The sequence below is a fragment of the Cervus elaphus genome, chromosome 1 (genome assembly GCF_910594005.1).
Source record: "Cervus elaphus chromosome 1, mCerEla1.1, whole genome shotgun sequence".
NCBI lineage: Eukaryota > Metazoa > Chordata > Mammalia > Artiodactyla > Cervidae > Cervus > Cervus elaphus.
The window spans coordinates 59125790-59197878 of NC_057815.1; the positions used below are offsets into that span (position 1 = coordinate 59125790).

Genomic DNA, 72089 nt, shown 5'->3' on the forward strand with positions numbered 1-72089 from the left:
TTCTATTTTTCATATTTGTTTAATATTGCTTCCTGAATTGATGCAAGCTCTATCCTGGTCAAGTTTCTGATTTTTTTTTTTATTCCTATAATAGAATAGCTCTAAATGGCATTATATTTGAGAATTAGAAATCTTGAATTTCCTATGAATGTTTTTGCATTCAAACATTAATAACTCTTCCTCACAATTTCAGAGAGTGAAAAAAAATACACTTAGAAATGAAAAGAATTTGTAACTTCCAGTCAATAACTGTATATTGATAAAAATATTCATATAGTTATTCTATAGATTTTGTAGCAGTCTGCAATGATTTTAATTTCCCTCTATGAAAATGACTTTCTTGAAGCTTTATATAACATTACATATTTAAAAATAAAAACATTCAGAATAATAATGTAAAATATCCAGTTGGTATATTAAATGGACTTTATTCGATTTTATCATGTACTCATATATATCAGTTATCTGTTTTTAAAGGAGGAATTGAGGCAAAGAAAAATAAGGTTCTTACTCAAGAAATCTTCAACTCTTGCTATGATTGATTTAGTTTTAGAGGTTTCATTTGAAAAAAAAGTTGATACAAGGAAGGTTTTCATTCTGAGTGGGTGGTATTTTAGGCTTGTTCTGGTAATGTGCCTTCTTTGTTTAGATACTGGAACTCTTATCTGGCCATTGAGTATTAATTTTTTTTCAAGTCATCAAGCACATCCTGCTTTGTGATTTTCTTCCAGGCATCAGGAATTTCACCTTTATTGATAAACTTTTTGTGATATTTTTCTTCTAGCTTTGATCTGAAGTGACAGACAAACCATTTCCAGTATGGCTGGGTGGATGTGTCTGGGGTGATGCTCCATGTGGCATATTCCCCTCCTGCTTCTCGATAGGTCTTATATGGGATTTTCCTGCCATCATTCAAAATAAAATTACAATCACTTGCTACTGAAGTAGTACAGAAATCAATGGTAAAATGGTCTGTTTGATACCACACCCATCCACCAAGAGCCTGTGGACGGTGGAAGGGAACACTGTGGTCTCCTTCATGGGTAGGGATTGTGTTTGTACAAATTGCTTTACAGAAGGGACACTGTTTCCAGCAGCCACAGAGATGTTCAGAGAGCATTTTCTGGATTTCAGGAATCATTTCTTCAACAAGTCTAGACATACAGTTCTGTTCTACCATCTTCATTTCAGGATCCAAAGCTTCACTCATGGCCTCTTTGATAAACTCAATATCTTTTATCTCCTGGTGTTCAATGCTTATCAAGTCTTTTCGTGGAAAGATCAAGGTACTCCCCAGGTGATCACAGAACAAATCTAGCCACCGAGACACTGTGCTGCTTGTATCTTTATCTGTTGCTGTAGATGCATGTATAGCTGAGAGGATGACATTCTTGATGTCATCTAAACTCATTTGTAGAAAAGTCTTTGTTTTTTCACTTCCTGTGTCAGAAAAATATCTTTTAACATGGTTTTCAATGTAATTCTTAAAAAATGATTCTGGCTGATGAAGGTACTGCCAGTAGTTATCAAAATTTTCCTCTTCTGCCAGAGAGATGAGAATGTGTTTCTCCAGGTTAGCTCTGTTTTCATTGAATGCCCGGCAGGTGGTTCGAATGTCCCCAGCAATTTTGAGGGCCATGTTTTTCCTTATGGTGCTGGAGACAGCAGGTGTGAGTTTCTTCCAGAGAAAATCAACAAATGTTTTAACTGAAGTTGCTCCTTGACAAGAGATCTTAAAGCTCATGAAGAAATCATCTTTCTTGCTTTGCAGATAGTTTACAGGATCATTTGCCCTCTTGAATGCCTTGTGCATCTCCTTAAACTTCACTGATGCTCTTTGGAATAAACACAATGATAAGTCTATTTCATACCTTCTTGTAAATGTGTATCTTTTCTGAGTGGGTACAGACTTCACCCCCTCTTTTATTATTCTCAGGATTTCATGGAAATAAGTTGGATTGTAATCATGCTTTTGCTGACATATTTTGTTAACAGTTTCATTAACTTTTGAAATAATGTCATCAGTAGTCAGAGTTATGAAGTGTATATCCTGGGCATCTATTGTCATTGAAGAGAGCCCGCAATATTTCCTGTGCTTCTTAACATGTTTGTCATAGTTGATTTCAAACTTTTCTCTAGAATAGTTCTTCAGTATGCTTGTGATATCTTTTTCCTTTTTGAAATAATCCAAAAGGATGTCTTCAGATTCCACTTCAATTGTAGGCTCTGTGGCTTGAGGGAGACTTGAGGACACATCATCGACCCATTTTTCCCAAAGTGGGTTGAATTTCTCATGGAGCTCTTCCTCACTCAATTCTGTGTCATTTAGTGATAAAGCCAAAGTCCGGCTTTTTTCTAATAATTCCTTTTCATAACCTGACTTTTTGTTATCCAGTTCCTCTTGATTTTTTTTTAAACTAATAAGTTCTTTGGCTTGTCTTTGGCCGTCTAAAATTAGTGCCTCTTTAAGGGTTATTAGTTTATTTCCAAAATTTCCTTTCCACTGAACCAGCACTTCCCTATCTGGGTCTTCATTAAAATATTTTTCAAGTTCTTGCTTGATGGCTTCATAGGTCTCTGCAACTGGAGCCTCCAGGGTATATGTTTCAAGTGTCTGGATTTTTCCATTCTGAATCTGGTTGATCAGCTGCTCCTGTAAGCTCCGCACATGACTCCTCAGCTTCCATGTCCAGGAGTTATACATGGTTTCCAGTTTGCTCATGGCCATGACTTCTTGAGTGTTCCTGAAGCTGAAAATAAAGTTCTCATTCAGTAGGGCTCTCCACAAATCTTGAACTCGGAATTTTACATCTGATATTTTCATGATGCTTCCCCTAGATTCCTGTTGGGCAGTCATAAGAATTCTGCTTTTTAGTTCCTGAACATTGTGGCTGTAGCGAGGATTGGGAGGGGCCATTGGGGGATTGCCATCCCAGAGGTGAGCAAAGTAGTAGACGTGGTTATTGGCATCAAACTTAATGACATCACTAAAGCAGGTTACATCGGAGCACTGCTCTTCTTCAGCTGCTATTGCTGCCATTTGGTCCAATCTCTGCTCTAGCCGCCTTCTTCCGTCCATAATTTTGTCTTTAGCTGTAACTTCCCCCACATTCTGATGGACAAAGAGGCAACTGGGAGAGATTTTTACTTGTTTCATCCTCAGAAAAGCTTGGACAACTATTTGCAGAATATCTTGCATTTCTGATGGATTTTCCCCCATAATATTGATCAGAGTCAAGTTTCCAAGTCCGATGACAAAGGTTGCCAACTCATTGTCATGATTCTGGGACTTGTTGCTGAGTTCTGGGGCTCGAAGTCCCTCTGTGTCCACAACAAGCACAAAGTCAAAGCCAAGTTCAGCTGTGAATGTCTCCTCCACTTTCAGAAGCTGCATGTAAGCCCCCCGAGTACACCTCCCAGCACTGACAGTGAACTGCAGCCCAAAAAGGGCATTCAGCAGGGTGGACTTCCCTGAACTCTGCAGGCCAAGGACAGAGACAACAAAGAGCCGCTTGTTCCCAAGTTTCTCAGAGAGCTTGTCAAAAACAGCTGCCACCCACCTCAGGGGCACATATGAAACATCCCCATCCATCAGCTCAATGGGAACACCAGATATCATCAGATCTGCAGCAATGTGGGGAAGGGAGAGAAATAGGGTATTTTTCATGGATGAATCTTCTTCCAGAGTTTCATAGATCTGGCCAGCTTCTGTGAGAATGTGCTCAATTCCTAAGGTACAGTCATTAATCTCTCTGGAAATAGCTTCTATCTCATTCTGACAGTCTTTCAGAGCACTACTCTTTGTGGCCTCTTGCTTTTCCTTTTGAACCAATGCCTTTTTCTTCTCATTTAGATTTTCCAAGTGTCCTGCAGTCAGCTTGTCCAAAGCTACTTTCAGCCATTGGAGGAAGTAGAGTTTGGTGTGAGTTTCTGAATGATTTTGGAGAATTTCAAGGACCGAACCCATTAAAACATTGAGAGGAATGGTTTTTTTCAACTGTTCCTGTCTTATCATTTTTTTTTCTGTCTCAGTCTCACTTTTGTGTTGTTCAATGCTGCGATTTCCCTTTTCTCGCAGATGATAGAGTTCTCTGTCCTTTTCACACCAACGTTGCCACAGTTTTCCCTGAAGAGGTAGTAAGTTTTCCTTGACCTGAGGTATTCCCATTTCTCTCAGTAGGGTCATTAGAGCCTCTGCCTTTTCTTTGGCTTCCTTGCAATCTCTCTGGTCTTCATCAATAAGCATTCCTTGCTTGCGCGCAACTTGGGCACAGTTCTCCAAGCTGAGTGCAGTGTTAGAGAGCTTCAGCAAATGTCCGATTGCAGTTGTGAGCTCCTCTATTAATTCTGCCTCATTTCGGTTCCTGATCCCAATTCTCACTTTTGGGCTAGAATAATTGACTGTGCCTTTTCCTCTATCATCTAGCAACAAGATTAAAGGTCGTGATGACTGCCACATGTCACTGACTATTTTTCGGTTTCCTTTATTGTCATCAGAAGTTGACATGAGGACCACAATTATGGAAGAGACTTCCTGCAAAAAGGCGAGCTGCTTCTCATGTTCCTTTGCATCTCCATGAAGATTGGTAAAGGTCAAGCACTTGTCAAATCTGTCCTGCTCTTCCCCCCGAGGACAGAACCAGGCGACCTCCACCACTCCTCCCATCAAGAGACAGTCTCTGCTGCTGCCTTTGCAGTGTCGGTGAAAAAAGACATCATGTTTGCGTTCACTGAGAAGACAGTTCATGATCTGAGATTTGGAGGCAGAGAAACCAGTTCCAACTCTAATAAAGGACACAATGGGGACAGAAACATGACACATCCGGTGATTCATGTAATTGTCCTTCTGCTCATTTATTGATTTCCCTTCTTGCTGCCAGCTCCTTCGAATTTGACGGAGAGACCAGAGACAGAATTCAATTTGAGCATTGTAAGGATTAGGTATGAGAAGGGGGAGGGCAAACTGACAAATGGAAAGTTTGTCCAAAATATATTGTCTGGCAAAATGATCTGCACAGTGAAGAATTGCCATCTGTATATCCATTGGGTGAATATATTGCGTGATACTTGTGTCTGAAGGATTAGTGGAGTTATCACTGTCTTCAAGAAATTCTTCATATGGATCAAAGGCCTCCTTTTCTTGATTTGAAGTGCTTGAATAGACTTGGTTCTCTGTGTATTTTTCATGTTTGATGATCAGGTATCTCAGCCCATAATCCAGCATCAATAGCTTTTGTAGGAAATAGAAGGGAAGTTCTCTTTCAGAGCAGGGCTGGGTGTTGTACGTAGAAGTCTTGTGGATCAGTTGGATGTTAGCTGTGCTCATTTTTCTTGGGTAGTAACGTTTGAGACCTAAACGTTCAAGTAAGTCTTGGAAGGCTACATTTTCTATCATATCCTGTTCGTTATTTTCATTATCATGTAGTTCATGGAGGTGTTTCTTTTCATTAAAGAGACTTTGTAGTTCTTTTCTATCTTTATCCATTTGTGGTAAACTGATGATGGCTTCATAATCCCCATCAGTGAGTAATTTCAAGGCTTTTTCTAGGTTTTCCCAGTCATGATCTGCTCCAAGTTTGGTGAGGACATGTACAACTTCTTTAGTTAAAGACTGTCCCAGGTGATGTCTTATCAATGCCAAGCGTTCTGTTTTTTCCTCTGAAGAAACAACTTTGCTGCCAGCTGTAGCTGTCAGACCTGTGAGCACCAGGAATGCCTGAGCCCTGCAGTTGCAAATATTTTTGAGCTCTTGGTATTTATTTTGCGCAGTTTGCATTTGATCCAATAGGAAGCCTAACTCATCATACCCCAGGAGATAATGAAATATATTGTCAACCACATGATATCCTGCACCAGATGCTATCAAAAGTAACAAGATGTGTGTGTCTGGCTGCCCTGTTTCTTGGAGGTAATTCAAGAAGCAGTCAAGAGACAAGCTGACCTTATAAGTCAGCTTCCTTTGAGCTTCCTCCACTGTTTCTGTGGACTCACATTTACCTTTCTGTTCCATAAGGTCATTCTTAGTTTCTTTATAGGTTTTAATTAATTCAGAAAGTTGGGTGATGTTGACAGGCTCTGACTGGAAGATCCACTGCATGATGGAATGAAACTGAGGAAAGTTTGTCATTCTGTGGATGTGAGGATAAAAAAGGTGTTGCAGCTGAGATTTAATAACTGTACTTTTATAAATGGAAGACTTTTTGCAAAAGTTCACTGTGTTTACCAAAAAATTCTGTAGACCCATATCTGTGAGGCATACATTAATCCAGGTGTCACAGCTTTTTATTTTTTGGCTCAACATTTGCATGAAATTTATTAGCTGTTGCAGCTGCTCTTCAGGATCAGATACTTCCCAGGATTTCACATTTTCTAGAAAAGCCCTAACCTCTTTCTCAACAGTCTGTAATTCTTTCTCCTTCTCAGGAGTCAGTAATTCTTCGCCTTCCTGGATCTGGGCAGTAAGACTAGTCAGAGCAGTGTAGCTGTCTTTCAGGCAGTTGGCTACCTGAAGAGGATCCTTAAAATCATTTCTGTGATTGGAGAGGATAATATCCCAAACAGGCACCAACTGAAGTACCCTGTCAGTGACATACCAGGTTTGGTTACTAGCCATTAGGCCAAATTTCCATTGTAAAAAGCCATTTGCTTCTGGTGGACCACCTGTCTGGGCCACAGACAATTGGACTTTGGTTTGGAGATTTTGGAAGTTCGTGTTCTGAGAAGTTCTTTCTGAATGAGAGTCTGACACATCCACACCTGTAGCAATGTTCACATCAAAGCCACCGTAACTGCCCCTTATGTAAATATCCAGGGCCTCTGCTACTTGCTGTTTCACTTCTGCCAGCTGCTCTTTTTGGAAACCCTCTGAAATTGCTTTCCACCAGTAGATTCCTCCCAAGTGCAGAGGGCCCTGGTTAGCATGAGACCCAAACCTCTGGAAGAAGGCTTCAGCCCTATGCCTTCGCAAGAGAAGTTGGTCTGGGTCTTCCTGATCCAAAACCCCTTCAATGCATTTCAATTCCTGTAGAGCTGCCTTGGAGAGCTGGAGTTGCTCAATGGGAAAGTGGCAGGAGGCCAGTGGGATGTAGGTGAATTTGACTGAACAGAAGTAAGACTGCTCAGAATGTGCCTGTCTAGTTTCCTTGGATTCTGACTGATATCCCCAACCTCCACCCTTTGCTGAGGCAGTTACACTGAAGCCCAGTTTCTCTACCATCTGGGTGAACATGGATTCTTCTTGAGAAGATGTAAATTCGTTTGTTTCTGTCTGTGTACCCTGCTCAGCACCACAGAGTGAGAAATCCTTGGGGACACGGAGTAGCTCTTCTCTCTTCTCTATCAGACCCCTTTGGTTGCTGGTTTTGTAAATTCCCTGCAGGGCCAGTCCTCCAGATGCCCATCTCACCAGCTCTCTATCTGAGAGGTTTTTCCTGTGAAACAGTGTTCCCTCCATAAGGTTTAGTTGTCTCTGTATGTTTTCCATGAGTTCTTTTAGGGACTTATTGTGGCACAGCCTGTTCTCTTTAAGGATCTCCATTACCTGCCTCAGTTCTGCCTCCACTTTACTCACTGTCTCTTCCTGTTGCTGCCTCCCTTCTAACAGCAACTCTTTCAGCTCCTGCAGTGTCTGTTCTGTCTGCTGCTGCTTTTTCTTTATTGTTTCCACCTGAGACTCCTGTAGCTCTGAAAGAGTATTTGAGCATGACAGGTTAAGCATCTTCTCCAGGGCTTTTCTCTCCCAGGCATGTCGTGCTTGGGATTTCAGCTCCTGGAAGTCTTTCTCTTCTAGGTATTGTAAGGCCTGGGCACAGGTCACACCCAGGTGTTCCTCCAGCTTTGGCAACCAGTACTTAACTGGCAGTCCTACTTCTCTCAGCATCTGTTGGAGATCTTTCCTCCTATTGCCTCTGAGCAGGGTCTCAGCAGCAGTTGAATCTGCTGTGTCCATGGCTGTAGGAAGAAAAGACCCTCAGTTAGCCTGTGTCATGACTTGAAGAAGTGTCTGCCACATAGCCCCAAGGGTGAGTATACTAAAGATGGGCTTCCCAAGTGGCACTGGGGGTAAAGAACCAGCCTGCCAATGCAGAGGACATAAGAGACATAGGTTTGATCCCTGTTAGGAAAGATCCCCTGGAGGAGGGCATAGCAACCCACTCCAGTATTCTTGCCTGGAGAATCCTGTGCACAGAGGAACCTGTATTAAAGATACAAGTCTGTGAGGCCTCGTCATCCCCTGTTTTCATTGTTCCAACAACTGTATTTTGTGAACACTTTGAATAATTTTTGTGTGTGTCCAAGATATTATGTGTATGGTCTCAACATGGATTACCTTTTTGGTTGCTTGAATGAGCTGGAACTTAATAGCTTGACCTTTGACATTTCTTATTACACATGAAGAGCATTAAGCTGAAGGTAGGAGTTTGAAAATATGCATGATTTTGATAGCTAGATGTTAATTTGTTTTTAAAAAAAGACTAGAACTACTAATTATTTTTCCTCCATAAGTTTCTGTCAAACCTGTGTCAAATGGTTCCCATTCTCTCTTTGTCACTTCTTAGTCCATTTCATTAACTACTCTCCTGTTGCTTAAAATACACTTGGCAGATGTCAGTGTCATGAGGACATAAGATGTTTGTCTTTTTTCCCCCTTTTAAAACAACAAATTTGACACCCATTTGTGAACAAAAGTGTATCTTTGGAGTTGTGTGATCTACCAACACTTACCAGCGGATGCAGGAGTAGTCTTGATGACCTGCACACCTGGTAATAGGCAGAAGACCTCCTTATGGCCTGAGCAGAGAGCGGAGACAGTGAACCTTCCCCAGCTTCTATCACCACCCTTGGGGGGGGAAAAAAAAACCGGAGAGTGCTTACCAAGATAGGTACTCACAGATAAGAGAGAATTTGGGGAAGTCCAGTCTTCCTAAGAGGAGATTCCAGCACAGCTTGGTAACATTACATGTGGCTAAACTATCTCATGTCTGTGACAGCTCCAGTGGGGAAAACGAGAGTGAATATTGAATGCTCAGTTAACCCAGTTGTGGGGGACATGGCTGGAGAAACCCATTTATCTGCAACAGTACCCAGGGTACTGAGGCAGGACCTCTATGAATGGGAGGAGGGAATAGATCAGGAAAGAGGCAGTTAGGAATCTCAAAGGGCATTTAAAGGATGCAGTCCCTATTGATTCCCCCCCCCCCCCAGGACTTCATCAGGAAGTCTTCCCATGAACCTTTGGGAGAACTTTACCTGAGGATTGGCCTCCCAAGTCTGTGGGCACCTCTTATCGCCTAAATGGTAAGCCTACAACTACTCCAACTCTGTGGCTAATTCCTGTGTGCACTCCTGAGTTTAGTTAGCATCAAGAACTATTAGTAGGTTGGTAAATTATGTGCTTTCAGAAAACAGACTGTTGGGAAGAGAGAAGCCACACACTCAAGGTATATTGCCACCTTCCAGAAGATAGGAAAGTTTCCAGTTGTCAGCTTGGTGAGTTATAAGAACCAGAGAAAATATGAAAACTTGAGAATTCTGCCATGAAAGACATTAAGAAAAGTAGGACAGGTGTACCCATACAAACGTAGAGAAAATCTCAGATATTAACAGCACCAGGAAACAGAATGTCCCACATGAAATCATACAGTAAGATTTAAGGAGGTGTCTGCTATTTCAAGGGCTTCCAAGTTGGCTCAGTGGGTAGAGAATCTGCCTGCAATGCATGAAACTCGGGAGATGTGGGTTTGATAACTGGGTTGAGAAGATCCCGGAGGAGGGCATGGCAACTCAGTCTAGTATTCTTGCTTGGAGAATCCCATGGACAGAGGAGCCTGGCAGGCTACAGTCCATGGGGCTGCAAAGAGTCGTACATGACTGAAGTGACTGAGTATGCATGCTCGCACGCACACTGCTATTTCAAATGCTAGAACAGCAGTGCAAAGCTACAAGGACATGAAAAATAAGGAAGCATGTCATCATGATAAAATAATAATTCTCTAATAACCTAGATCCCTTGAAGAAGGAAATGGCAATGCACTCCAGTATTCTTGCCTGGAGAACCCCATGAACAGAAGATCCTCGCAGGCTATAGTCCATGGGGTCACAAGAGTCAGACATGAGTTAACAACTAAACCACCACCACCACCAATGACCTAACTCAAAGTTAGGTTAACCTAACAAAGTTTAGTGACTTGGTTAATAAATAATTCAAAGTAATTATTTTAAGGGAACTCAGTGAGCTACAGAAATCCCAGACAATGATAATTAAATTGTTGTTTAGTCACTAAGTTGTGTCAGACTCTTTGTGAGCCCAGGGACTGCAACACACCAGGCTTCCCTGTCCTTCACTATCTCCCTGAGTTTGCTCAAACTCATGTTCATAGGGTTGGTGATGCCATCCAACCATCTCATCCTCTGTCACACATTTTTCCTATTGCCTTCAGTCCTTCCCAGCATCAGAGTCAAGGGAATGGCAGGACACACTTAAAGTAATGAAAGAGAATAACCTACAACCCAGATTACTGTACCCAGCAAGGATCTCATTCAGATATGAAGGAGAATTCAAAAGCTTTACAGACAAGCAAAAGCTGAAATAATTCAGCACCACCAAGCCAGCTCTTCAACAAATGCTAAAGGATCATCTCTAGACAGGAAACACAGAAAGGTTGTATGAACGCAAACCAAAAACAACAAAGCAAATGGCAAAGGGACCATACCTATCAATAATTACCTTAAGTGTAAATGGGTTGAATGCCCCAACCAAAAGACAAAGACTGGCTGAATGGATACAAAAACAAGACCCCTATATATGCTGTCTACAAGAGACCCACCTCAAAACAAGGGACACATACAGACTGAAAGTGAAGGGCTGGAAAAAAATATTTCACGCAGAGACCAAAAGAAAGCAGGAATCGCAATACTCATATCAGATAAAATAGACTTTAAAAGGCTGTGAAAAGAGACAAAGAAGGACACTACATAATGATCAAAGGATCAATCCAAGAAGAAGACATAACAATTATAAATATATATGCACCCAACATAGGAGCACCGCAATATGTAAGGCAAATGCTGACGAGTATGAAAGGGGAAATTAACAATGACACAATAATAGTGGGAGACTTTAATACCCCACTCACACCTATGGATAGATCAACTAAACAGAAAATTAACAAGGAAACACAAACTTTAAATGACACAATGGACCAGCTAGACCTAATCGACATCTATAGGACATTTCACCCCAAAAAAATCAATTTCACCTTTTTCTCAAGTGCACATGGAACCTTCTCCAGAACAGATCACATCCTGGGCCATAAATCTAGCCTTGGGAAATTCAAAAAAATTGAAATCATTCCAGTCATCTTTTCTGACCACAATGCAGTAAGACTAGATTTCAATTACAGGAAAAAAACTATTAAAAACTCAAACATATGGAGGCTAAATAACACCCTCTGAATAACCAACAAATCATAGAAGAAATCAAAAAAGAAATCAAAATATGCATAGAAATGAATGAAAATGAAAACACAACCCAAAACCTATGGGACACTGTAAAAGCAGTGCTAAGGGGAAGGTTCATAGCATTACAGGCTTACCTCAAGAAACAAGAAAAAAGTCAAATAAATAACCTAACTCTACACCTAAAGCAATTAGAAAAGGAAGAAATTAAGAACCCCAGGGTTAGTAGAAGGAAAGAAATCTTAAAAATTAGGGCAGAAATAAATGCAAATGAAACAAAAGAGACCATAGCAAAAATCAACAAAGCTAAAAGCTGGTTTTTTGAAAAGGTAAACAAAATTGACAAACCGTTAGCCAGAACAAACCGTTAGCCAGAAACAAAGAGAGAAGAACCAAATCAACAAAATTAGCCAGAACAAACCGTTAGCCAGAAACAAAGAGAGAAGAACCAAATCAACAAAATTAGAAATGAAAATGGAGAGATCACAACAGACAACACTGAAATACAAAGGATCATAAGAGACTACTACCAGCAGCTCTATGCCAATAAAATGGACAACTTGGAAGAAATGGACAAATTCTTAGAAAAGTATAACTTTCCAAAACTGAACCAGGAAGAAATAGAGAATCTTAACAGACCCATCACAAGCACAGAAATCGAAACTGTAATCAGAAATCTTCCAGCAAACAAAAGCCCTAGACCAGATGGCTTCACAGCTGAATTCTACCAAAAATTTAGAGAAGAGCTAACACCTATTTTACTCAAACTCTTCCAGAAAATTGTAATGAAGGTAAACTTCCAAACTCATTCTATGAGGCCACCATCACCCTAATTCCAAAACCAGACAAAGATGCCACAAAAAAAGAAAACTACAGGCCAATATCACTGATGAACATAGATGTAAAAATCCTTAACAAAATTCTAGCAAACAGAACTCAGCAACAGAGTCTTTTCCAAAGAGTCTGCTCTTAGCATCATGTGGCCAGAGTATTGGAGCTTCAGCTTCAGCGTCAGTCCTTCCGATAAATATTCAAGGTTGATTTCATTTATGATTGACTGATTTGATCTCCTTTCTGTCCAAGCACCATGGTTTAAAAGCATCAGTTCTTTGGCACTCAGCTTTCTTTATGGTCCAACTCTCAGATCCATACGTGACTACTGGAAAAACCATAGCTTTGACTATACAGACCTTTGTTGGCAAAGGTCCAACTTTTTAATATGCTGTCTAGGTTTGTCACAGCTTTTCTTCCAAGGAGCAAGCATCTTTTAATTTCATGGCTGCAGTCACCGTCTACAGTGATTTTGGAGCCCATGAAAATAAAATCTGCCAAAAATCTGCCACTGCTTCCACTTTCTCCCCATCTATTTGCCATGAAGTGATGGAACCAGATGCCATGATCTCAGTTTTTTGAATCGAGTTTTAAGCCAGCTTTTTCACTCTCCTCTTTCACTTTCATCAAGAGGCTCTTTAGTTCCTCTTCACTTTTTGCCATAAGGGTGGTGTCATCTGCATATCTGAAGTTATTGATATTTCTCCCAGCAGTCTTGATTCTAGCTTGTGCTTCATCCAGCCCAGCGTTTCACATGATACACTCTGTATATCTTGACCTGTATACAGGTTTCTCAGAAGGCAGGTAAGGTGGCCTGGTATTCCTGTCTCTTTAAGAATTTTCCATAGTTTGTTGTGATCTACACAATCAAAGGCTATAGTGTAGTCAATGAACCAGATGTTTTTCTGGAATTCCCTTGCTTTTTCTGTGATCCAGCAGATGTTGGCAATTTGATCTCTGGCTCCTCTGCCTTTTCTAAATCCAACTTGTACACCTGGAAGTTCTCAGTTCATGTACTGTTGATGTCTAGCTTGAATGATTTTGAGCATTACCTAGCTACCATTGAAATGAGCATAATAGATTGAAGAAGACACAAATAAGTGGAAAGATATCTCTATGCTCATGGAGAATTGACATTGTTAAAATATGCATACCTCACAAAGACATCTATAGATATATCATAATCCTTATTATAATTCTAAGGCATTTTTTCACTGAAATCATCAAAAGCAACCCTAAAATATGTATGAAATCACAAATGATCCCTAATAGCCAAAGCAATCCTGTAAAGAAGAAGAAAGCCAGAGACAGTACAATTGTTGATTTCCAACTATATTAGAAATCTGTATTAATTTTAAAACCAGCACAAAATAGATACATAGACTAATGAAACAGAATAAAGAGCCCAGAAAGAAACCTCTGTATGTGTGGTCAACTTAAATTTGACAGGGGAACCACAAACACTCAAGGGGTAGTGGATTGTCTCTCCAACAAATGATGCTGGAAAAACTGGATCTCCACATGCAGAAAAAAGAAATTAGTCCCTCATCTTACATCACTCATAAAAATCAACTCAAAGTGGATTAAAGACTTAAGCAGAAGACTGGATTAGGTAAAACTCAAAAAAATGAACATAGGAGAGCAGCTCCTTTGAAGGAGGAAACAGACAGAACAGGCTCCATCTTGAAAGCAGGACTCCATCTTGGGCCAAACTGTGGACTTTGAGCTATATGCCCAGTATCTTTGGAAACGACATACCAACTGGAAAACCTGACCCTCTGGATGGAAGAGCCCCAGGGCTCGTACCTAGACTCTCCATAACCTAAAAGAATACCCTAATTATCTGTGTAAACAAATAGAATCATAAATTCTATTATGCTTATTGAGGTATGACCACAGGCCTATTGATAATTCTCCACTTTTAACTACCTAGGCTTAAGGCATATGAATCATGCGTCAACTTTGATTGTATCTTTCTTTTCCTTGGTTCAGACTAGTTTCAGGGAATTTGGGGAGGTGGGTTTGGGCACACACACTTATAAGGTTTTCACAAAAACTGGTCAGGGTCCTTGGATAAGAGGAGACTCTGCCTTGGGCCCGCTGGTGTAATAAACTGCACTCCACTATCTGCATTTTCCTTCTGAGTGAGTTTGTTTCCTGGAACATGTGGCTACAACACCTTGACATTGTTCTTCACAATGATATTTTTTGGATATGACCCCCAAACTTAAGCAGCAAAAGCCAAAATCAGCATGTAGGATTACATCAAGCTAAAGTTTTTGCACAGTGAGAGAAATAATTAAAAAAATGGAAGGTAACCTTCAGAACAGGAGAAAATATTTGCCATCCAAATATTGAATAAGGACTTACTCATAAAAACACATAAAAATTCATACAACCAAATAACAGAACCCAAAAAATTTCAATTGAAAAATGAGCAGAGAAGATAAATAGGCATTTTTTCCAAAGAAGATATTCAGATGTCCAACAGATATGTAAAATGATGCTCAACACTAATGGTCATCAGAGAAATGCAAAGCAAGACTGCAATGAGATGTTATCTCACTTTGATTAGAATACTCTCAGCAAGAAGACAAGAGATAACAAGTATTGGTGAGGATGTGGAGAGAAGGAAATCCCACTGTTGGTGTGAATGTAAATTGTTTCAGTTACTATGGGAAACAGTGTAGAAGTTCCTCAAAAATTTAAAAAAGAACTACCATATTATCTAGCTACTTTGGTTATGGTTATACATCTAACAGAAATGAAAACAAGATGTTGAAGAGATATATGCACTCCCATGTTTATGATAGCATTATTTATAATAGCCAACATGTTGAAATAGCCTAAGTGTCAGTCAGCTGCTGAATGGATAATAAAGATATCTTATCTTATCTATCTTCATGAGGAAGAATGAAATTTGTGACAGTTTCCATTTGTGACAGCATGGATGGGCCTTGAGGGCATTATGCTACATGAGGTAAGTCAGAAAGAGAAAGACAAATACTGTATGATATCATTTATAGATAGAATCTAAGAAAGCCAGACTTCCCTGGTGGCTCAGAGGGTAAAGCATCTGCCCACAGTGCAGGAGACCTAGGTTCGAACCCTGGGTCGGGAAGACCCCCTGGAGAAGGAAATGGCAACCCACTCTGGTATTCTTGCCTGGGAAATACCATGGACAGAGAAGCCTGGTAGGCTACAGTCCATGGGGTTGCAAAGAGTCAGACATGACTGAGCGACTTCACTTTACTTTTCAGGAAAGCCAAATGTGTAAAAATTAAAGCAGAATGGTGGTGACCAGGGACTGGTGAGTGTAGGTATTGGGGAGATGTTGTTTAAGGGTTCAAACCTGCAACCAGATAAATAAATCCTGAATACATAATATTTAGCACATTATACGTAGCAATACTGTATATAAACTTCAAAGTTGCTAAGTGACTAGATTGAAATTGTTTTGACCACAATAATGAAATGATGATGATGTGACATTATAGATGTTTTAGAACTCTTCAGTGGTAATCATGTTGTGGTATGTAAATGTTTCAAATCAATACATTTTTATGCCTTGTATTTACAAAAAGGACTCTGAATTTCTGAAACAGTCTTGAGCCAAAAGAACAGAGCTGGAGGTTTCAGAGTCCCTGACTTCAGACTATACTACCAAGCTACAGTAATCAAAGCAGTATAGTACTGGCACAAAAGAATAGAATAGAGAGCTCTGAAACCCACACATTTTTGGTCAAGTAATCTATGGCAAAGGAGTCACGAAGATATAATGGACAGTCTCTTCAATAAATAGTACTGGAAAAACTGGACAACTTCATGAAAAAGAATGAAATTAGAAGCTTTTCTCACACCATATAGGAAAATAAACTCAAAAGGTTTAAAAACCTAAAGGCAAGACCAGAAACAATAAAACTTCTAGAGGAAAACATAGGAGGAACAATCTTTGACATAAATCATAGCAATATTTTCTAAGGCTAAGGAAACAAAAGCAAATATAAACTAACAGAACTCAATTAAACTCAAAAGCTTTTGCACAGTGAAGAAAGTCATCAACAAAATGAAAAGACAAACTATTGAATGAGAGAAGACATTTGCAAATGATAGGACCAATAAAGGGTTAATGTTCAAAATATATAAGTGCTTTATACAAACTCAACATCAACAAGCCAGAAAAACTGATGAAAATATAGAAGACCCGAATAGACATTTTTCCATAAAAGGCATAAAAATGGCCAACAAGCACATTAAAAGATGCCCAATATTGTTAATCATTTCAGTTCAGTTCAGTCACTCAGTCGTGTCCGACTCTTTGCGACCCCATGAATCGCAGCACGCCAGGCCTCCCTGTCCATCACCAACTCCCGGAGTTTACTCAAACTCATGTCCACCGAGTTGGTGATGCCATTCAGCCATCTCATCCCCTGTCGTCCCCTTCTCCTCCTGCCCCCAATCCCTCCCAGCATCAGGGTCTTTTCCAATGAGTCAACTCTTCTCATGAGGTGGCCAAAGTATTGGAGTTCCAGCCTCAGCATCAGTCCTTAGGGAAATGCAAATCAAAACTTCACACTTGTCAGACTTATTACCATCAAAAGGAACAAAAATAACAAATGTTGGCAAGGATGTGGAGAAAAGGGATCCTGTGTACACAATTGGTGGGAATGTAAATTGGTGCAGCCACTGTGGAAAACAGCATGGAAATTTCTCAGAAAATAAAAATAGAATTATCATTATCTAGCAATTCAGCTCCCAAGTATATAGCTGAAGACAATGAAAGCACTATTTGTAAAAAATATATGCACCCCAATGTTCATAGTAACATTGTTTATAGTTGCCAAGATATGGAAGCAACCTAAGTGTCCATCAACAGGTGAATGGATAAAGATATTTCATGTATACTCACATAGAGGGAATGGAATATTACTCAGCCATAAAAAATAATGAAAACTTGCCATTTGCAACAACATGGATGTGCCTGGAGGGTATCATGTTTAGTGAAATAAGTCAGACAGTGAAAGATAAATAGTGCATGTTATACTTATACCTTAAGTCCAAAATAAAATAAACACAACTATATAACAACAACAACAAAAAAACATACTCATAGAGAACAAACTAGTGGTTACCAATGAGGAGAGGGGCAAGATAAGGGTAAGGAATTAAGAGGTACAAATTACTGTGTGTAAAATAAATAAGCCAACTATATGATAGTGTGCAAGCCAAAATTATGGAGACTGTAAAAAGATCAGTGGCTGTCAGGGGTTGGAAAGAGGAAGGGGAGAATAAGTAGAGCAGAATTTTCAGGGTTAATGAAACTAATTTTTAAATATTGTGTCATGTTTTCTCATATCATTATACGTTTGTCAAAACCCATAGACTGTATGATAAAAGAGTGAGCCTTTAGTTAATAATGGAGTATCAGTATTATCTCATCATTTGTAATAAATATACAACATTAATGAAAGATGTTGATAAAAGGGGAAGCTATGTATGTGGTGGGAGTATATGGAACTCTCTGTACTTTCCATTAATTTTTTAAATAAATATTAAATAGCTCTAAGATGATAACCTACTAATTAATTATTAATAAATACTTTATTAATATGAAAATTGACAAGTCAGAAAAAAAGAAACATGAACCTGGTGGTTTAAGCAGAAATCACATAGTAAGATTGCAAACACAAATAGATCACTAATCATATTAAGTACACTGCATGTTTCAGTAAAAGACAAAGATTATTAGAATGAATAAAGAAAATCAAATCCAACTTTTGTTGCTACTGACAAAACTCTACATGTATCTAAAACATAAGGATAGAGTGTGTGAAAGTATAGGATGGGAAAATTCAGACACCAGAAGAAAGCTAGAGTAGCTAGTTATATAATATCAGAGAAGTAGAATTTAAAAAGCTTTCTGTAGCACAAGTTCTTATGGTGTAATGATAAAGATTTTTCACAAAGAAGATATAACAATCTACATTAATATCATATAATAATATGGCCTCAAAATAAAAAGCAAGACAGCCAGTTCCCAGTCTGGCCTGTAAGAAACCTGAAGTCAATACTCTATCCTAACAACAACTAAAAGACTGTACAAACTGAAAACCAACCACTCTTCTTACATGTGACGGATAGATTAAGTCACAGGGCAAACTTTGTCCCCCAAATTGTAGAAACAGATAGGTGAATGTAAAGGAGAAGAAACCTCAATGGGGTAGAAAAACCTAAACTGTAATTGACAGGTTCTGTGGATGAGTCTGAGTCTCACAAACTCCAAGGGGACCCTGTAATAGAGGCTCTCTATACTTCTATTTTATCTCCAGGAGGTTGACCAGGTTCTCGCGGTGAATACTGGAGAAAAATCCAGTTGTGCAGAGGGAGGGGGAACGTAACCATTTTGAAATATTTCAGAACATTTTGTTCTTCTTAATAAGTTCTGTCCTGAAAGAACCTATATTTCCAGACCCTAAACTATTCGAATTTTTTTTTTCACAGTTGAACTGACCTGATGAAAGGGAAATACCCAACTCCAGTTTATTCTAGTATTCTACACCAGGAAAAGAAAATATCCAAGTATACCCTGTTCTAGCTTTCCATGAGGGAGAAGGGAAATGTCCAACTCCAGTACCCTCGAGCTATCATCTCCCACCTAAGCAGGTAATAAAGCTCAGAGATAGACAAATATATGATATTGCTTATATGCAGAATCTAAAAAAATGATGCAAATGAACTTATTTACAAAACAGAATAAGACTCACTGACTTGGAGAAGGAACTTATGATTGCCAGGGAAGAAATATGTTTGGGGGGAAGGATAGTTTGGAATTTGTGACTGACAGGTACATATTGATGTTTCAAATAGATAACCAACAAGGACTTACTATATTTAATTTTGTTTAATATTCTGTAATAATCTAAAGGAGAAAAGAATTTGAAAAAGAATAGATGCATATATATGTATAACTGAGTCATTTTGTTGTACATCAAAAAACTTACACACTCTGTATAATGGGCTCCAGTTTCATCCATCTCATTAGAACTGATTCAAATGGATTCTTTTTAATGGCTGAGTAATATTCCATGGTGTATATGTACCACAGCTTCCTTATCCATTCATCTGCTGATGGGCTTCTAGGTTGCTTCCATGTCCTGGCTATTATAAACAGTGCTGCGATGAACATTGGGGTGCACGTGTCTCTTTCAGATCTGGTTTCCTTGGTGTGTATGCCCAGAAGTAGGATTGTTGGGTTATATGGCAGTTCTATTTCCATTATACAGAGTGAAGTAAGTCAGAAAGATAAAGACCATTACAGTATACTAACACATATATATGGAATTTAGAAAGATGGTAATGATAACCCTATATGCAAAACAGAAAAAGAGACACAGATGTACAGAACAGACTTTTGGACTCTGTGGGAGAAGGCGAGGGTGGGATGTTTCAAGAGAACAGCATGGAAACATGTATATTATCTAGGGTGAAACAGATCACCAGCCCAGGTTGGATGCATGAGACAAGTGCTCAGGCCTGGTGCATTGGGAAGAGGGATCCCAGAGGGATTGGGTGGAGAGGGAGGTGGGAGGGGGGATCGGAATGGGGAATACATGTAAATCCATGGCTGATTCATGTCAATGTATGACAAAAACCACTACAATATTGTAAAGTAATTAGCCTCCGACTAATAAAAATAAATGGAAAAAAAAACTTACACAGTGTTGATCAACTATATTCCAATATAAAATAAAAAATTTTAAAAGGTGATTCCAAATGCTACCATTGTAATAAATTCTTTTACGGCTAAAAAAAGAGGACAAAATTAGAGAACTAACACCTTTGGACTTCTAGATTTAAATATAGTGAAACAGTAATCAAGATAGTGTGTATCAGTGAAAGAACAGACAAATGGATGAATGGAACAAAAGAGAGCCCAAAGAAGAGCCAGATAAATATAATCAACTGAGCTTTGAAAAGTGAGCAAAAGCAATGTAATAGAGCAAAGAAATAGTTTTTTTAAAGAAATGGTGCTGCTGCAACAATTGGACATCCACATGCAAAAAAAATGAATCTAGATACAATTTTGCATCCTTCACAACAAATTAATGTAAAATGGATCATAGATATACAGAAAATGCAACATTAGAAAACTCTTAGATGATAACACTGGAGAAACCTAGATGACCTCAGGTATGGCAATGATGTTTTAGCTATAACTCCAAAGACAGGATCCATGAACAAAAGAGTGGATAGACAGGACTTCATTAGTAGCAATGTAAAAGTTCTCCTCTGGAAGACAAGTTTTGAACAAAATGAAAAAACAAGCCATAGATGGGGGGAACCATTTGCAAAATCTGATCAAAGACTGTTATTCTAAATATCCAAAGAATGCTTAAAACTCAACAGTAAAAAAAAAAAAAAAAAAAAAAAAAGAACCCTTTAAAATTGGGCCAAGTACCTTAACAGACACCTCAATAAAGAAGATATACAGTGACAAAGAAACATGAAAAGCTGCTCAGCGTATGTCATTGTGAGATACCAATATACAGGCAAATCAAAACCATAATGATGTATCACATCAAACCAATCATAATGGCCATGATAATATAGTCTACAAATAATAAATGCTAGGAGGGTGTGGATAAAAGGAAACCCTTGTGTATTGTTGCTGAGAATTTAAGTTGGTTTAGCCACTATGGAAAGGATTGTAGTTTCCTCAAAAATGAAAAATAGGATCACAATATTACCCAGTAATTCCACTCCTGGGTATATGTGTGAAGGAAGTGAAGACAGGATATTGAAGAGGTATATGTACCCCCATGTTTACTGCCTCATTATTCACAATAGCCAAGATATGGAAACAGCCTAAGTGTCAGTCCATGGCTTCATGGATAAAGGATATGTGATACAGCAGGCACACATATGCACACAGACACAGACACACAATGGAATATTACATAGTCATGAGAAAGAGGGAAGTCCTGCCCTTTGTGTGTGACAACATGGATGGACCTTGAGTGCATTATGCTACATGAGATAAGTCAGACCAAGAAAGAGAAAGTCTGTTAATTTCATTTATGTGTGGAATCTAAAAAAGCCAAACTTGTAAAAACAGAGTAGTATGTGGTTACCAGGGGTTGGAAGGTATAGGAATTAGGGAGATACTGTTTAAAGGTACAAATGTGCCATCAGTAGATAAATCAGTCCTAGACATGTAGGTTTTCCTGGTGGCTCGGTTGGTAAAGAATCCACCTGCAATGCGGGAGACCTGGGTTTGATCCCTAGGTTGGGAAGATCCGCTGGAAGAGGGCATGGCAGCCCACTCCAGTATTTTTGCCTGGAGAATCCTCATGGACATAGGAGCCTGGTGGGCTACAGTCCATGAGGTCACAAAGAGACGGACATGACTGTGCGACTAAGCACAGCACATAGCACACACAGTGATTATAAACAATATACTGTATTATAAACCTCAAAGGTGCCAAGGGACTCTATCTTAATTGTTCTCACCACAATAAAGAAATGATACTGTGATGTGATAGAGGTGTTAGCGAACTCTATCTTAGTAATATGGCAATATAAAAATGTATCATCAGCATGTTGTATACCTTAGACTTATGCAAGGTTATATGTTGACTATAGCTCAATAAATAAAATGCACTTCTTAGCTGGTTTATACTTGTCACCCACTTCTCACTCTTCTTCTGACACTAGTTAATATCATTATATATATCTATTTTATATTATAAACTATATATGTATAATCAAATTCTCTTTATCTACTGATGCCATCTTAATGTGTATATGTAGAAACAAATACTCTCATATTCAATGTTTTCTCAATGTTATGTTTTTAACCCCACTATATTTGAGACATATATGAGATGAGATTTCCATGTTTCAAATTAACACATAATTCAGGTTTCCTCTCTTCTTGTATTTCCTGTCCTACTGAATGTCACTATTATAATCCTATGCATCCTTCTTCCTCCTAATGTGAATGTAGTTTCCTGTCCTTTCAAATTATCCTTTCCAATCTCTTCTAAATCTCAGTTCTCTTTAATTCCCTACCAGCTCTCCATTAGATTTTTCCTTCATTTTTTTCTTCATTGGATCACTATAACTGTCATCTCATCTTACAGTCATTTTGATTTTGTGCTTTCCATCTTCCCCAGTGTCACTAAAATTTGAATCTAAATGTAATGGCAGACTCAGTAATTCAAAAAACTTTTCTGGGCTTCTGTGGTGGACAGTGGTTAGGAATCCCCCTTGCAATGCAGGGAACACTGGTTTGATCCCTGGTCCAGGAAGATCCCACATGCCACGGAGCAGCTAAGCCTGTGCACCACCACATCTGCACCTGTGCTTAGAGCCCACAAACCACAGCTACTGAGCCCATGTGCTGCAGCCACTAAAACCCGGGTGCCCTAGGGGCTGTGCTCCACAGTAACAGAAGCCACCACAATGAGAAGCCCTGGGTGTTAATGCAAAGGAAGTGAAGACCGGATATGGGTGAGATACACTGTGCAATGTGCACACTGCAACTAGAGTAGCCCCCACTTACTGCAGCTAGAGAAAGCCTGCGCACAGCAGTAAGGACCCAGCGCAGCCAAAACATAAATTAATTAAGGAAGAGAGCAACTTTTCCAACTGAGTTATCTAAAATATCTAGATAAATTTAATGACACATTCTTTGATGTCTCAAGGAATTTAATAGGTAGTGAAATAATATCTGATGGAAGAGGTAAATGAATTTGAAGCAAGTGAAGCACTTTCATTACAAATTAAAGACGACATTTAGGATACCTTGGCATACACCTCGCAAGACAAATACAAGAAATTCACAATCAGACATATCATAGTGAAACTGCAGAAAATACAATAGGAAAAGCAAAGCATTTAGAGAAAAGGAGACTTTTTCAAATTCATGTATTTTAATTGGAGAATAATTACTTTACAATATTGTGATGGTTTGCCATACATCAACATGAATCAGCCACAGGTATATAGGTGTCCCCCACAATTCTGAACCCCCCTTTCCTCCTTCCTCCCCACCCTATCCTGGGTTGTCCCAGAGCACCTACTCTGGATGCTCTGCTTCATGCATCAAACTTGCACTGGTCATCTATTTTACATATGGTAATGTACATGTTTCAGTGGTATTCTCTCAAATCATCCCACCTTCACCTTCTTCTACTGAGTTCAAAAGTCTGTTTTTTATATTTATGTCTCCCTTGCTGGCCTGCATGTAGGATCGTTGGTACCGTCTTTCTAAATTCCCTATATATGTGTTATTATACAGTATTTGTCTTTCTCTTTCTGACTTACTTCACCCTGTATGATAGGCTCCAGGCTCATCCACCTCATTAGAATTGACTCAAATGCACTCTTTCTAATAGCTGAGTAATATTTCATTGTATATATGTACCACAACTTCCTTATCCATTCGTCTGTCAATGTACATCTAGGTTGCTTCCATGTCCCAGCTATTGTAAATAGTGCTGCACTGAACACTGGGGTACATGTGTCTCTTTTGATTCAGGTTTCCTTGGAGTGTATGCCCAGCAGTGGGATTACTGAGTGGTATGGCAGTTCTATTTCTAGTTTTTTAAGGAATCTCCACACTGTTCTCCCTAGTGGCTGTACCAGTTTGCATCCCTACCAACAGTGTAAGAGTGTTCCCTTTTCTCCACACTCCCTCCAGCATTTATTGTTACAGACTTTGATGATGGCCAGTCTGATCAATGTGAGATGATACCTCATTGTGGTTTTGATTTGCATTTATCTAATAATGAGTGGTGTTGAGCATCTTTTCCTGTGTTTATTAGCCATATGTATGTCTTCTTTGGAGAAATGTCTTTTTACATCTTTTGCCCACTTTTTGATTGGACTGTTCATTTTTCTGGTATTGAGCTACATGAGCTGCTTGTATATTTTGGAGACTAATTCTTTGTCAGTTTTTTCCTTTGCTATTACTTTCTCCATTTTGAGGACTGTCTGAAGTAAGTGGATTTTACCTTCAAATAATAATTAGAGAGAATGATGACCTCAACAGCACTGGTGGAAGCCAGAAGGCAGTAGGATGGAGTGTTAAACCTACTGAAAGAAAATAGCTGATAAAGTAGGATTCTATACAGAGTTAAAAACATCCTTCAAGAATTATGGTGGAAGAAAAACAAAATTGAAAACAGCACAGTAACAGAATTTGTTACTTGGAAATGCACATTGACGGAACTACTAAGGCATGTTTTTTCAGGAGAAGGAAAATATCACCAAAGACTAGTCAGAGATGCAGGAAAAGATGGTGAGCAACAAATGAATAAGTATATGGCAAAATCTAAATAAATGCATAAAACAATGGGGTTTAAAATACATGATGGCAATTGCATTTAGGCTGGAGTGTGCAGCCAAATGGATTTAAAGGACCCTCAGTGCGGGGGTCCAGCCCCAGTGGGTCCAGGAACACCGAAGGGATGAGTGGCATCGGAGAGGAATAAGACAGACACACATAGAAGGTTGCATAGAAGAGGTAGCTTTTTTTATTTTTAGGACAGCTCAGTTTTTATAGAATGAACATTACCTCCCCCTTAAGTCACCACATATTACATCAGATATTGGTTTTGTGCTTCTGTCAACATTTTTCTTCCCTATGTTTTTCCCCTATGCATTCATCTAGAATGTTTCCGATTACAGGGCTTTTTCTTAAATGTCCCGTATATAGTCTTCTTGCCTCAATGGCCTAACATTTTCACTTTAACAAAACAAAGTTCTACAAATCTCAGGTATAGTGTAAATACTTTGGACAATAAAACAATACATGGGAAGGGTCACAGTAACATGTTTGACATTTCTGAGAATAGTACCATGAGAAAAACCTTGATATTTTTCTTTACCTAAAATTACAAAGTTTACAATGATTAACTATGAAGCGGCAAAACACCTCTAAAGCAACAAAACACCTCTATTAACAGTGAGGTAATGGCAGTGAAGCTGATTAATATAAATCTTCTATTGAAATCCTATGTACCCCATTTTCTAATTCTACAAAAATACCCATAATATCCCACGTTTTTTAAAGAAAGGGAAGCAATGAACAAATAGCAGCAAGGAAATAGCAATAATGAAAACCCTCTCAACCAAGGAGCAAGTAAACTGAAGCAGTATATCTACTTCTAAATCTAAATGCCTCTACTCTTTTCTATTCTAGAACATTATAATCTTTTAAGCAAGCAGCCAAACTATTTCTATGGCCTTTTCCTTTCTGACTTGATGTTTATGGTCATGTCCTGAGCCAGAACAATCATGAGCATTTCCACAAAGGCTTGGACTTTTCCAGGGAGGCCTTATTACTATATATTATATTTCCAAAAATTAATAGAAAGCCCAACAACAGTAAGACAGAAAGAAGAAAGGGACATACTGGGCCCCCAGGACAACCTTGAGGGGAAGCGCTGCCTTGCAGATTCCTTTCTTGTCCCGTGACCTTGTCCCAGTCCGGGCATGTCCTGGTGATTCCTGAGGGGACACATTGGGCTCCCAGGGCAGCCCCATGTGAGGAAGAGCTGCCTTGCAGGTTCCTCTCTCGTCCCGTGACCTTGTCACGGACTGGCCGCATCCCGGCGGCTTCTGACACCTCAGTTCCTTGAGGTAATTGATAGGAAAGTCAAAGATTCTACTGATTTTGTAGCATATATGTTGCAATTTCTAGAACAATCTCAAATATAAGAGTCAAGAATATATAACTGTCAAACTCACACAGAAAAATAAGGTAAGAAACATTTGATTATACAGCTTAGCAAAAGTTGTGGGCTACAGTGAAAGCAGTGCTTAGAGGGGAAATTTACATTGAATGCATACAAAACAAAAAATAATTATATGAAAATAATAATCTAAGTTTCCATCTGAGGAAATGAAGAGAAAATTAAACCGAAATAAGCAAGAGAAAAGAGAGAAGAACTAAAAAAAACAATAAAACTGAAAACAGGAAATCAATAGAAAAAAATCAGTAAAAGTATAACATGACTCTTTGGAAACACCAACACGACTAATAATTCAGACTGTGAAAAGAGGGAAGATACAAATTACTAATATCAGAAATAAAATAGGGGCTACGGATATGAATTCTGTTGACACTGAGGATGAAAAAAAGAGTACTATGAAAAACTGTTTGCTCTCACATTTAATAGCCTAGATAAAAGGTATCAGTTCCTTGGAAGACAAACTATTAAGCTTAAATGAGAGGAAATAAATAATCTGAATAGTCCTGTGTCTGTTTAAAAAAATTTAATCAAAATTAACAACCATCCAAAACAGAAGGCACCAGTCCCAGTGGGATTCACTGGTGAATTCCACCAAACGTTTAAGGAAGAAACTACCAAATATCTACACTCTCTTTCAGAGGACAGAAACAGAAGGAATACTTCCTAATTTAGTTCATGAGGTCAGTGTTAGCCTAATACCAAAACCAGGTAAGGACATTACAAGAAAGAAAACTGAAAACCTATATCTCTGATGAAAAAAAGTTAACAAATTAATAATGTAAAAAGGAGTTCTATACCACAACCATGTAGGATTTACCTCAGGTAAGCAAAGTGTATTCAACATCCAGAAATAATTCATGTAATATACTACAATGAACTAAGAAGAAAAACCACATGGAGAGAACCCATTTGACAAAATCCAATACTTACTCATTATTAAAACTTCCAGCAAGCTAAGAATGGAGGGAAACTTACTGAACTTGATAAAAGACATTAACAAAAGCCCTCCTATTAACATTACACTTAACGGTAAGACCCTAGAAGCTTTCCTCTTAAAGAAAAATAGGTTAAGGATATCCCCTCTGATCACTCCTATCACACATTCTATTGGAAGAGTTAGTTAATAAGATAAGGAAATAAAAATATACTGATTGGGAAGAAATAAATAAAACATGTCTTTGTTTGTAGATGACACTATGTAAAAAAAGCCAAAGAATCAACAAAAAATCTCCTGGAACTGATAAGTGAATACAACAAGGTTGTAGAATATAAGGGTTAGAATACAAAAACTATTGTTTTTTAATATGCTAGCAATAAGCAATTGGAATTTGAGACTAAAAACACAGTACCATTTAAACTAGCACCCTCACAAAATAAATACTTAGACATAAACCTAATAAAATATGTGCAAGATCTATATAAGGAAAACTACAAAACTCTGATGAAAGAAATCAAGCAATATCTATATAAATGGAGAGATATTTATGTTTAATATTGTTAAGGCATCAGTTCTTCCCAACTTAATTTATGGAGACAGTGTCTTCTTCAGCCCCACAATTTGAAAGCATCAGTTCTTCAGCATTCAGCTTTCTTTATGGTCCAACTCTCACATCTGTACATAAGTGCTAGAAAAGCTATAGCTTTGACTATCTGGACCTGTGTTGACAAAGTGGTATCTCTGCTTTTAATATGCCGTCTAGTTTATTATTACTGTTTAACACACACAAAAATATTGAGCTATAAAGCTATGAAAGACAGAGAAGAATCTTAAATCACATTGCTGTGTGAAAGAGAACAGGCTGATAATGCTACAAACTTTATGATTCCAACTCTATGAAATAGTGGAAGTCAAAACTATGGAGACTGTAAAATAGATCAGTGGTTGCCAGGGGTTGTGGAGAGAAAAACAAATTGGTGCCTATAGACTTGTTTAATGCAGATTTGCCACAAAACTTCAGTTTGTAAAAAACACAATATCCACAAAGCACAATAAAATGAGATATGCCTGTATACCTATTCAGTTCAGTCCAGTCATTCAGTTGTGTCCGAATCCTTGTGACCCCTTGGACTGCAGCACACCAGGCCTGCCTGTCCATCACCGACCCCCGGAGTTTACCCAAACTCATGTCCATTGAGTTGGTGATGCCATCCAACCATCTCTTCCTCTATCATCCCCTTCTCCTCCCGCCTTCAATCCTGCCCAGCATCAGGGTGTTTTCCAGTGAGTCAGTTCTTTGCTTCAGGTGGTCAAAGTATTGGAGTTTCAGCTTCAACATCAGTCCTTCCAATGAACACTCAGGACTGATCTCCTTTAGGATGGACTGATTGGATCTCTGTGTAGTCCAAGGGACTCTCAAGAGTCTTCTCCAACACCACAGTTCAAAAGCATCAATTCTTTGGTGCTCATCTTTCTTTATAGTCCAACTCTCACAACCATACATGAATACTGGACAAACCACAGCTTTGAAAGGTGTATCTTTGTTGGCAAAGTAATGTCTCTGCTTTTTAATATGGTGTTTAGGTTGGTCATAACTTTCCTTTCAAGGAGTAAGCATCTTTTATTTTCATGGCTGCAGTCACCATCTGCAGTGATTTTGGAGCCCCGAAAAATAAAGTCTCTCACTGGTTCCCCATCTATTTGCCATGAAGTGATGGGACCGGATGCCATGATCTTAGTTTTCTGAATGTTGAGCTTTAAGCCAACTTTTTCACTCTCCTCTTTCACTTTCATCAAGAGGCTTTTTAGTTCTTCACTTTCTGCCATAAGGGTGGTGTCATCCGCTTTTCTGAGGTTATTGATATTTCTCCCAGCAAGCTTGATTCCAGCTTGTGCTTCTTCCAGCCCAGCATTCCTCATGATGTACTCTGCATATAAGTTAAATGAGCAGGGTGACAATACACATCCTTGACGTACTCCTTTTCCTATTTGGTACCAGTCCATTGTTCCATGTCCAGTTCTGACTCTTGCTTCCTGACCTGCATACAGATTTCTCAAGGGGCAGGTCAGGTGGTCTGGTATTCCCATCTCTTTCAGAATTTTCCACAGTTTATTGTGATCCACGCAGTCAAAGGCTTTGGCATAGTCAATAAAGCAGAAATAGATGTTTTTCTGAAACTCTCTTGCTTTTTTGATGGTCCAGCAGATGTTGGCACTTTGATCTCTGTTTCCTCTGTCTTTTCTGAAACCAGCTTGAACATCTGGAAGTTCATGGTTCACATATTGCTGAAGCCTAAGCTTGGAGAACTTTGAGCATTACTTTACTAGCGTGAGATCAGTTCAGTTGTGCGGTAGTTTGAGCATTCTTTGGCATTGGTACACCTACTAGAATGGCTAAAATTCAGATCACTAGCAACACAGATTGTGGCAAGGGTGTGGTGTGAAAGCAACTCTTATTCATTGCTTCTGGGAATGCAAATGGAATAGCTACTTTGAAAGACAGTTTGTTTCCTTCTTACAAAGCTAAATGTTCTTTTTCCATATGACTAGCAATCATTCTCCTTGGTATTTATACCTAAATTATACTCACAAAAACTAGTACAAACATATCTATAGCAACTTTATTTATAATTTCAAAAACTTGGAGACAACCAAGACATCCTTCAGTAGGTGAGTGGATAAATAAACTGTGATACTTCTAGACAATGGAAGATTATTCAGTTCTATCTAAAAAAATGAAAATAATTAAATGAAATGAAATGAGAAGCCATGGAGGAAATGTAAATGTATATTGCTAAACATATAAAGCCAGATCAAAAAGGCTACATACGGTGATTCCAATTGTAATATATTCTGGAAAAAAACAAAATTATAGTGAAAGCACGAAGATGAGTGGTTATAAGGAAAGGATGAGAAAGAGGAGCACAGAGGATTTTGGGGGCAGTTCCTATTCTCTATGTTTAAAAGTTTGTTACACTTCATTAGACATTTTTTAAAAACCCATGGAACATGCAAGACATATATAGACTATGTGCTCTGGGTGATATTGACATTTCAGTGTGGGTTCATCACTATAACAAATGTGTCACTTTTTTGGTGGATACTGATAATGCAGGAGATCATGCATTTGTGGGGCTAAGAGGTATATGGGGAATCTCTGTAACTTCTGCTTGTTTTTGTGTAAACCTGAAACTGCTCTAAAAAATAAATTCAATAAAAATAAAACAAAGTTTACAGGCTTGGTGAAATTGAATCTACAACTACTTTAGGAAAGATTTAATATTACCATGTATTTTGTACCTGATAAAACAAACCAAGAAAAAATCAGTAAATACAAAGAGCACTCACACAATATGATTAACAACTCAACCTAATGTCCTCATTTAAAACTGCTCACAACACGTTTGCATTGTGTCTCTAATGACTTTGGGAAACTTCTAAGTTTGGCACAAGCAAACTGCTTATCTGGACAGAGGACAGACACATATTTGGGTACTGTTTGTGGACGGTTGAAAGGAGAGAAGAAAGTTGAATACCTGGGGTGAGGGCATGAAGATATGTATTTGGAGAGCCAATCTAGAGATCTGCCTAAGACAGAGATGTGGTCTTCAGCAGAGAGGACTCCCCATGAAGGTGCATCAAAAAAGGATGTCCCAATTTGCACTTATCACCAGATTTCCAGACCTCTTCCTCCTTTTGTTTTCCCATCACATTCATCCCACTCTAATTTTTCAGTGTCTCAGGTTCCAAATAGTTCTCTTTGACTTCTGTGTCTCTTTAGCTCACTGCAATCAGACATCATATTCTCAAATTTTTCCATCCTGTTCAAACATGTATATATCATAGACTATGTATCAGGTGTTCTGATGAAAATGGGGTTATAGGTATAAATAAGACATGGTCAGACAAGGTTCTCCATCAGTCTAGGAGGAAAGAAAATCTTGAGTAGTCTAGGAGAAGGGAGAAACAGCTTTAATAGGAGCTCCTCTAATCCTCACTAGAATAATTTTAGTTATTGATTCTCTAGAGAATGCATAAGGTTCATCCACCTTCTTTGAGCCTTGCTCTCTCTGTTCAGTTCCGTTCAGTTGTTCAGTCATGTCCAACTCTTTGTGACCCCATGGACTGCAGCATGCCAGGCTTCCCTGTCCATCACCATCACACCATCTCCCGGAGCTTGCTCAAACTCATGTCAATTGAGTCAGTGATGCGAACCAACCATCTCATGCTCTGTCGTCCCCTTCTCTTTCTGCCTTCAATCTTTCCCAGCGACAGGGTCTTTTCCAGTGGGTCAGTTCTTTGTTTCAGGTGGCCAAAGTATTGGAGTTTCAGCTTCAGCATCAGTCCTTCCAATGAATATTCAGGAATGATTTCCTTTAGGATGGACTGGTTGGATCTCCTTGCAGTCCAAGGGACTCTTAAAAGTCTTCTCTAACACCACAGTTCAAAAGCATCAATTCTTTGGCTCTCAGCTTTCTTTTAGTCCATATATCACATCCATACATGACTACTGGAAAAACCATAGCTCTGAATAGATGGACCTTTGTTGACAAAATAATGTCTCTGCTTTTTAATAAGCTGTCTAGGTTGATCATAACTTTTCTTCCAAGAAGCAAATATCTTTTAATTTCATGGAGGCAGTCACCATCTGCAGTGATTTTGGAGTCCAAGAAAATAAAATCTTTCACTGTTTTCATTGTTTCCCCATCTATTTGCCATGAAGTGATGGGACCGAATGCCATGATCTTTATTTTTTCAATGCTGAGTTTTAAACCAGCTTTTTCACTCTCCTCTTTCACTTTCATCATTTCATCACTTCCTGAGTTCCTCTTTGCTTTCTGCCATAAGAGTGGTGTCATCTGCGTGTCTGAGGTTATTGATATTTCTCCCGGCAATCTTGATTCCAGCTTGTGCTTCATCCAGCCTGGCATTTTGCATGATGTACACTGCATACAAGTTAAATAAGCAGGGTGACGATATACAGCCTTAACGTACTCCTTTCCCGATGTGGAACCAGTCTGTTGTTTCATGTCCGGTTCTAACTGTTGCTTCATGACCTGCATATAGATTTTTCAGGAGGCAGATGAGGTGGTCTGGTATTCCCATCACTTTAAGAATTGTCCAAAGTTTGTTGTAATTCACACAAAGGCTTTAGTGTAGTCAATGATGCAGAAGTAGCTATTTTTCTGGAATTCTCTTGCATTTTCTATGATCCAACAGATGTATGCAATTTGATCTCTGGTTCCTCTGCCTTTTCTGAATCTAACTGGAACATCTGAAAGTCACAGTTCATGTACTGTAGAAACCTAGCTTGGGGATTTTAAGCTTTACTTTGCTAGCGTGTGAGTTGAGTGCAATTGTGCAGTAGTTTGAACATTCTTTGCCATTGCCCTTCTTTGGAATTGGAATGAAAACTGACCTTTTCCAGTCCTGTGGCCACTGCTGAGTTTTCCAAATTTGCTGGCATATTGAGTGCAGTACTTTCACAGCATCATCTTTCAGGATTTGAAATAGCTCAACTGGAATTCCATCACCTCTTCTAGCTTTTTTCATAGAGATGCTTCCTAAGGCCCACTTGACTTTGTACTCCAAGATGTCTGGCTCTAGGTGAGTGATCACACCATCATGGTTATCTGAGTCATGAAGATCTTTTGTGTATAATTCTTCTGCGTATTCTTACCAACTCTTCTTAATATCTTCTGCTTCTGTTAGGTCCATACCATTTCTGTCCTTTATTTTGCCCATATTTACATGAACTATTCCCTTGGTATCTTTAATTTTCTTGAATAGATCTCTAGTCTTTCCCATCCTATTGTTTTCCTCTATTTCTTTGTATTGATCACTGAGGAAAGGTTTTCCTATCTCTCCTTGCTATTTGGAACTCTGCATTTAAATGGGTATATCTTTCCTCTTCTCCTTTGCTTTTAGCTTTTCTTCTTTCCTCAGCTATTTGTAAGTCCTCCTGAGACAGCCATTTTGCCTTTTTGCATTTCCTTTTCTTGGGGATGGACTTGATCACTGTCTCCTGTACAGTGTCACAAACCTCTGTCAATAGCTCTTCAGACACTCTATCAGGTCTAATCCCTTGAATCTATTTGTCAGTTCCACTGTATAATCATAATGGATTTGATTTAGGTCATAACAGAATGGTCTAGTGGTTTCCCCTAATTTCTTCAATTGAAGTCTGAATTTGGCAATAAGGAGTTAATAATCTGAGCCACAGTCAGCACCCAGTCTTGTTATTGCTGGCTGTATAGAGCTTCTCCATCTTTGGCTGCAAAGAATATAATCAACCTGATTTCGGTATTGACCATCTCGTGATGTTCATGTGCAGTCTTCTCTTGTATTGTTGGAAGAGGATGTTTGCTATGACCAGTGCTTATTCTTGGCAAAACTCTGTTAGTATTTAGCCTGCTTCATTTTGCACTCTGAGGCCAAATTTGCCTGTTACTCCAGGTATCTCCTGACTTCCTACTTTTGCATTTCAGTCCCCTAAGATGAAAAGGACATCTTTTTTGGGTGTTAGGTCTAGAAGGTCTTGTGGGTCTTCATAGAACTGTTCAGTTTCAGCTTCTTCAGCATTACTGGTCGGGGCATAGACTTGGATTACTGTGATATGGAATGGTTTGCCTTGGAACAAAGAGAGATCATTCTTTCGTTTTTGAGATTTCCCCTAAGTAGTGCATTTCAGACTCTTGTTGACTATGAGGGATACTCCATTTCTTCTATCGGATTCTTGCCCACAGTAATAGATAGAATGGTCATCTGAATTAAATTCATGCATTCCAGTTCATTTTAGTTCACTGATTCCTAAAATGTTGATGTTCACTCTTGCCATCTCCTGCTTGACCACTTCTAATTTACCTTGATTCATGGACCTAAGATTCCAGGTTCCTATGCAATATTGCTCTTTACAGCACCAGACTTTACTTCTGTCTCCAGCACATCCACACCTGGGTGTTGTTTTTGCTTTGGCTCTGTCTCTTCACTCTTTCTGTAGTTATTTCTTCATTCTTCTCCAGTAGCCTATTGGGCACCTACCGACCTGGGGAGTTCATCTTTCAGTGTCACATCCTTTGCCTTTTCACACTGTTCATGGTGTTCTCAAAGCAAGAGTACTGAAGTGGTTTGCCATTCCCTTCTCCAGAGAATGCATATGGTTCATCCACCTTCTTTGAGCTTTGCTCTCTCACTTATCCTTTGTTTCATACTTTGCATCTGTCTTTATCCACTGGTTGTTTCATATTAGCGCCCAGACATGCTCAGGCGTTCCTATTCTAAATAAATGCAGGTTGGAGTTTGTTTCCTCTTTAAGTGCTCAGTCTCTTTATTCCTTTCACTATAATATTTCCCAAAACTTGAAACATTATCTTAGTTAGTGTGACTATGTGTGCTGTGCTGTGCTTAGTCGCTCAGTCGTGTCCGACTCTTTGCGACCCCATGGACTATAGTCCCCCTGGGTCCTCTGTCCATGGAATTCTCCAGGCAGTTCTCCAGTGGGTAGTCAATTCCTTCTCCAGGGGATCTTCCCAACCCAGGGATCAAATCTGCTTCCTACACTGCAGGCGGATTCTTTACTCTCTGTGTCATCAAATATGAATGCGCATAGTCACTCCCGACTCTTTGTGACCCCATGGACTGTAGCCCACCAGGCTCCCTTGTCCCTGGGGATTCTCTAGGCAAGAATATTGGAGAAGGATTGCCATGCCCTCCTCCAGAGGATCTTCCCAACCCAGGGATTGAACCCAAGTCTCCCACACTGCAGGCAGATCTTTATCATCTGAGCCACCAGGGAAGCCCTCAAATATGAACATATGATGGCTAAATAAGCTAATGAACATTCAGTTTACCATTTTTTCATAAGTTTAGGTTGTGCCATATGACTTTTAATAACACAATCCTGTCCTTCAGTCTCTGGTTGCTAAGTTAAATAACATATTTTTGTACTCTACCTTCATCTTACTGATTATTAAGACCAATTATAAAGAAAGCCTTTTCTTCTTTCTTGTGTTTATCTAAGCTAGTTTAATACAGTAAATATTATAGACCAGAGTGAGCAAAAATAAGCCAAGGTTGTGCTGTGCTGTGCTTAGCCATTCAGTCATGTTCAACTCATTGTGACCCCATGGACTGTAGCCTGTCAGGCTCCTCTGTCCATGGGGATTCTCCAGGCAAAGAATACTGGCGTGGGTTGCCATGCCCTCCTCCAGGGGATCTTCCCAACCCAGGGATTAAACCAGGTCTTCCACATTGCAGGCAGATTCTTTACCATCTGAACCAGCAGGGAAGCCCAAATCAAGAATGCCACACATTTATTTCAGTGTTCACCAATACTGGTCTTTTGCCAGTAATGTTCTAGGTTCTATAGATTGCTTGCTGAAGAAGACGGTGATGTCCTTACTCACCGATGGTGAGGAGACAGATAATTCATACATAAATTGATATAATATAATACATAATAACAATATAATATTGATTATAATATCATTACAATGTTATAATAAATGTAATATTATTATAAGAAGAGGACTACTGATTATAAAGTTGGTTATCTTGTGTGTGTATGTGTGTGAGTGCCCCTGGGTGGAACATCACATGTATAAGCCCTATTCATCACCCAGCTGTCAAGGTGAGCCCCTCCTTTGCTTCTACCCATGGCTGTGGAGATGCTTTCAGCTTTATTTCTCTTTCTCTCATTTTCTAGAAACAATAGTTTTTCTTCTTTTCTGTTAATTCAGCAATGCCTTGGCAAGGATAGAAAACTTTTCTATCCTATAGAGAGAAAGGGATGTAAAAGCATTTTGAAGAAACTATGACCAATAAGTCATACTTTGATTAAATACATGAATCTACACATTCAAGAAGCTCAATGAACTTTAGGATGGAAAAACAAAAGATATCCACACTGAGACATGTTCTAATGAAACTTTTAAAGGTCAGAGACAAAGGAAGAACCTTGAAAGCAGCAAAAGAGAAATGAATGTCCTATTTAAGGGAGATTCATTAAGAATAAGACTGGACATCTTAGCAGAAACCATGGAGGCCAGAAGGCAGTGAGATGACATATTTAAAGTACCTAAAGAAAGAGAAAGGCCATAACTCTATACCTGGCAAAACTGTCATTCAAAAATAAAGGAGACATTAAGACATTCCCAGATTAACAAATGCTGAGGGAATTCATCACTAGTAGATGTGTCTGTTTGTTCAGTTGCTGAGTTGTGTCCCAGTCTTTGTGATCCTGTGGACTGCTGCATGTCAGGATTCCTTGTCCTTGACTATTTCCTGGAGTTTGCTCAATTTCATGTTCACTGAGTTGGTGATGCTAGATGTGTTCTATAGGAAATGCTAAAAAGAGTCCTTCAGGTGGAAATGAGAGGACACTAGACAGTAAACTTGAAGCCACATGAAGAAATAACACAGGTAAAGGGGTATATAAACCAGTATTAGTGTATTTTTCATTTGTGACTCCTTTTTCTTGCCCAGTTTGATCAAAACACAATTCATAAAGTGATCATGATAAGCCTATGTTAAATGGGCACACAAAGTAGAAAGATGTAATTTGTGACACAGTAACGTAAAGGGGGAGGGATGGAGATATGTAGGATCAGAATTTTTACACACCTACGGAAGTTAATGATATTAATTCAAAATAGATTATTACATGTTTGTGAGGTTAATTGTAAGCTCCAGCACAACCAATGCTAAAATAACTTTTAAATATGCAGAAAAATAAATTAGAAAGGAATCAAAATTATACACTACAAAAACACCAAACACAAAAGAAGGCAATCAATTGTGACACCGAGGAACAAACAAGATATGAAACATATGAAAGAAAAAGCAAAATTGCAGAAATAAATGTTTAATTATCAGTAATTATAAATAGATCAAACTCTTCTATTAGAACTCAAAATAGATTATAAAGCAAAATACTTTATATGCTGTCTAGAAAAGACTCATTTCATATCCAAGACAAATAGGTCAAAAGTGAAAGAATGGAAAAGGACATTCCAGGCAAATACTTACTAAAAGATAACTGAGATATCAGTCCTAAAATCAGATAAAATAGACTCAGTCAAAAATTGTTACAAGAGGCAAGGAGGAACACTAAATATTGATTAAAATGTGAACCCATCAGGAAGATATAAAGCTAGGAACCTAACAACAGAACTCTAAAACATAGGAAGCAAAAATTGGGAAGTGAAAGCAGAAAGACAGTTCTAAAATAATAGTTGGAGATTTCAATGCTGTACTTTCCACATGGAGAAACAATTAGAAGATCAGTAGCAAATAGGGGAGTTGAACAATACTCTAAACCAACTATATCTGACAGACATAAACAGACACTCTGTCCAACATCAGCTTAGTAGTGTTTCTGCTGAACAGATTTTCTCAAGAACTTTGTGGATCTTCTGTAAATGTCAGTGGGATTCACTCCTCTAGGCAAAACCCACATTTATAGATCTCTTCCAGACAAACCCTTCTAAGCCTTGCCCTCCTGCTGAAATAGTAGGAAACAGTACCCTTAAGCTTCCTAGAGGATTTCTAGTTTGGTTGATATCTGTGAGGCAAACCCTTGTCCTCTTTTTCGGGGAGGGTGTGGTTAAAATGAATTTTATTTATTTATTATTATTAATTGGAAGGTAATTGCTTTACAGTATTCTGTTGGTTTTGGACATACATCAGCATGAATCAGCCAAGTATACCTATGCCTCCTTCCTCTTGAACCTCCCTCCAACCTACCATCCCACCTTCTAGGTTGTCACAGAGCACTGGGTTGAGCTCCCTGCATCGGATAGCAAATTCCCACTGGCTATCTATTTTACGTATGGTAATGTGTATTTCCCTGTTACTCTGAATTCATCTCCACCTCTCCTTCCCCTACTGTGTCCACAAATCTGTTCTCTGTGGCTGTGTTTCCATTCAGTTCAGTACAGTTGCTCAGACGTGTCCGACTCTGCAGCCCCATGGACTGCAAACCGCCAGGCCTCCCCGTCCATCACAAACTCCCGGAGCTTACTCAAAATCATGCCAATTGAGTTGGTGATGCCATCCAACCATCTTATCCTCTGTTGTACCCTTCTCCTCCCCACTTCAATCTTTCCCAGCATCAGGGTCTTTTCCAATGTGCCAACACTTCGCATGAGGTGGCCGAAGAATTGGAGTTTCAGCTTCAGCATCAGTCCTTCTAATGAATATTCAGGACTGATTTCCTTTAGGATGGACTGGTTGGATCTCCTTGCAGTCCAAGGGACTCTCAAGAGTCTTCTCTAACACCACAGTTCAAAACATCAATTTTTCAGTGCTCAGCTTTCTTGATAATCAACTCTCACATCCATACATGACTACTAGAAAAACCATCTCTTTGACTAGATGGACCTTTGTTGGCACAGTAATGTCTCTGCTTTTTAATATGGTGTCTAAGTTGGTCATAACTTTTCTTCCAAGGAATAAGCTTCTTTTTTTTTTTTCATGGCTGCAGCCACCATCTGTAGTGATTTCGGAGCCCCCCAAAATAAAAGTCTGTCACTGTTTCCACTGTGTCCCCATCTATTTGCCATGAAGTGACAGGACCAGATGCCATGATGTTAGCTTCCTGAATGTTGAGTTTTAAGCCAACTTTTTCACTCTCCTCAACTTTTTCACTTTCATTAAGATGCTCTTTAGTTCTTCTTTGCTATCTGCCATAAGGGTGGTGTCATATGCATATCTGAGGTTATTGATATTTCTCCCGGCAATCTTGATTCCAGCTTGTGCTTCATCCAGCCTAGCATTTCACATGATGTACTCTGCATGTAAGTTAAATAAGGTGACAGTATATAGCCTTGACGTACTCCTTGGCCAATGTTGAACCAGTCCATTGTCAATGTCCATTTCTAACTGTTGCTTCTTGACCTGCATACAGGTTCCTGAGGAGGCAGGTCAGATGGTCTGGTATTCCCATCTCTTTGAGAATTTTCCACAGTTTGTTGTCATCCACACAGTCAAAGGCTTTGGCATAGTCAATAAAGCAGAAGTAGATGTTTTTCTGGGACTCTCTTGCTGTTGTTGATAATCCAACAGATGTTGGCGATTTGATCTCTGGTCCCTCTGCCTTTTCTAAAACCAGCTTGAACATCTGGAAGTCCACGGTTCATGTCCTGTTGAAGTCTAGCTTGGAGAATTTTGAGCAGTACTTTACTAGCATGTGAGATGAGTGCAATTGTGTGGTACTTTGACCATTCTTTGACACTACCTTTCTTTGGGATTGGAATGAAAACTGACCTTTTCCAGTCCTGTGGCCACAGCTGAGTTTTCCAAATTTGCTGGCATATTGAGTGCAGCACTTTCATAGAATCATCTTTTTGGATTGTTTCCATTGCTGCCCTGTAAATAGGTTCATCAATACTGTCTTTCTAGATTCCATATATATGTGTTAATATACCATATTTGTTTTTATCTTTCTGGCTTACTTCATTCTGTATAATAGGCTCTAAGTTCATCCACCTCATTAGAACTGGCTCAAGTACATTCCTTTTCATGGCTGAGTAATATTCTGTTGTGTATATATACCACAGCTTCTCTATCCATTCATCTGTCAGTAGACATCTAGTTTGCTTCCATGTCCTAGCCATTGTAAATAGTGGTATAGTGAGCATTGGGTATGGGTGTCTCTTTCAATTAGAGTTTTCTCAGGTTATGTATAGCCCACTAACAGGATTGGTGGGTCATATGGTAGTTTTATTTCTAGTTTTATATAGGAAACTTTATCCTTAAAATGATAGGAAAGCCTAGTTTTGTGCCTGATTCCTTCACCTTTTAATCTTTCTGAAGTTTTAGGGAAAAGTTGGACAATCATACTAAACAGAGATGAAGACTATGATCCTTAATTGTTACAGATGGTGAGAAATTTCAAAATTGAAAGGTCTTGATTTCTTTTTGTTTAACAGTTCTTTCCTCAATTTATCATTCTCCTGTCACATATTATCATAAACAGAAAAAAGAATTCAAGAGTCACTTTTAATACCTTACTTGGAAGTCCCCCTAAAAGTAAAACCAGCTTTGAAATATTTTCTTGAACATAACTCCAGGATATAGTTTTGCTACGTTTTTTATCACTTTGTAACAAGAATCTTCCTCCTTCTGTTTCTGATAACATGTTCCTCAATTTCTTCTGATTCTCACTGTGGCATCCTTAAAGATTAGATTTCTACCAACAGTCTGTTGAAAACATATAGGCTTTCTATGAAAGCTCTTCTAGTCTCTGCTCACTTGATTGAATTCAAAGCTATTTCCAAGTTTTTAGGTACCACTTCTAGGTATGAAAATCTGTATTATTTTTATACTGTTTCATAATGGATTGCCACAAACTTAGGATCTCAAAACACAGATATATCCCAGTGTCTGTCAGGAGTCTGGCATGACTTAGCTGGGTGCTGTACTTGAGGTTTTATAAGGCAGCACTCCAGGTGTTGACTGAGCTGTATTTTCATCTAGAGTTTCAGCTAGAAAAGCTGCTCTTAGCTTATACATATTGACAGAATTAATTTTCTTGTGATTTTAGCACTGTTCACAGTTCCTGGCCACATTATCTTTTCCACAGGCCTTTCTTCAACATGATAGCGTACTTCTGTAAGTCAGCAGGAGGGAAAATTATCTCTGAAGAAGGGCTGAGTCTCTCTTGATGGCCTTTTGCCTGATTAAGTTGAGCATATCCAGGATAAGCTTCCTTTTGGTTATAGCAAAACCAATTGGTTTGGGTTCTTAATTTTATCTGAAAATTTCTTCATCTGTGCTACATTCTATTGTTTAGCAGCAAAAGGAGGTCATTAGGTAGGCCTTGATCATGGAGCTGCCCTCATCTGCATGGCAAGTGGTAAAGTATGTGAATTCCTCAGTCCAGTGTTTGACATAGACTAGGAGATCAATAAATGTTAACACCTCCTATCTTTTGATTTTTCTAAAAGTCTCTGTTCGAACCACAGAGTCAGTGCCCAGAGGGATGTAGGACTCAATGAGGTAAACCCCACTGAAGGGGAAGAGGATCTGAAGGAGATTGCGCCACCTAGCCAAAGGAGAATCAGATTCTCTTACTTATAAGAGCATGCTTCACAGTTTAGGAAAATCTGGAGAGAGGAACTGTTAGTGGAGACTTGAAGACCTAAACCAGAGAACTTGGAAGGAATACATATGCAGATTAGGCTTCAGGGAATTTTTCAGTGCATCAAGGTAGAGTATAAAAGGGAATTAAGAGAAAAGAATAGCGTGGGGAGTGTATGCCATCCAAACAAGTAAGATGTCTGTTCTATGGAGATACATATAACCATCAAGATATCCTTTTAGTTGACCAAAGGGACTTAATGTTTAGGTGGCTTAGGATTATAAATGAGATGTTCTGTATATGGAATTCATTTAGTGTCTATAACTATTCCAGGTGGTAAAGACAAATTTTAAGAGATGATATTCATTTAAGATTGGCCTATGAACTAAAGTAACCTGAAAAGTGGCAAGTGTATCAGGGAAAACATCAAGAAAAGAGACAAAGGCTGTTTGAATGGGATGAATACATTCCCAGGACTAGAGCATCCTATGGGACCGAGAATGAAAATGTAGGAAAAAGAGAAGCTCCCCAAGGTAGAAACAGGTTCCCGTCTCCAGGAGACCATGAAGACTGAAAGTAGAATGTCAGACCCACCACTCCAGGGAGAATAAATATAGGGTTTAATGATAATATGTCAAGTCCAATAAAGATTGGGAAGCTTACATACACTGGAGAATGAAAGGAAAGAACAAGACTTAAGGGTCTAAATTAAGGCCAAGGTATGTTTTTTGTTTGTTTGTTTGATTTTTACTTTAACTAGAAACTACATACCACAACTGCAGTCAGGAACGCTGATCCTGTAGGTTTTCTTTCAGAAGTGTCTTCCCATCTCCTGAAGCTTCTGCCATGAGATAATAGGCAATATTAGGAAATAGCAATTTGGAAATTTCCAATTATGAAATAATAGGAAATAGCAATATGGAAATCGCTGCAACATGGAAAATAACCTGAGTTTGATCCCTGGGTTTGGAAGACTTCTTGGAGAAGGGAATAGCAACCCACTCCAGTATTCTTGCCTGGAGAATTCCACGGGCAGAGGAGCCTGGTGGGCTACAGTCCCTGGGGTCACTAAGAGTCAGACACGAATAAGAGACTAACACTTCCACTTCATTTTCATATGCTAAGCAAGGTAGAGAAATCATTGATAAAATCTTTCCAGCACCACGAAGAATGGGCAAAAAATCTACCTCTAGCCCAAAAGTCCTTCACTGTAGGCAAAAGCAAAGTAGGCAAGAATTAAAGAATCTTTTCTGCTCCTCATGCTTCTTCCTACTACACATATCTCTACTTCTCTATCATTGACACAACACCAGTATCAGCTCTGAGGCACACAAAGCTACACAGAATGACTCATTGACATTGGAAACTATCAGAACAAGTGCCTTATAAACATGTGCTCAAATATATACACTATTTTATATGTATTTTTCTTAGAGAATAAGTCAGTGAAAGACAAAACAGGATCTTCAGCAATGATATAGTTCTATGACTATTATTATTACTAGATCCTTGCTGGAACTGACAAACTTGATTTTTATGTGACTTCAAAAGATTTCTTCCCAGACACTCTAGTTGGAGGTAGAAAGGAGGGATCCTGGTATACAACTTAACTGTAAAACTGATTTACTCTTGAGGAAAATACTAGTGTGTTCTGGACCTACATACACCTAGTAAAGGCCTCTGCATTCATTTTCAGCAGAGATCATTTTGTTAGGTTACAATTGATACCAAGGATTCAGTTTCTAGCAAGAATTAAATATATGGATTGATTTCCACATGACACTTTCTGTAGCCAATCTAAAATCTTACTTTTACCATGCTGCTTGGTGATCAAAGGTTGTGTCCATTGGGGTATAAACCAATGCTCTCAAATCACAGGCAGATCATCTCCTAATGTGGGGCTATATCCATAGTGTGCCAGTTCCCTTCAGGGAAGGTAATCTTGAAAAATATCTTCTGACACATTCAACCCCTACCCAACACTCAGCACAGTTACTCATGCAGAATGAAGAATGACAGGAGCCTGACAGTGTAACAGGACAGACTCCCCAACTTTCCAGTGTCACAACAATATCTGTCCACATCTGAACCAGACTGTCCAGTGGAGACAATCATTGAGAAGTCTACCCTCCTCACTATGCGTCGTTGTCTGTGCTCTTGAACTGACAGCTCTGAGAATTCTAGGTCAGTAGGCACAGTCTTAAAGTCTTAGAAGGAAACAGCAGCTACAGCTACTGTCCTACATTTTCTGTTCCTTCTTAACCTATATGGAACTCAGTGACTATGGGATTTCAAACGCTGAAGAAGCCTTCTTTGGGTTACAATCTCCCACGTCTCCTAAAGGAAAGCATTTCCCCATTTTGAGACAACAAGAAAATAATAGAATTGCTAAAACATTAGCAGAAAAGACACACAACATCTCCATTAACTTTCAGTCTATACCAAAATGTTGAAAGTTATTTTCCATGTTGCAGGTCTCCTGCATTTCAGGCAGTTTTTTGACCATTTGAGTCACCAAGGAAGTGTTTAGTTTTGGTCCATTTGAGTGCCAAATTATAGCGATAGATTTAAAGAAAGCAGGAATCTATTCCAAAAAGGCAGAAATTGCAGCAAATTAATGCAAGTGTTAAGGATTGTAATGTCCTCACTCTTCTGACTGATTGAACTTGACTTGGTTTTAAGCCAATTTAAAGTTAAAAACATGAGTTAATCTTTCAAAGTAGTTGTCCTCAGACTTTATATTGCATAATGATTACCTGAGGACATCTTAAAAATGTGGATTCCCAGCCCCACTCACAGAGAATCTGACATGGAAGGTCTAGCTTATTGCTCAGGAACTATGGTTTTTATAAACACCTCAACGTTCATTTTACAATTGCTGCCACGTGGTAAATCACATTTTGAAAAACACTCTATTCTAAGATAACATTTTTTTAGTGGAGAAAATGTGGGAGTGTAAAAAATAAATTTGCCATTTCTGTTGGCCTGAACATGATGGTTTATCATTTGACTGTCTTTACTTCTTAGTTTCCAGTTGAGGTACTCTTTCTGTCTCAGTATTTGAATAAATACACATGAAAGTTAAACTACTGTGCTAGAATGCACAACTGAGTTAAATGTTTTAAGACTTTAACTTCAAAGGATAAAGAAATGGAAATGTGTGTGCAGAGCTATAAAGCTTTTTAAGGAGACAGATAGGCTAGATCCAGAAATGCTGCTGACATATGACTGAGTCTAATATGGTTAGAAAAATTACCTGAAATTTCGGCTAATTTCAGAAATTATCAAAGAAAAAAAATAGGATATTTCCCAGAACTGTAGTAGGCCTGATTGTCCATAATGAAAATTTAGATCAAATGTTGTATGAAGTTAACAACAACAACAGAAACAATTTGTTTAATAGTCCTGGAAACACTCTCCAGTTCGTAGGATGGATAGTAAGGAGTGTGAATATTAAACAAATGAACAGTCTTGGTTATTTACAGATATCTTATTAATAAAAGCAGACAGATGTCAGAGATCCCATTAGCAGCATGGTATTGCTACATGTTATTAGCACTATTTTTAATATTCTTAAGGTATATGATTTGGATCCTAAGATTATCTGTCAACCAAATTTGTAAAGGAAAAGTCAAACTACTAGTTGAAATGATTTTTATTGTATAAGGTAAAAATTAAAACAGATATAATGTAAATTCTAGCTAGTTCATACAAGCAATGAATGCTTGAGAGGGTGTGGAGAAAAGGGAAAACCCTTGTACTGTTGGTGGGATTGTAAATTGATACAGCCATTGAGGAGAACAGTATAAATGTTCCTTAAAAAACTAAAAATAGAACTAAAATGTGACCCAGCAATCCCACTACTGGGCAATTTCCCTAAGAAAACCATATTTCAGAAAGACACATGCACCCCTGTGTTCATTGCAGCACCATTTACAGTAACCAGGATATGGAACCAACCTAAATGTCCATCAGCAGAGAAATGGATGAAGAAGGTGTGGTTCATACACACAATGGAATATTACTCAGTCATAAAAAGGAATGAAACTGGGTCATTTGTAGAGATGTGGATGGACCTAGAGACTGTTACACAGAGTGAATTAAGTCAAAATAAGAAAAACAAATATCATATATTAATGTATATATGTGGAATTTGAAAGAATTGCCATAGATGATCTTATTTATAAAGCAGAAATAGTGACACAGATGTAGAGAACAAATACATAGGTATCAAGGGGGAAAGGAGGATGGGATGAATTGGGAGGTTGGCACTGACATATACATACTCTGTATAAAATAGATAACAAATGAGAGCCTACTGTATAGCACAGGAAACTGTACTCGGTGCTCTGTGGTAACCTAAATGGGGAGGAAGTCCAGAAAAGAGAGGACATATGTATTTGTATAGCTGATTCACTTTGCTGTGCAGTAGCAACTAACACAATATTATGAAGCAACTATACTTCAATAAAAACTACAAAATTCCAGTTAGCTCAATACAGGACAAGGTGGTATAGGTGAGGATACTATGTGTGTGTGTGTGTGTGTGTGTGTGTGTGTGTGTGTGTGTGTGTGTGTGTTTGGTGGTAATGAGAGTGAAAATGTACCAAGCTGGTAAAAATTTATTTTTGAATGTGACAGATAAGAATGAAAGTTAGTAATGACATAAAAGGGTGATTCCTTTCTCTCTATGTGTGTGCACGCTCATTGCATGTAGAACTTTTTGTGACCACATGGAATGTAGTCCCCAGGCTTCTCTGTCCATCATCCTAACTAATGAAATAATAAAATGAAATAAAGAAATATCAATTGGTATCACAAAAGTAGACAGGAAAAAATTCAAAGGGAAAAATAATGGGTACATGTAAATAAGTGACAGGAATAAGTCAAGTTTTTCATCCTTATGTATATGCCAGTAGAACTGTGTGTAAACATACATCAAGACATATCCACCAGAATGTTCATAGCACCACTATTCATAAAAGCAAAAAATTGGAAACAATCCTGATGTTTTTTCACAGTCTCATGGTAAATAGAAAGTGACATATTCATATAATAATAAAAACAATATCATAGTGATACACAACAATATGGGTATATCTCACAATTTTAAGTTTTGAAACAAGCCAAATACAAAAGAATACATATAATATGATTGCATATACAGAAAGATAAATACCTGCCAAAATGAATTTGTAATATCACAAGTCTGAGTAATGACTAGTGTAAACTGTTAGGAAGTAGAGAGATTAATGATAAGAAATAGCTAAGAGTATGAGAGAGTGTTCTGGAATATGGGCAGTGTTCTAATACTCCATCTGGGCATGCTTATGTGGTCAATTTGTGATACTTCATTAAAGTAGATACTGGTAGACTCTAATCTCATGGCATGATCTTCTCTATGGGTTGAGAGATCATTGGTCAGTGGAGCAAGGATCAAAGAGACCAGGAGAAAAGACCAAAGCAGTCTTTGTTCCATCCCAGGAGGACTGTCAAGTTAATCTGTGTTGCTCTTAATTAGGGTAAAGTCACAGGCACATGTTTTATGGTTATTGGGCTCAAATCTTTCTTAGTCACTTAAACAGAAAGCAGATAATCTCAGACTTTACATGGAAAAACCCCTGAGAACCTGTTTGTTATTTCCTGAGCTAAAAAGCCTGAAGTTGGTCGGTCTGAGAGAGATTTGAGGGTACAGTTGGACAGGACTAGCGAAAGACTTGTAGTTCTTTAGGGTAAGGGTCAGGCCACTGAGAAATGGAGATTTTCAGAGACTAGTAGGTAAACTTAGGCTTATGATTAAATGACTTGTCCCCTGTAAAAAAAGGAGAGCATAATTCTTTGTTTAATTTCCTGTTGTTGAAGAAAAACACAGATAAAGTTGTGTGTACATCTATATGACAGAAAAATGACATCAGATAACTTGTATGCAGAGATCTTCTCTGACATCCCCTAACTCAAACTTCCCTTTCTATTACACCTCAGGTTCTAACGAGGAAGACTGTGGAGAATAGGCCTCTCAGCCATATTTAGCCGAAATTCAGTAGAAGGGATATAGTTGATGACATAGATGTTATAAAAGTTTAGATAATTGTTCACTTTTCTAATCTATATTGATCTCTACCTTGTTAAAGTTCATGAATACTATTAATTCCAACTTGCAGAGATTGTCAAGAAGCTTTGAGCTATTCAAACTCAAGATGTCTTCTCTCAGAAATAGGAATTTTTGTGACTCTTTTGTCCTAAGTCAATTGCACATGCATATGTGGTTTGGGTGTGTATGTAAAAAAGAAAGAGGTCATTACATTGTCTCATTTTAAGGCTTATGTACAGCTACCAAGAACAAGATGGTAGTAATGAAGACAGATATAGGTCAATGGAAATGGAAGAGTATAGGGGATCTAGAAATACACTTATATATATACTCTACACTGATTTGCAAAGAGGAATGGAAAATCTATTCAACAAATGGTGCTGGGACAATTGGATATCCATGTGGAAAAAACATGATCATTGATGCTGCTTTATCCTACATCCAAAGTAGCTCATCACACCTCACCCAAAATAACTCAAAAGAGACCAAAACTTACATGTAAAAATTAACCTATTAAACTTCTGGATGAAAGAAGAGTGAAAATATTAACATTCCTGGTCTTGCAGTGGGCAAAAGTTTCTTAAGACACTAAAATCATGAGCCATAGCAAAACTGATCAATTAGACAATCAAAATGAAAAATTTGGCTCTCTGAAAATTGCTGCTGTTGTTGCTGCTAAGTCACTTCAGTTGTGTCCGACTCTGTGTGACCTAATAGACAGCAGCCCATGAGGCTCCCCCACCCCTGGGATTCTCCAGGCAAGAATACTGGAGTGGGTTGCCATTTCCTTCTCCAATGCATGAAAGTGGAAAGTGAAAGTGAAGTCGCTCAGTCGTGTCTGACTCCTGGTGACGCCATGGAATGAAGCCCACCAGGCCCCTCCATCCGTGGGATTTTCCAGGCAAGAGTACTGGAGTGGGTTGCCATTGCCTCCTCCAAAAATTACATTAAGACAATTAAAGGTCGAACTAGAGAATGGAAGAAGATATTTTCAATGAATATATCTGAAAAAAATACTGGTATCCAAATTATATAAAGACTCTTACAGTTCAATAATATGTAAGATAATGTAGTAAGAACAGGGCAAAGTGTTTGAATAGCTGATTTCATAAAAGAAGATATTGAGTGGTCAGTAAGTGCATGAAAAGATGGTCAACATCATTAATCATTAGGGAAATTCATATTAAAACTGCAATGAGAAAACAGAACAAACTCATTAGAAAGGTTAAAATTAAGAAGACAGAGAATATCAAGTGTCAGAGAGGATGTAGAGCAGCTAGAACATGCCTCACTATTGGTAGTAACCATTCCAGGAACTTGTTAGGCACTTGTGAAACATGCACACACCATATGACTCAGATATTTCACTTCTAGATATCTATCCACGAGAATGAAAAATTTTTGTTCACACGATGATTTGTGTATAGATGTTCATAGGAGATTTTTGAATAATAACTAAAAACTGGAAATACTCAAAATGTCCATAAATAGGTAGATACTGGGTTGCCCAAAAAGTTCTTTTGAGTTTTTGTGTAACATCCCCTGAATGAACTTTCTGGCCAATCCAATAGCTAAACAAATATGCTATACAATAAAATACTGCTTAATAAAAGAAATGGATAACTACTCATACAAGCAACAACATGGTTGAATTGAAATTTTATTATGCTGTGTGAAAGAAGCCATCAACAAAAGAATACTTCTTGTATTATTCCACTTATATAAAATGCAAACTAATTTATAGTAAACCAAAGCATATCTGGTTGCCCAGGACTGGAATAGAGGGAAGAATAGACTGCAAAGGGACACTGTAAATTTTGGGGGATCATGAAAATATTTTATGTCTTGATCACGGGAACGGTTTCAAGGGTTTAGTGGTTTCAGCTTGGCAAAATTCATCAAAATATGTACCTTAAATGGATGCAATTTTTTGTGCATAAGTTATTTCTCATAATATTGATATAAAAATAAGAAAATAATTTTAAACTAGGATAGAGGAAGTCACATGATTCCATATTCTGTGGGACCTTTCAAGTGCAAGAACATAGGGCCCATTTAGGTGGGAGTGTATGCTTACACTCAGACATGACTTCCTTGAGACCATTATATATTCCCATATTCTAATTTGCTTTTAGACTAGTGAGGTTTCTGGGAGCATTCTAAAACCACATAGCAAGAGAAGATCTTTTCCCTTTCCTTGGTTTTTACATTTTTGTCTTCATGTACCTAGCGATTAGTAGCAAATGCCTTAGCTACAGTTGAAACATGAGGCATTGTCTTGAGGACAGAAAGAAACTGAACTGGGACCTGAACCAGGAGCAGCCAAGTGTGTAGAGGATGTTTTTGGATAACTGAGGAGACTGATGAAAAAAGGTGAATCCCTGGGATCCCAAGGGAATGTGAAACCAGCATGGGAACAGCCTAGGACTGAGTTATACTTCTTACCACCAGGTGAGACCCTTGAGGTAGAATATAAGTGCATCCCAGCTTGCACCCAGTTACTTGTTTAAACCTCTCTCTGCCTTTTGTTTTCTCAATGCATCTACTATGTTGCCATCTTCCCAGGGTCTCAGGCCCCAAAAGAGTCTAGTTTGACTCTTCTTCATTCTCTTCTTCACTTCCCACAATCAAACAACAATTATCATCTTCATAATTTTACATATAGTTTACACTTACTGGTCTAGTCCTAAGTGCCAGGCACTTTTTGAGACAATGGGTTACAGAGATAAATATGAAAAAGGCTGAGAAGTTTCTTTGAACTGATAGTCCAGAAGCATTGAGAGGGGTCTATGAATACAGGAAAGATTACATCAAAGAGAGCATTATTTGAGGCTCTTCTCACATTTGGTGACCTCCCTTTCCATTTCTACAGGGTGTAGAAGCTATGTGGTCAAACCTTCCTCATCTTCAAAGATTGTCACCTTCAAATTAAGACTCTATTATCCATTCTTGTGTTCTTCCCTCTGGTCCCCAAGGAAGAGGCATCCCTAACATCTTTGCAATACTAACTCTGTTCTTTAAATCCTGCTGTTACTCACCTCCCATTGGCCTTTTTCTTTTCTTTTTTCTTTACCTTAGGTCTATAATATTTTGGGTAATTTTACTTTTGTGGTTGCTTCACTTTGAATAAAAAAACATACATCTTCCCATTTTGTTTGAATATAGAGTGGATCTTGCCTCCTCCATAAGCTTTTCTTTATATTTCTTTTATTGTTAGATTTCTCAAAAAGGAATTTCAAGTTTAGCACTTCTGGCTCAGTAAATGTTGGTTGATGAAATAAATTGCTGAATGCATCCTATCCACTTATTATTATTTAGTTTCACTTCTGACCTCACCTTTTTCTAGAAAAAGTTCTCCTCAAGTCTGATATTCACATTCTAATTATCCAGTCCAGGGAGCCTTTCCAGCTTTCTATCCTGTTAAATCTGGGAGCTCCTCTTTGTTGACCATCTCTCCTCACTTGCACCCAGGATGATAATGTGCCTCTGAGTGAATGAGATCATACAAGTACCGCTGATTGGAAGTTTGGTAAAGAATTTTTAAATGTCAGCATCTCTTTCACACATATTTATTGAGGGCTTTCAGCATGCTGGGAAACGTCTTAGGTACTGAGTGTTGACTAATGAATAAGGCAGGTTAGATCCCTGCCTCTACAGTGTTTACCTCTACCTGAAGGAAGCAGACCATAAACTTCAAAATATTTGAAGAAAGAAAATAATTTCAGGTTAAGTGTTAGCAAAGAAACAATCAGATAATTGGATGGAGAGTAACCTGAGACTGCTTTTGATCCTGTAGTTAGAGAATACGTGTTCAAAGACTCTGCTGCTAATCGTGAGCTGCTTTAGGCTCTTTATGCAGCGTCTAGCCTTTACCAGTTATCAAATATCATGATTCACCAGTGACACCACTGGGTGTTTATCTAAAGGAAAAGAAAATACTAATTTGAAAAGATCCTCCCCATCCCTGACCAGGTTCATTCCAGCATTATTTACAATAACCAAAGTTGAAAGCAACAGAAATGTCCATTGATGGATGGATGGATAAAGAAAGTGTGCTACATTTCTAAATTTATTCAGAAAAAAAAAAAAAAAGAGAGAAATCCTGCCATTTGTGACAACATGGTTTGACCTTGAGGGCATTATGTTAAGTAAAATGTCAGACAAAGATAAATGCCATATGATCTCACTTACATATGAAAGCTAAAACAAACATAACATAACCAAAAACAAGCTAAATGATACAGAGAAGAGATTGCTGGTTGCCAGAGTTTGGGGGAGAAGGACGGAAAATGCGTGAAGGAGGTACAAAGGCTGAAATTTCCAGTTATAAAAGGAATGAGTCCTGGGAATATTATGTGCAGCATGATGACTATAATTGATAATACAGTATTGTGATTTGAAAGTTGCTAAGAAGACCTTAAAATTTTTCATCATAAGGAAAATAAACTATAACTGTGTGGTGATGGATGTTTACACAGGCTTGCTGTGTGTTATCATTTTGCAATATATACACATATGGAATCATGTTGCACAGTTTAACTAATATTATATGTGAATTATATCTCAATAAAAAAGAAAAAGGTAACAACATGTTAGCTTATCTCTTAATCTCTACCTCCTATTGTAGATTTTCCTGTTTCTGTAGCTCCTCTTGGACTTGGATTTACGGTGTTGAATGGCTTTTCCAGTTAGAAACTTATTTTGAATTGCTAACTCTGGCCCTTTGGGGGTATTATTCCATTTTGATGGGCAAATGGTGATGTAGGCACCTTTTATTTCTTGGAAGCCATTTTTTCCTACTTCTTCACCTAAATTATGTTCTTGTTAGTTACCTACTAAATGCCGGGCACTAGTTTGCGCTATTTGACTGCTCTGTATAAGCAGCTCTCGAATCCTTATCTCTATCCTTGTGTGGCCCACCTTTCAACGGTGCATCCTGAAATGCATAGGTAAGTCATTCACTTGTTTACAAAACTCGAAAAGTCCTCATTGGTTTATGATATGATCAAATTACTTGGCCCTAGCATTCAATCCCCCTCACAGTCTGGCAATAATCAGCCCAGTCCCCCACTTTTTTTCTTTGAAGTGAAGTGAAGTCGCTTAGTTGTGTCCAACTCTTTGTGACCCCATGGACTGTAGTCTAGTCCTGGAGTGGGTTGCCATTTCCTTCTCCAGGGGATCTTCCTGACCCAGGGATTGAACCCAGGTATCCAGCATTATAGGCAGACACTTAACCATCAGCCTTCTGTTATAATATTACTTCTCTTTTGTGGTTTGGTTTCCTGGCTGCAAGGCAGGTGGCATCTTAGCTCCCCCACTGGGGATCAAAACGCAAAAAGCAAAGTCTTAACCACTGGACTGCCAGGGAAGTCGTAACCCAATTCTTTTTACAACCACTCTTTTTCCTTTTCTGAACTTCTAGTTCACTTTCTTCCCTTAAAAGCTGTACTCTGTCATCTTTCCTTGATCTCATAGTTTTTAACCCTGTATGTTGAGGTGGACCAGAATATGCCACCTCCAAATCTGTCACATTGACATGTGGATTGTTCTGAGCAGAAGGCAATTAAGACCCAGCAGACTCAGGAAAAGCCTTTTTACCTCTCTTTGAACTTCCTAAAAGAATTATATAGAGGGCCTGTACCAGAAAGTCTCGGAGAAGGAAATGATAACCCACTCCAGTATTCTTGCCTGGAGAACTCCATGGACAGAGGAGCCTGGTGGGCTACAGTCTGTGGGGTAGCAAAGAGTTGGAGCGACTGAGCAACTAACACTGTACCAGAAAGAGCTATTACCAGAGACAGCTTTTTTATCAGAAAGACATATTTGCACAGCATCTCAAACATTTGCTTACCAATCTTTTGCTCTTCCCATGTTAATTGTGTTCCTCCTCTTTGAAGCCCCAGACCCCTACTGCCTTCTCCTTAGCTGAAGATGGTTTATATACCTGAAATCCCAGGCCATCTTTGAGTCTTGGTGGGGATTCTGTAAGTATGTAATTAAACTTAACTTTGTCCTGTTAGTCTGTTTTCTATTAATTCAAATATTAGATCAGCAAAATATTATATTAGATGAGCATTTCCCAGGACACTATACTCGTAATCCAATTCTCCTTATTTGTGAAGCCTTCCTTTATTCTTCCAGGTCCAGTTAGTTTCCTTCTTCTCTGTATTTACCATAGAACCTCTTACTTACATGAGTCATAGTAAAGTTAAACTTTTCATGAGTCCTTTGCTCTTGAAAGCAGTGATGGTTAAAATAACTCCATGCAACCTTTTGTGTTTTGAGAATTAAACTTACTGCAAAGAGACACCTTTTTGCATACGACTTAGGTAAGACTCATTTGTGTGTTCCCCTATTACTATTACTTATAAGGAGGCCAGACACAGGCCCCCTTTTTAAAAATTAACTGCTTTTCTTTCCCTGTCTTTATTGCTATACAGTAGATCTTTCTTGGTTACATTTTTAAATATAGCATCAGACAAAGACCCTTTAAATTCCATTCTTTGCCTCATGAAACTTTCACTGAGCTGTTTGTCCCCCTGATCAATTGGAGTGTTTGAAACTAAACATTAATTAAGCTTCTCTCCTTTTTAGCCCCTCAAGGATGTCCCATCCTCGATCTGATCCAGCATACAACCCGCCTTAATGATCCCTCCTAAGAATAAAAATATTTCCTTTTATACACACTCTCTATTCTCTGTTCTTTCTAGCCTGTTGACCCTTCCCTACAAAAGAAAATTCCTTTCTGCCTGTCCTTTACAGTTCTGTTTGAATTGTTTTCTCTATTACAGTAGTTTCTTTCGCTTTATTGCAATAATCTTTTCAAATGAAATCTCTTTTTATGTAACTGTAGATTTATTTTTATTTGATGATAGAAGTTACCAAATTGATTGTCTGTTTTGATAATGTACTCCCTTCCCCTGAGATTTGGAGCTGTTTATTGGAACAATGAGAATGTTGGATTCATATTTGTGTTCTCATCATGCCTTAAACTGCCTTGATCTCTGACTGTGCCTATTGCCGTTTCCATCCATTTCTGTTTTTATTTTAGTCTCTGAGTGTGTTCTCTCTCTCTGTCTACCCATTTTGTATTTTAGTTTGTATTTTGTTTGTAGTTTATTCTCTGAGTATGTTGTTGTATCTCCCTCTCTACCCATTTCTCTCCTTCTCCTTCACTTACCTGTCTCCTTGAGGCCAAACTCCTGTCTTCAGTTTGCTCCAGAGAGATGAGCGAGAAAGCAGAGCAGGTTCCTTCCCAGAGTCTGGCAGTTTGCTTATTGAAATCTGCAGCCTAGACTTCAGCTCCTTCTGTGGTAAAAGGGCAAGCAGGAAGTGAAAAAGTGGTTTCACTTTAGTTCCCCCCCCCCTCAACTTTTAAAAGATCAGCTGCTTTTAAGGAATCCTTCTCATTTATTTATTTATTTATTCGTGCATTCATTCATTTATAATTGTGATTTATATTTATTTATATTATTATGATTAGATAAGTGTGACTTATAATTGTGTTTACATTGTGATTCCTGGGTGTTAAGGTTTTTCCAAATGGAAGACTAATGTTTGGTGGGGAGTGGTGTGTGTGCATGTTTATTTATGGTGGCCTGGGGTGAGCACCAGATAAAGAACATGGGAGAAACAGGATAGGGAAAGAATTTCAGAAAAGAGACAAGGGCACATTAGAATGTCTTCCTCAGGGAACTTGCTTTAACTGCTTTACTGTTCTAGTTGTGTGATTGATTTGAAAATTAACAAAGTTTCAAAATTGTATTAGCTGATGTGGATGATTCAACACTACCATGAGCTAAATTCTTAAAAGCATACTGTGTGTTTATAGTGAGAAAGAGAATTTTATTGTTCTCTAATTTTATATTAGAGCTTTTGTAGTAGTTTAGTTGCTAAGTCGTGTCCGATTTTTGCAAACCCATGGACTGTAGCCTCCCAGACTCCTCTGTCCATGGGGTTCTCCAGGCAAGAATACGGGAGTGGGTTGTCATTTCCATTTCCAGGGGACCTTCCCAACAAAGGAATTGAACCCAGATCTTCTGCATTGCAGACGGATTCTTTGACTGACCTACAAGGGAAGCAGAGTTTTTGAGTAATGTTAAAAATCTGTTTTCCCTTACACATCTCATGTAAAGCATTTTGTTTCATTGATTATCATCTTACCCCATGATTTAATTCATCATGATTTTGCTTGTAAACAGTACTGGCTGCTTCATTGTTCCTCTGTTTTAAGCTGTATGTGTCTGCACATGTCTTCTTGGAGGGGAACCTCACACTCATTTTCCCAGGACCTCTAGAAGGTCTCCCCACGCCATCTCATGTTTCCCCTTCCACCCCCAGGGCACCTGTGCGTCTCCCCTGCCGGGACCTCACTGAGCTGGCCGGGTGTGCGCCCAGAGCGCTGACCCCACTGCCGACGCTCCTGTCAGTGCGCTGCTCTCTCACTGTGCTTGTCCACTCACGTCTCCCCAACCGCAGACCTCCCCCTCCCTGTGTTCCTCCCAGTTGTGGGCGATCTGTCTTATTCATCTTTGTATCCCACACGTAGTGCATGAACCATAGAGATGAACAAAATGTCATGATTGAACAAGAAAATGATTGGTCTGTTTGAGCCTGTGTCTCCAGTTATATGTGAGAATATTAACAGCTATTTCAGTGAGTGACATGAGACACAAGGAAGGGATAAGAAGGGCTGGAATGGTACCCTTCCAATAAGACTTCCCTTTTCCTACTCTTAGAATAGGAATGAAAGTGTTTTCTAGTAGACCAGAGTTTCAATGTCAGCCATTAGTTGGAGTCCAAGATCCAGCAGTTCCTAGCTATATTTGCTTATGAGTGTGGAGAGGGTGACCTAAGTAAGGAGGAGCCGTCGAGCAGTGGAATGAATTTGCGTCAGCAGCACCATCCACTCGCATATTATTAATGAGGATAAAATGAGGGAGGTTAATCTCACCCAGTGCTTGGCCTGAAGTGGACGTTCACGTATGAATTCTTTTCCTCAGCACACAATTGTTTTGATGATCAAATCTGTCAGAAGAAGAAATATCAAGGGACGTGTCTTTAGCGGCAGAGTTCCTTCCACTGTTCAATCTGCACCTCTGAGTATTTCTGTTATCTGCGTGTCTTTGCGATTCTTGTGCTGGGCTTTGCGTCAGTGCCCATGTCTTCTCTGTTGCTATGCTTTGGGTCTAGAGGTCACAGAGTCTGTCTGATGTACCTCAGATTCTCTCACGGAGTGAGTAAATTTTCTGTACATGGTAAGATTTCAGTAAATGTATAAATTAATGAAGGAGTAAAAGCAATCCCTTAGAATAAAATCAGATTTGAAAACAAGTTTATTTCACCACACATTTACCTGCCATTACTCCGTGTCAATGCCCAAAACAGAAAACAGACTTTTGCTTTCTTTTTCACTTTTCGCTCAATTCCAGGAAATATTTGTTTTTAACATGAACTTCGGTTAAATGACCTGTGACTGTTTTTTGAAAGATGTTTTCTCCGGGCTCTTTTGTTTCTTTTTTTATTGCCAGTTTTTAACTTATATTCTCTTTGAAAAATTATAGCCTTATTCTGAATAAACTGAGCAAAAAGGAAATCACCCAGTCCTCCACAGTGATACTAGAGAGAGCCAAGCATCCAGGGCTGGAATTAGGGTGAAGCAAGAGAAGAGTTTAAGGTACAAGGGAACTTGTGAGTGAGAGAGATTTAAATATTGTGGTTTGGGTGCCTCACTTGCTTCACCCTAATTTCAGCCCTTCTTTTAGCTTCAGCTAAACATCCTGGCATGAACCAATCCATTTGTAACCCACTGATTACAGAGAAAAGGGCAGCTGAGATCACTGGGTCTCTCTTGTCTGACATTTTCCCCTGATTCTTTCCTTCTAATTGGCTCTTCTTTGACTAAGAGAATATGTCCATTAAGGGACTCTGTTGGCTTCTTCTGAAATCAGGTGGGTGATACTTGCCAACAAAAAAGGGGGGGTGGTGGTATTTTCCTTTTCCCCCTTTTATTTCTTTTGGCTAGTCAAATAATTAAAATGACATAAGACATTCACAGTAGAAAATAAGTTTAACACATATGTCTGGAGAATTAACATAGGCATGAGAAATTTGAAAAATAGTAAGGCAGCAGCCATCCTGACTGGCGTGTAATGGTACCTCATTGGGGTTTTGATTTGCATTTCTCTGATGATGAGTGATGTTGAGCATTTTTCATGTGTTTGTTAGCCATCTGTATGTCTTCTTTGGAGAAACGGCTGCTATCCAAAAGTCTACAGGCAATAAATGCTGGAGAGGGTGTGGAGAAAAGGGAACCCTCTTACACTGTTGGTGGGAATGCAAACTAGTACCGCCGCTATGGAGAACAATGTGGAGATTTCTTTAAAAACTGGAAATAGAACTGCCATATGACCCAGCAATCCCACTTCTGGGCATACACACCGAGGAAACCAGATCTGAAAGAGACACGGACACCCCAATGTTCATCGCAGCACTGTTTATAATAGCCAGGACATGGAAGCAACCTAGATGCCCATCAGCAGATGAATGGATAAGGAAGCTGTGGTACATATACACCATGGAATATTACTCAGCCATTAAAAAGAATTCATTTGAATCAGTTCTAATGAGATGGATGAAACTGGAGCCCATTATACAGAGTGAAGTAAGCCAGAAAGATAAAGAACATTACAGCATACTAACACATATATATGGAATTTAGAAAGATGGTAATGATAACCCTATATTCAAAACAGAAAAAGAGACACAGATGTACAGAACAGACTTTTGGACTCTGTGGGAGAAGGCAAGGGTGGGATGTTTCGAGAGAACAGCATCGAAACATGTATATTATCAATGGTGAAACAGATCACCAGCCCAGGTTGGATGCATGAGACAAGTGCTCGGGCCTGGTGCACTGGGAAGACTCAGAGGGATTGGGTAGAGAGGGAGGTGGGAGGGGGGATTGGGATGGGGAATACATGTAAATCCATGGCTGATTCATGTCAATGTATGACAAAACCCACTACAATATTGTAAAGTAATTATCCTCCTACTAATAAAAATAAATGAAAAAAAAATGAAAAATAGTAAGGCAGGGTAAGGTACATTTATAAGTCATAGTGGACTAAGCAGAAAGAGGTCGGAGTCTGGGACTTCAAAGGGAAGTAAAGTAATTCACAGGAAAACAGAGAGATTTAATGTTTGTTAAACCAATGTTCGGTGCTCAATCTAAAGAGAATACGACTCAGAGAGGACTTCAATCAAACTGGCCTTGCTAAGTTCCTCCCTGTTTAGCACACCTAGTTCATAGTATACTATAGTTGTATACAGTGTTGTATAGTTATCTATAGTGGTATCTCCCTCCTGGAACAGGCTCTATATTCTGTTCTCTTAGGCAGTTAGGTAGAAGTTCAAAGTTTCTTTCTGAGTCTTTTGGACCTTCCTTACTTTCAGGTTGAAATAATCTACACCCCGAAGTGGCACCTGTTGGGTCACCTGCACTGTGTCCCATCAAAAGAGCAGAAGAAGAGGAGGAAAAAATCAGACAACCTAGCTGTTTTAGAAAAAACAAAAAACAGTTTTCCTTTGTTTCATCACCAGATGTGTGTGGGGCTTTCCCCACAACAAGCAATTCTGCAGCACTAGCCTGGTGTCTTACAATTTAACTAGACTCTGACACTATGGATCTTTCTGGATGTACTGTCAGGCCCCACAGTTTAAGGGCTCCCAGGAGACTGCCACTGGCTTCACATGTCAGTTTCAGGCAGTAGATCCCCAGATTACCCTCAACTTCTGTATAACTTGACTATAAATCAGAAGTTCCCAAAAGCCGCCTTTTCAGGTTTGATGTACTTGCTAAAGAAACTTCTAAAACTCAGGGAAGACATGTTTGCTAGTTGAGTAGAGAATCTGATAAAGGATACAGATGAACAGACAGATGAAGAGATACATAGGTTGAGGTCTGGGTGGGTTCTGTCCCTGTTGGGTAGGGGTCCATCCCTCTTTTGATATATGTGGATGTGTTCACCAAACTGAAAGCTCTCCAACCCCCATGCTCTTGGGATTTTATGTAGGCTTTCTCACATAGGATTTATCTGTTATTAATTTTCAGTCCCTCTCAGGAGAATGGGAAGTATACGCCTGAAAACATGAAACATCTAATCATGGCTTTGTCTTTCTGGTGGCCATTTCCCATCCAGGGGCCCATCCAGACTTGCCTCATTAGAACAAAAATGCTTCTATCATTCTTACTACCTAGGAATTTATAAGCATTTCAAGAATCTGTTTTATGAACTGGGACAAAGATTACTTATATATTTCTTATTGAAAATAACAATATTTCACAGGGAAAGAGAGGCATCAGATCCTGCCTTGAGTGGGCTTCTCCCCCAACCTCTCAGGGCAGTGCCCAGCTGCAACCAGCAGGGCTTTGCTAACGCTAGGTATAGGTAGAAAGGAAGAGCGTCCCCTTCTCCTGAGATTTACCTGCTTCTGCTGTCTGATCCTGCTTCCAGTCTACTCCCTTTAGGAAACATGAATTTCTAAGTGAATATTTAGGTGGCATTATCCTTGCAGATGACAGGGATACAAAAATTTGGGCTGATTTATCAAGTTTAGGAATGGCTATCAGTACTAGTCTCCTTAAAGGTATGTATTTACATGAAAGTGGACCTGAACTGCATTGTTGTTACTTTCTAATTACGCAGACTTTGGTCACTCATTTAATCTTTCTCCATTTTTCAGTAACTAAGTTGGACCCTGTAGGGCTTTCCCAAAACCAAACCGCCTGCCCTCCCATGTGCTCCATCTGCCTCTTTGTAGAAAAGCTTTAGTCTCCCAGGTCTCCCCTGAGTTACAAAAGGCTGGCTCAAGGCTTGATTTAAACACTGTGAATTTGTAGTAACTAAAAATACCAGCTGGGCCAGGATAACTAGTAACAATTTAAACAACAGATCAGCGATATAGCAAAGTTACAGGATCTTTAGTTCCTTCCTGAAGTACATAGATAATGGTGTCTGATACAACTTCCTGAGTTGTTTTGCAAATACTAGAAAACCTCCACCAGATGTAAGAAGTTAAATGCATTAGAACTATGAGAAGATGGCCCCCAGACTGATTGGAGTCTGAGGATTGATGGTATTAACCCCTATGACACAAACTTGTTATATCACCATCAGCTAATCAGAGAATTATGCACAAGCTGATCACACACCTGTGATTCTCTCCCTCACTTTGCTTTTTTTTAAAAACAAAAAAAAGTCTTTTCTGAAATCTACTGGGGACTCTGGACCTTTTGAGCCCATATGACTCCTTGCATGGCCCTGTAATAAATGCAGCATGTTCTGTAGTTCAGCTGGTGAAGAATCTGCCTGCAATGTAGGAGACCCCAGTTCAGTCCTGGGTCGGAAAGATCCCCTGGAGAAGGGAAAGTTTACCCACTCAGTATTCTTGGGCTTCCTTGGTGGCTCAGCTAGTAAAGAATCAGCCTGCAATGAGGAAGACTTGGGTTCAATTCCTGGGCTGGGGAAATCCCTGGGAGAAGTGAACAGCTACCCACGCCAGTATTCTGGCCTAGAGAATTCCTTGGTTATATTCCACAAGGAGTGGGATAGGACTGAATGACTTTCTCTTTCACTTTCCTTCACCAAAACTTGGTGTCAGTAGATTGGCTTTACACATGCTAGTGGACTCAAGTTTGTAAACGTTCAGTAACATTTCTTCTTGCTACTTTTCATTGTGTTAATGAAATGAGAATTCCAGGGCTTAACCTGAGGTAGGGGCTCAAAATATTAGTTCTTTCCATCTCTTCTTCCCATTTAAGTTCTGCTTAAAGGAATCTCCAGTGTAAACTCCATCTCAGTCTTAGATGGAGATACTGAAACTAATTATGCAAAACTGAAGGTGTCTCAGACAGTAAAGAATCCACTTGCAGTGCAGGAGCCCTGGGTTCGATCCCTGGCTCAGGAAGATCCCTGGAGAAGGGAATGGCTACCTACTCCAGTATTCTTGCCTGGAGAATTCCATGGACAAAGGAGCCTGGCAGGCTACAGTCCATGGGTTGCAAAGAGTTGGACATGACTGAGCGACCTACTTTCACTTTCACACTGTGCAAAGCAGAAGATGGAATTCAAGGAATCTTCCATCACCAAGCCAAGGGGAGAATTTACTATGCCTTTCTAGACATTAAAATAGGTTTTACAATTGATGATATTGAATACTTTAGAATCTAGAGTAAATATTTATCAATATGAATCTAGAAGAGCATATGTAGAAAATTTATAGTGGTTGGAGATATAAGGTGGCCCCCATTTCAGAAGAACCGGAGGGATTTTCAGAATAACCAGGAAGAATGCAAAGGGAAATTAAGTCAGAAGCTTAATTCAGAGTGGCCACCATGGCAATGCTAAGAATGGACTTAGGGAAGAGCTCCCAATAATATGGGAGCAGTTGCGGATTTTGCTGGCCCTGAAAAGGATTCAGTTGCATTCTGGTACTACTCATGAATATTGAAATCTTTAGAAGAGATTACTAATTACTAAAGGTATCCCTCAGGTTTGGGGTCAGATATGAGGGGGAAGTAGATCCAGGATTTTTGCTAATTTGGTCAAATAGAGAATTGGAGTTGATGTAATTTGGGATACCATTTTAGGGGAATATTTGTGAACCCTCAAACTAATTATCCCAGACATGTTGGGATGTCTGGGATGTTAATTCAATTCAAGCAAATCTTATTGGTTCTACTATTAAAATATATCCTGGATTAGGCCACAGACCGTGTGTAGCACTAAGTGCTATCCTAATACAAGCTGCTATCAGCTCTTTTCTGAATTGTTGCAATAGTCTTCTAACTTATTCCCATGAATTGTCATTTTCATTGTACTCTACCTCATTTTCTTTGTCTATTCACACAGTATGAACATTTTAATGAGAGAATGACCCTTTCAAATCAAAAGTAAGATGTCATTCCTCTGCTTATAAATCTTGAAGAGCTTTTCATCTCTCTCTTAGCAAAAGTAGCAAGTCCTACAATGTCCCACAAGCCTTTATATCAATTTGATCTGACAAACACAAAAAAATGCTCATTTTTTTGTGCTAAAACTATACTGGCTTCTTTATTAAACCTCATCTGCTTCCATCTTGCAGTCTTTGCTCTTGCTCTATCTGAAAAAAAAATTTATTGTTTCCATCCCTTTCTTCAGAATTCTGCTCATATTTCACTGTACCTGGGAAAGTATTTCCTGATGACCCTATATTAAATAGCAGTCTTGTATGCCCAGCACTCATTACCTTCTTTATTTTCCTATATTTTTTCTTCTTAACATTTGCCATCATCTAACATACCATTTATGACCTAAATCAAATCCCTTACAATTATACAGTGGAAGTGACAAATAGATTCAAAGGATTATATCTGATAGAGTGCCTGAGAACTATGGACAGAGGTTTGTGACATTGTACAGAAGGCAGTGATGAAGACCATCCCCAAGGAAAAAAAGAAATGCAAAAAGGCAAAATGGTTGTCTGAGGAGGCCTTACAAATAGCTGAGAAAAGAAGAGACGCGAAAGGCAAAGGGCAAAAGGAAAGAAAGACCCATTTGAATGCAGAGTTCCCAAGAATAGCAAGGAGAAATCAGAAAGCCTTCCTAAGTGATCAGGGCAAAGAAATAGAGGAAAACAATAGAATGGGAATGACTAGAGATCTCTTCAAGAAGATTAGAGATACCAAGGGGACATTTCATGCAAAGATAAGCACAATAAAGGACAGAAACAGAATGGACCTAACAGAAGCTGAAGATATTGAGAACAGGTGACAAGAATACACAGAAGAACTATACAAAAAAGATCTTCATGACCCAGATAACCATGATGTTGTGATCACTCACCTAGAGCCAGACATCTTGGCGTGTGGTCAAGTAGGCCTTAGGAAGCATCACTACGAACACGACTAGTGAAGGTGATGAAATTCTAAGTAAACTATTTCAAATCCTAGAAGATGATGTTATTGAAGTGCTGCACTCAATGTGCCAGCAAATTTGGAAAATTCAGCAGTGGCCACAGGACTGGAAAAGGTCAGTTTTCATTCCAACCCCAAAGAAAGTCAATGCCAAAGAATGTTCAAACTATCGCACAATTGCACTCAACTCACAAGCTAGCAAAATAATGCTTAAAATTCTCCAATCTAGGCTACAACAATATATGAACCGAGACCTTCCAGATGTTCAAGCTGGATTTAGAAAAGGCAGAGGAACCAGAGATCAAATTGCCAATCAAAGAAAAAGCAAGAGAATTCCAGAAGAACATCTACTTCTGCTTTATTGATTACACCAAAGCCTTTGACTATGTAGATCACAACAAACTGTGGAAAATTCTTTAACAGATAGGAATACCAGACTGCTTTACCTGACTCCTGAGAAATCTGTACACAGGTCAAAAGCAACAGCTAGAACTGGACATGGAACATGAACTGGTTCCAAATTGGGAAAGGAGTATGTCAAGTCTGTATATTGTAATCCTGCTTATTTAACTTATGTGTAGAGTAAATCATGAGAAATGCTAGGCTGAATGAAGCACAAGCTGGAATCAAGATTGTCGGGAGAAATATCAATAGCCTCAGATATGCAGATGACACCACCCTTATGGCAGAAAGCAAAGAGGAACTAAAGAGCCTCTTGATAAAAATGAATGAGTTGAGTGAAAAAGCTGGTTTAATACTCAACATTCCAAAAACTAAGATCATAGCATCTGGTCCTATCACTTCATGGACATAGATGGGGAAAAATGGAAACAGTGACAGACTTATTTTCTTGGGCTCCAAAATCACTGCAGATGGTGACTGCATCCATGAAATTAAAAGACGCTCACTCCTTGGAAGAAAACCTATGACCAGCCCATACAGCACATGAAAAAGCAGAGACATTACTTTGTCAACAAAGGTCCATCCTTTGTTGGTCTAACCAAAGGTCCAACCAAAGCTATGGTTTTACCAGTAGTCATGTATGGATGTGAGAGTTGGACTCAAGCTCAGCTCAAGAAAACTGAGCACCAAAGAACTGACGCTTTTGAATTGTGGTGGTGGAAAAGACTCTTGAGAGTTCCTTGAACTGCAGGGAGATCAAACCAGTCAATCTTAAAGGAAATCAGTCCTGAATATTCATTGGAAGGACTGATGCTGAAGCTGAAGCTCCAGTACTTTGGCCACCTGATGCGAAGAACTGACTCATTGGAAAAGACCCTGATGCTGGGAAAGACTGAAGACAGGAAGAGAAGGGGACGACAGAGGATTAGATTGTTGGATGGCATCACCAACTCGATGAAAATGAGTTTGAGCAAGGTCTGGGAGTTGGTGATGGATGCATGGGAAGCCTGGCATGCTGCAGTCCATGCGATCACAAAGAGTCGAACATGACTGGGCAGCTGAACTGAATTGAACATATTATTTACATCCTTGTTTATTTATTGTCTCTTTCTACTAGAAACTTTATAAAAATAATGACTTTATCTCTTTCTTTAACACTTGAGTCACTAACTTTTATAATAGTAGCTAGAACACAGAATGTACCTCTATGGTTATTGAACATATGTAATAGTAATAGTTTCTTTATTTTACTAAAATTGGATCATATTATAGACAGTGATTTGTACCTTGTTTTGTCTAATTAATGTGTGTTCAAATTTTTCTATGTAGATGTACAAGGAGTTGTGTCATTTTTCTTAATTTCTTATTAAATTCTATTGAAGAGATAGACTGTGTTTCTGCTTCAGTTCAGTTAAGGCACTCAGTCATGTCCGACTCTTTGCGACCCCATGAATCACAGCATGCCAGGCCTCCCTGTCCATCACAAACTCCCGGAGTTTACCCGAACACATGTCCCTTGAGTCAGTGATGCCATCGAGCCATCTCATCCTCTGTTGTCCCTTCTCCTCCTGCCCCCAATCCCTCCCAGCATCAGGGTCTTTTCCAATGAGTCAACTCTTCGCATGAGGTGGCCACCGTACTGGAGTTTCAGCTTCAGCATTAATCCTTCCAACGAACACCCAGGACTGATCTCCTTTAGGATGGACTGGTTGGATCTCCTTGCAGTCCAAGGGACTCTCAAGAGTCTTCTCCAACACCACAGTTCAAAAGCATCAATTTTTTGGTGCTCAGCATTCTTCACAGTCCAACTCTCACATCCATACATGACCACTGGAAAAACAATAGCCTTGACTAGTTGGACCTTTGTTGGTAAAGTAATGTCTCTGCTTTTTAATATGCTATCTAGGTTGGTCATAACTTTCCTTCCAAGGAGTAAGCATCTTTTAATTTCATGGCTGCAATCACCATCTGCAGTGATTTTGGAGCCCCCCAAAATAAAGTCTGACACTGTTTCCACTGTTTCCCAATCTATTTCCCATTTATTATAGGGGTTTGATTTCATGAAGCAGTATGACTATTGCCTCTGTGATTAGTGGTGGGCCTAAGTCATGGGGACAGGCACTTGGGGAGGAAAGATAAATATGACATGGGGGAGGATAATGACAAACTGGAATCCATGAGGATGAGCTATAGACTGTTTTGGTCCTTTACAGCCTCCAATCATCCAATTACCTGACTTTGATAATTCAGGTAGTCTACAAAAGAAGCTGGTGCCCTTGGTCACAATATTAAACTTCTACCTGGCTCATGAGTCAGTGAAGATGAAGCAGGGGAGCTGGATGGGAGCTGATGGAGTTGTCAACTGAACCACTGCCCCACATCTACAAGGTGAGTCAGTGACAACATCTGTGAGTTGAGATAGTGTCCCTAACCAGCTTCCTACGTGGAAGAAGAATACAAAGAATATACCTACTGCTTCAGTTCTACCTTCTAAATCTCACACAAAATATCTCTGTGGTTTACACTAACCTTGAACCATTAATGAAGATGGTGAGTGCAGCCATGAAATTAAAAGGCGCTTGCTCGTTGGCAGAAAAGCCATGACTAACCTAGACAGCTTATTAAAGAGCAGAGACATTACTGTGCCAACAAAGGTCCGTCTAGTCAAAGATATGGTTTTTCCAGTAGTCATGTATGGATGTGAGAGGTGGACTATAAAGAAAGCTGATCCCCAAAGAATTGATGCTTTTGAACTATGGTGTTGGAGAAGACTCTTGAGAGTCCCTTGGACTGCAAGGAGATCCAATCAGTCCATTCTAAAGGAAATCAGTCCTGAATATTCATTGGAAGGACTGATGATGAAGCTGAAACTACAATACTTTGGGCACTTGATGCAAGGAGCTGACTCATTTGAAAAGACCTTGATGCTGGGAAAGATTGAAGGCAGGAGGAGAAGGGGACGACAGAGGATGAGATGGTTGGATGGCATCACCAGCTCAATGGACATGAGTTTGAGTAAGCTCAGGAGTTGGTGATGGACAGGGAGGCCTGGCATGCAGCAGTCCATGGGGTGTCAGAGAGTCAGACACGACTGAGTGACTGAACTGAACTGAACTGAACTATTAATAACACAAGGAAGGAAGTTCTAGAGAATGTAGTTTCAATTTAACTAAGTAGACACAGGACAGCTCCACTACAGTCTTGATTTTCAGCCCCATAACACTATGGTGACCACATACTTTGCTTTTAAAATGGGGCACTTTAAAGAGTGAAAGATGATGGGGCAAATGCTAAAATCCTCACAGTAATCCAGGCCATCTATTTAGAACATACACTCTAAATCTGCCAATTGTCTACTTTATACTGGACCTCTTGTAGTATTTCCTCCAAGTTCAGTTCCTGATGCTAGTCAGGTTTATTCTTAGCATCACGCTAAATTGTATTAAAGAGACACATTCCTGTGGCAACCAAAATTTCTTCCCTGGCCTTTACAGTCTTCTGTCATGGTGGTCTCTATAATGTGCGTGTGTTGTTAGTCATTCAGTCATGTCCGATTCTTTGCGACCCTGTGGATGGTAGCTTGCCAGGCTCCTCTGTCCATGGGGATTCTCCAGGCAAGAATACTGGAGTGGGTTGCCATGTCCTCCTCCAGTTCTCTATCATAATGAGCTCTAATACACAGTTTTCCTATTTTCCATTTACTTCTGCTTTTTTCTTCCATGGAATCTTCTCAGTTGTAGTGAGTTTTAAACTTTGGCTTCAGGACTTCCGTGGTGGTCCAGTGGTTAAGAACCTGGATGCTGGTACAGGGGACATGGATTCTATCCCTGGTCTGGAAAGATGCCACATGCCTCAGGACAACCATTCCCACAAGCTGCAACTGAGCCCACATGCTGCAGCTACTAAAGACCATGTGCCTAGAGGTTATGCTCTGCAACAAGAGAAACCACTGCAATGAGAAGCCCAGGCACCAAAAGGAAGAGTAGCTCCCACTCATCACAACTAGAGAAAGCTAGAGAAAGGCCTTACATGGTAATTAAGACCCAGCACAGCCAAAAATTAAAAGCAGCAAAACAAAACAAAAAACTTTGGCTTCTTTTTCTTTAAATCAGTATATGGGCTTAGTGTACCTACTAATGGCCTTTGTGTATCTACTTATGGGGGGGCTATCTACTATCTACTAATCTACCATAATTTCTGGAGTTTACCTTCTTGCTGTTCAGTGGCTAAGTCATGTCTGAATCTTTGCAACCCCATGGGCTACAGCATGCCAGGCTTGCCTGTCCTTCGTCATCTCCCAGAGCTTGCTCAAACTCATGTCCACTGAGTCAGTGATGCTATCTAATCATCTCATTCTCTGTCATGCCCTTCTCCTCCTACCTTCAGTCTTTTCCAGCATCAGGGTCTTTTCCAATGAGTCGGCTCTTTGCATCAGGTTGCCAAAGTATTGGAGCTTCAGTTTCAACATCAGTCCTTCCAATGAATATTCAGAATTGATTTCCTTTAGGATTGACTGGTTTGATCTCCTTGCAGTCCAAGGGACTCTCAAGGGTCTTCTCCCACACCATGATTTGAAAGCATTAGTTCTTTGGTGCTCAGCCTTCTTTATGGTCCAACTCTCACATCCATACATGACTACTGGAAAAACCATAGCTTTGACTATATGGACATTTGTTGGCAAGTATGTCACTGCTTTTGAATATACTGTCTAGGTTTGCCATAGCTTTTCTTCCAAGAAGCAAGCATCTTTTAATTTCATGGCTGCAGTCACCATCTGCAGTGATTTTGGAGCCCAACAAAATAAAGTCTGTCACTGTTTCCATTTTTTCCCCATCTATTTGCCATGAAGTGATGGGACTGAATGCTATGATCCTAGTTTTTTGAATGTTGAATTTTAGGCCAGCTTTTTCACTCTCCTTTTTAAACTTCATCAAGAGGCTTTTTAGTTCCTCTTCACTTTCTGCCATTAGGGTGATATCATTGTATATCTGAGGTTGTTGATATTTCTCCCATTTATCTAAACTACATCAATTCATTTGGTTACTAAAAGCCTAACTTTTTTAAAATTCACATTTGAAAGTTTTTAATTGTTGATCTCAGGGGAGCATCCAACTCTAAATGACTATTCATAACAGAGAGGGATGATTAGAAATTCCTGAGTTCAGTGGATCTTTCCTTCATTAAACAAGGTTGTCTTCTCTCTTCAAGAAGTTCTCTTTGATGATATTTCATCATTCTCAGGCAAATAAAAGAAATTTAAACTGGAATTAAAAGTCACATAGGAAAGCAAAGATTCATAGCTGAATGCTAAAAAGTTTATCTCAAATGACTGCTTTATGTTTATACTGATTATTTAAGAAATGTGTATACACAGAGACTTGGAGAAAAAAAAACAAGAAGAACAGGAAGCCAGGACAGGAACAGACTAATGTAAGTTGAGCCATGGTCTGAAGTAGAAAACAGTTGAATCTGTATCCTATGCATGGAATCAACACAATCAGGAAAATATCCAAATAGCAACCTATTCAACAGTATGATTCAGAGACATGTTTAAAATAAGAGGAAGTCATGTCTTTGAATGGTGTTGAGAAATAGCCACTTTAAATTGTTATAAATATAATTTCTAGCTACCTTGGGAAGTATACATTATTGAAATGATAAATATGATAAATATTTATTAGAAACAGTGTTCCTGCAAACTAGATCATGAAGACTAGGAGTGGTCAGGTGATCTGGGAGATCAGGCTTACCAAATACATCAAGAAAAACTTTCATCCTCCTGCCTTCAATGCTTTTACCTGTGTAGGTGGAGAAGGAGCCCCAGAACTCTGTTTATCTTGGCAAGATCCCTTTACTTCCCAGTATATCCCCAAACTCACAACTTTGCTGTCACTGTCTGCCTTGAGCCTTAATGGTTAGACCCAGTTTAATGGGTTGAATTGTGTCCCCTAAAAGATATGTTAATAAATTTTCACTCCCTGTTGCTCAGAATGTGACCTTATTTGGAAATAGGGTGATTCCAGATGTAATTAGGTAAGATGTGGTCATATTTGAGCAGGGTGGCCCTTAATCGAATATAACCAGTATCCTTGTAAGAAGAGGAGAAAGAGACCCACAGGGGGAATACCACGTGATGACGGAGGCAGAGATTGAGTTGCCGTAACTGCAAGTTCAGGAATGCCAAAATTTGTCAGCAGATCACTAAAAAAAAATTGCAGAGACAAATGAAGATTCTTCTCTACAGGTTTCAGATGAAGGATGACTCTGCTAACACCTTGATTTTGAACTTCTAGCCTCCAGGAACATGAGGCAATGAATTTCTGTTATTTTAAGCCAACCAGTCTGTGGTACTTTCTTAATGAAACCCTAGGCAACTAATGTACACAGTATATCCTTACACCCTTTATCTTTATTTGTTCTTGTTACAAAAAACCCGTGACATACAGTGCAGCACATACCTCTGCATGGTAATTTTCATGCAGTTTAAACAGCCTTCATTTAACTATATCTTATGCCCTTCAAATTCTTTTCTTGTGTCCAGTGGAACATGGGGTCAGACAGCAAAATGAAACTAGGCTTTCCTGAAAAGTCAGAGCTTCCTGTACTAACATCACAAACACATTTGCTGCGTTTCCTTCTAAGGAATTTTAAACTTGCTGTTAGCTTTGTCCAGAATGCTCGTTCGTCAGATAACTAAATTATTCCCTCTTTCAATTCCTTTAGGCCTTTAATTCACAATAACTTTCTTAGAAAGGCTTTTTTTTTTTTTTTAAATAGTCTTGTTTATTTATTTGTTTTTGGCTCTGCTGGGTCTTTGTTGCTGTGTGAGTGTTTTTTCTAGCTGCAGTGAGCAAGGGCTACTCCCTAGCTGCAGTGCACAGGCTTCTCTTGTTGCAGAGCACTGGCTCTGGGGCGCTTGCGCTTCCGTAGTTGTGGCTCCTGGGCTCTAGAGCACTGACTCAGTAGTTGTGGTGCATGGGCTTAGCTGCTCTAGGCATGAGGAATCTCCCCATGTCTCCTGCACTGGCATTCTTTATCTATCACTAAGCCACCAGGGAAGCCATGGAAGGGCCTTTCTAAGCACTTTATGTGAAGCTGACATCCTATGTTTGCTATTCCCTTTTCTACTACCCTTCCCTGATATGTTTTTTTAAGTATAGCTGATTTACAATATCATATTAGTTTCAGGTGTGCAATGTAGTGATTCAATATCTTTATAGGTTATTTAAACTTATTATAAAATAATAGCCATTTCCCCCTCTGCTGTATGGTATATCCATTTTGTTTATTTATTTTATCATAGTAGTTTGTATTTCTTAATCCCTTACCTTTTCATCCCTGATGTGTTTTTTGCCTTATACTTTTCACCATAAAATATGATTTCACTATGAAATATAATTTATTTATTCTGCTTGGAAGGAAAATTCAATAAGGTATAAAATTGATATGAACACCTAATAATAACTGAAATGGGTTATTAAATGGTGCTGAAACAAATAGACAGCAAGACATTTCTCTAGCAAGCATGGGTTTACTCATGATCAGCAGAGAACTACAACCTGGGGGCTGCCATCTTGGCAAGTCACATGCAAGTCCCCACCCACACAGCAAGGGAAGGAGAATGCTTTTATAGAAAGAGGAAGGAAATTGCAAAGGTCATAGTGAAAAAAGGAACCCATGGCTTTTCATATCTGAATCCTTGACAGGAACAGGAGGAGTATTTCTTCTTCCTGTTGGACTCTGTTCTTCTCCCAGAGTGTGTGTGAGCTTTCTCTCTGGTCTGCTGACTCTATTTAATTAAAGTTTCTATTTATTATGTTTTTTACATTCCCCCCACCTTATTATCAGGATTTTTCTTTGAAAACATTGCTGATCAAGAGTTAGGTTTTCTGATTTCAGTGGCTTTTTTGTCCATCAGTGCCAAGAAGGACCTTTCCTCCTGTAAGAGTAGCGTGAACATAGTATCTCACTTTGGAGGCAAGGTGCAGATTGGAAACCTGTTGGAGTCACATTTGAGTAACGAGGGGCAGGACAGAGAATATTCAGGCACTTTTTATCTGAAGTCCATATATTATCAAGATCATGGACATTGGGGGTCATCTGAAGCTTTATATCATCATCAAAGCTTTATGTCACAAAACTTTATGTGACAAACTCCCAACAAACTTAATCTGCATATTTTGGGAAAACTGTCTCATCCAATGTCTCCTGCTTCAGTTCTGAGAAATCTTTACATTCAGGTCACCAGATGATGTGCAGTCCAGTCAGGATTTGGTGCTTTCTTTAGGTATGTTATGTGAATCCAGAGTCTGTCTATTCCTTGGAGTTTGGTGGCGTAAGTGTTGGTTGGCAGTGCCTGAAACAGGCCTTTCCACCTAGGTTGAGGAGACCTCTTCTGGAGGTATCTTTTCCAGTAGATGAAATCTCCAGGTTGCAAGCTGTCATGCTTAAGGTCTTCATCTCTTGAAAGTGCACCGTGAAATGATTGATCTACCAAAAACATGGTTACTTTTAACAGAAATAAGTAGGTCTTTGCAGTATTACAATATCTCTCCTTTTATCAGTTTTGACTCACA

The 72089-nt window shown here is 39.0% G+C and overlaps 1 protein-coding gene across 1 annotated transcript; it reads right to left on the bottom strand.

The window, feature by feature from the left end:
• Positions 1–420: 420 nt before the first annotated feature.
• On the bottom strand, positions 421–56143 carry LOC122694911 (interferon-induced very large GTPase 1-like). The gene is made up of 5 exons (XM_043904305.1): positions 56110–56143; positions 54337–54464; positions 41837–41906; positions 8725–8839; positions 421–7950 (listed from the first exon to the last, which is right to left on the bottom strand). Exon 5 carries the CDS (start codon positions 7946–7948, stop codon positions 680–682), a length of 7269 nt encoding a protein of 2422 aa, XP_043760240.1. The 5' UTR covers positions 7949–7950; positions 8725–8839; positions 41837–41906; positions 54337–54464; positions 56110–56143; the 3' UTR covers positions 421–679.
• Between the last annotated feature and the right edge of the window lie 15946 nt (positions 56144–72089).

Coding starts and splice junctions, on each gene's coding strand:
- LOC122694911 (XM_043904305.1), bottom strand. CDS start 7,948: ATGGACACAGCAGATTCAACTGCTGCTGAGACCCTGCTCAGAGGCAAT.